The sequence below is a fragment of the Humulus lupulus genome, chromosome 3 (genome assembly GCF_963169125.1).
Source record: "Humulus lupulus chromosome 3, drHumLupu1.1, whole genome shotgun sequence".
In the NCBI taxonomy this organism is placed as follows: Eukaryota; Viridiplantae; Streptophyta; class Magnoliopsida; order Rosales; family Cannabaceae; genus Humulus; species Humulus lupulus.
The window spans coordinates 22797937-22870025 of record NC_084795.1 but is presented as its reverse complement, the minus strand read 5'-3'; the positions used below and the strand labels follow the sequence as shown (position 1 = coordinate 22870025).

Here is a 72089-nt window from a genome sequence, read left to right as displayed (position 1 = left end):
CCATTTCTATGTGTGGGCTTGGGTAGATGAGAGGGTACATAGGTTCAATAGTTGGCTCGGGAAGTATGACACCATGTATAGTCTGAACAAAGTATGGGATAGAATGGTCGTTCAATACGGGACGAATGACTATAGAGACCTTTCGAGGGTGACTTCCACTTATAGGGAAGGTAATCCCTTTGCCTCTTCTAAAGATGGGGGAATTATGTGGTCGCCGAGCACGAGCTCGGGGGAGAGTTCCAGATAGGTTTCTCTCCGCTTGTCTTTTCATTCTTTGCCCGTCTGCATCATGCTAACTTTTTTTGTTTTGGAATATCTCATAATGCGATGTGAATGTGCAGGTGACATGGATTCCGACCTCGACAATGTACTTGCTGGTGGCGTAGCCCAAAGGAGCAAGCGGCCGAGGGGGTCGCGAAGGTCAGACCGACCTGCTAATGTCCTTAAGAGGACCGAGAAGACACCTCCTCCACCAGCTCCAATTTCTTCGAGCCCATCTGTGAATCCAAATCCTCAGGTCGAGGCGTCCACTACGACCTTGCCTCCCCCTCCTCCTTCGATCTAGGTTGAATCTATGCTTGGCCCACCTCCGATAAAACCCTCAGCCTCCAAAACACATCTGCTTTCGATTTCTACTCACGTCGATGAGTATGTAATTGATAACACAGCCAGACCTCATGGGGCTATGCTTGGCTCGGACGTTCTTTCTCGGGTGGGCTTGAGTTTTGGCAGCTTCGACGCCCCTCATTGGTAGTTCTTGAATAATGCTCGAGACTGCAACACTCTTTATGAGAAGAGCATCGAGCTCACTGTTAAGGTAATCTTTCTCATCTTGCTGTTAGCTGTTTTTATACTTAGTTCATATTTTAATTTGATTTCTTTGTATGTCAGACTCTTGCTGTCTCGGCTCAACTGAACTATAAGTTGAGCAATGAGGTCAACTTAAGCATTTCTTATGCTGAGGAGTCAAAGGATCTCCAACTCAAGCTAAGTGACGAGCTCAGGGCCACTAAGGCAAAAATGGAGGCTGAAGCTGAACAGCTAAAGGCCAAGACAGCCGAGCTCGAGGAGCTGAAGGCCCGGCTCGTGGAGCTTGAGAAGATGAGTGCCCAAGTTGCGGAGCTTGAGAAGATCAATGCCTAGCTTGAGGAAGAGAAGGTCTCCACTTTCGAGATCATGGAGGGTGAAAAAGCTTGTCTCCTTGCAGAGTTTAAGGAGAAGAAGGATCGGGCGGTCGACCTGGCCATGTATAGAATCTGGGCCAATAATGTCGACCTCGATACCAGGTTCTTAGGCTCTTTTGAGGCAGAACTCGTGGCTAAATGGAAAGCTCGACTTGATGAGGAGGAGGCTACTCGGGATGAGGCAGAGAGAGCCAAGGAGGATGCTGAGAAGGCCAAGGAAGATGCTAAGAAGGCCAAGGAAAAGGCTCTTTCTTCCTAGATCTTGCTTCGGGGTTGCGTCCCTCTGAATACCTTGTAATAGTTTTTGTGTTTGTTTTTTTGCTTTTTATGCCCCTGGGGCTAAGACAATGTTACAGCTCGTGAAAGTGCTACCTTCCTATGAGCTATTTTTGAGCTCATACTAATGATATTTGTGATACCATTTTGACTTTTCTTTATTATACTTGCTTTACATTTCTTAGGTCGAAATATTTTATGCATTTTATATTAAAGTATCTTATATGTCTGTTTATTCATACAGATATATGGTGGATTTAAGCCCGAGGTTCAATGCATTCATGCACAGTTTGCTCAAAATATCTGCATCTGATCTCATTATTTTTTCAAGGTCGGAGATTACTTTTACCATGCACCCAAAGGTACTTATATGGCACGTAATGCTAGTGGTTTGGTTATATCTTACTTTTTTAGTTACTTTTCCTCGTCCTCGGGTAGCTCCCTGAAGTTATGAGGTCAAAACTATCATTTTGCAAGATACTCCAGCCTCAATCTCGACTTAACGCGAAGTGGGTTTACGTTCCAACTTACTGTCGATTAGTTTTAGCTGGTTTGTTCCAAACTTATTAAGTTCGTGTTTGGTTTGTAGTCCATACACTTATGTTTTTGATCTGGTTCGCATATTTGGTTACATCCAAACACTTTTATCTTTTGATAATTTTGTAATGTCCAGACTTACTTAGCTCACGTGTTTGGTTATATTCAAACACTTATATGTTTTTGATAGTTTGGTTATGTCCAAACTATCTTAGTTCATGCATTTGGTTATGTCCAAACACTTATATGTTTTTTGATAGTTTGGTTATGTCCAAACTATCTTAGCTTGCGCATTTGGTTATATCCAAACACTTGTATGGTTTTCGTATATGCTATTTCATTTTTTCAAGCTGATGGTATATGTACAACTAATGCCCCCTTAATATCCTATGAGTGTGACATTAGGTTATTTAATTAAGAGAGATTGCAAAAAATACAACATATTAAAATGAAAATCAAACTTTATTCGAATAATTTGTTAACCGGAATATAGTAAAGATTAAAAGGCATGGTTACAAGTGACATCATTCCTACACTATTGATAGTAAGGTCGTAGATGTTTGCCATTCCATGCTCGTGGTACCAAACTCCCATTCAATCTTGCCAACTTGTATATGCCGGGTCGGATGACTGATTCTATCTGATAAGGTCCTTCCCAATTAGGCCGGAGCACGCCAGCAGCTGGGTCCCGTGTCGCCAAGAATACACGCCTCAACACCAAATCCCCCACACCAAATTTTCTATCTCAAACTCTTTTATTGAAATATCGGGTAGCTCGTTGTTGGTATGCAGCATTTTTAGCTGAGCTTCGTCCTTTCTTTCTTCAATCAGGTCCAGACTTACTTCGAGCTGGGATTGGTTCGAGGCTTGATAAGCGAGGGCACGAATTGTGGGAATTTTGACCTCAATTGGCAACATAGCCTCGCAACCATATGCCAGAGAAAAGGGGGTATGCCCTGTTGAAGTACGGGCAGTGGTTCGATATGCCCATGGAACCTGGGGCAATTCTTCGGGCCATTTCCCTTTATCTTCTTCAAACTTTTTCTTCAGCGAAATCTTTAGGGTTTTATTCACAGCTTCGACCTGGCCATTTGCTTAGGGATGGGCCACAAAGGAGAAGCTCTTTATTATCCCATTTTTTTCGCAAAAGCTGATAAACAGCTTCGAGGTGATTGTTGCCAGAGGTTCGGCTTTGGTCCATTTCGTGAAGTAATCTACGACCACTACTGCATACTTCACTCCGTCTTTGCCAGTTGGCAATGAGCCTATGAGGTCGATTCCCCAGACCGCAAATCTCCACGGGGAGGTCATCATAGTTAGCTCGGAGGGTGGAGCTCGAGGAATTTTTGTGAACTGTTGGGACTTGTCGCATCTCTTGATGTAATCGAATGAATCTGCCTTGATGGTAGGCCTAAAGTACCCCTGGCATATGATTTTCTTGGACATGCTATGCCCCCTAGTGTGGTCTCTGCAGAATCCTTCATGAATTTCTTCTATGATTTTCTTAGCCTCGGGTGGGGTCACACATCAGAGTAATGGCATGGAGTATCCTCTTCTATATAGCCTTCCATCTATAATGGTGTACCTGGGGATCTGATACATCAATTTCCAAGCCTTGGTCCGTTCTTCTGGGAGAATGCCGGCCACAAGGTATTCAACTATCGAGGTCATCCAAGTTGGCTCAGAATTTATCATGCAAACATCTTCCTGCTCAGGCTCGGTTATACTGGGTGTCGTTAGATGTTCGATCGGCATGACATTCAACTCATCGACCTCGGTGGATGTAGCGAGCCTCGCTAAGGCATCTATGTTCGAGTTTTGTTCTCGGGGAACCTGTTCTATTGCGTAGAACTCGAAATGCTCGAGTGCTGCTTTTGCCTTTTCTAAATATGCAGCCATTCTCATCCCACGAGCCTGATACTCCCCTAAAATTTGATTAACCTCCAACTGGGAGTCACTGTAGCAATGTATCGCTTTGGCCTTGAGTTCCTTGGCTATACGAAGTCCTGCCAGTAGAGCTTCGTATTCAGCTTTGCTATTCGACGCTTCGAAGCCAAATCTCAAAGGAGAGTGAAATCGACTTTCTACTGGGGCGATTAGAATTACACCTTCCCCCGATCCATTTTCGTTGGAAGACCCGTCAACATAAAGTTTCCACAGCTCGCGGGCTGGGGTTATAACTTCATCATTAGTCACTCCAGTGCATTCTACTATGAAGTCTGCCAAGGCCTGTCCTCTTATGGTCATCTTCGGATGATGAGTGATGTCGAATTGTCCGAGTTCAACAGCCCATTTTAGCAGTGGACCCAAGGCTTCTGGCTTGGATAAGACTTTTCTTAGTGGTTGATCGGTCAATACATGGATGGGGTGCACCTGGAAGTAAGGTCGAAGCTTTCGAGATGAGTTGATTAGGCTGAGAGCCAACTTATCCATCAAGGGATATCTCGATTCTGCCCCCATCAACCTTTTGCTGACATAGTACACAGGCCTTTGCACTTTCTGTTCTTCTCAAGATAAGGGATTCCACGAGATGCTTCTTAAGCTCCTATAAAGCTAACTCGCATTCTTCTGTCCACTCAAACTTCCTCCCCCCCCCTCCCCCCCCAGAAGGTTGAAAAATGGAAGACAACGGTCTGTAGATTTTGAGCTAAACCTACTCAGTGTTGCCATCCTTCCAGTCAAACTTTGGACATCCTTATGCTTTCGAGGTGAGGGCATATCAATCAGAGCCTGGATCTTGTCCAGATTTTCTTCTATTCCCCGGACATTTACAATGAAGCCTAGGATTTTTCCCGAAGATACTCCGAAATAGCACTTCTGAGGGTTGAGCTTCATGTTATACCTCCGTAAAACGGCGAAGCATTCTTCGAGGTCATGCACAGGGTTATTGTTATGTTGAGATTTAACTAACATATCATCAACATAAACTTCCATGTTATTACCTATTTTTTTCAGAGAACATCATGTTTACGAGTCATTGGTAAGTGGCTCCAGCATTCTTGAGTCCGAACGGCATGACATTGTAGCAATACAGCCCTTTGTCCGTCACAAAACTCGTATGCTCTTGGTCAGGGGCATGCATGGCAATCTGGTTATATCCAGAATAGGCGTCCATGAATGACATAATCCCATGTCCCGCCGTGGCATCTACGAGCTGGTCGATCCGAGGTAAGGGGAAGCAGTCCTTAGGACAGGCCTTATTAAGGTCCGAGTAATCGATATAGGTCCGCCATGTCCCGTTAGGCTTTGGAACTAGCACTGGGTTGGCTACCCAATCGGGGTAGAAAGCATCCCAGATGAATCGGTTTGCTTTCAATCTATCGACTTCCTCTTTTAGGGCCTTCTTCCTCTCATCATCCAGTAGTCTTCGCTTTTGCTGCTTCGGGGAAAAGCTTTTGTCAATATTCAAAGCGTGGCTCACTACATTCGGACTTATCCCTACCATGTCCGAATGCGACCATGTGAAAACATCCTGATTCTTTTTCAAAAAGCAAATTAATTGTTATTTCGTCTCTTCAGGAAGGTTTTTCCCTACCTTTACTGTTTTTAGGGGGTTTGCTTCTTCAGGTCTGACCTCTTTGAGCTCTTCCAATGGTTCGAGGTCATCTCTTTCCTCTTGTTGACGGTGAGAACTCATCAGCTAAGTTAAGTTAGAAAAATTGCAACGCAGAGATTATCAAAAGAAAAGCTCTAGAAATCTAAGTAGAAACTTCAAGAACAATTGCAGAAGAAAAATGGGGAAATCAGTTTGTATTGATTATGGTGCACTGCTACAGTAATTTTTCCATCCCATTTCCATGTGGAATTGGGTTTTATTTTATAGTGGGCTCTAATGGCCCTGGATACATGGTGGTCCAGGGGACCAAGTAGTACACAGGTACACTGTCAGGAGAGTGGTTTCAGGGGTAGTGGTGTTGATACTAGTACATGGCCAGGTACCATGAGGATGTCTCCACTACTCGACCGTACAAATGTTAGAGGAGCGGTGCAGGTGGTAGTGGTGTTGATTCTGACATCTAGTTAGGAGCATGCAGGCCATGTCCTCTCTCCTAGTGCTCCCACTACTTGTCTGGCATAAGTGCTTGGATTAGGCACACGGGGCCTTAAAGGTCGTACCCTGTACAAGATTGTACTAGCATGATCCTTTTGAATCATACTTGGGCCTTTACCTCCAAATGATGGAGTCTTGATAGACCTTCATAGGAGGCATCCACTTGAGGTGTCATGGGCGAGGAGGAGCCCTTGGGTTGGTTGTGTGCAGTGCCCGTAGGCATGTGCGTGACACCGCCTCGTGAGGCCATCCGGGGCAGCCATGCGAGGCGCTGCCTTGCTGAGTGCGCGAGGTGCGAGACACCTCCATTCGCGAGGTCATCAAATGCACACAAGACGTGGCCTCGCTAGGTGTGCGGCAAGCCTATCGCGAGGCCATCCGGGGCAGCCACGCGAGGCGCTGCCTTGCCAAGTGCACGAGGCGCGAGACACCTCCATTCGTGAGGCCGCCAGGTGCACGCGGGCGTGGCCTCGCTAGGTGTGCGGCAAGCCTGTCGCGAGGCCATCCGGGGCAGCCACGCAAGGCGCTGCCTTACTGAGTGCACGAGGCGTGAGACACCTCCATCCATGAGGCCATCAGGTGCACGCAGGAATGGCCTCGCTAGGTGTGTGGCAAGCCTGTCGCAAGGCCATCCGGGGCAGCCACGCGAGGCGCTGCCTTGCTGAGTGCGCGAGGCGCGAGACACCTCCATCCGCGAGGTCGTCAGGTGTACATCAGGCGTGGCTTCGCTAGGTGTGCGGAAGCCTGTGGCGAGGCCATCCAGGGCAGCCACCCAAGATGTCGCCTCACCGGGTGCACCAGGAGGTGGTGCGAGGCAGGGGCCTCGCGAGACGCTCCGAGAGTAGGCAATTGCAAGATGACGGTGGCCCGAGGGTCTCGCGGCTCAGACATGTAGTTAGGCCTTTTGGGGACCTTAGCATGTGCCTTGGATCTTTTACAAGCATGGAATATTGAGAATCCACACCTCTATTCTTGGATCGATTTCTTCATCTACTTCAAAGACTGTCCCATCCTTATTCTGAATTATGGCGAGCATTTGTGCACTCGTCTACTTCTTTCCTCTAATGGAAATTCTATAGCATTCCCTCCCTGCTAGCTGGTCTCCCTTCAGTGTCCCGATGCCACTAAAAGTTGGGAACTTGATGGCCAAATGCCTCACAGACGAATCTGCCCCCAGCCCTACTAGGGCGGGTCTCCCGAGCAGCATGTTGTAGGCTGATAGTAGGTCCACTACTACGAATTCCATCATCTTGGTTGTTGAGACTGGGAAGTCTCCCAAGGTCACAGGGAGCTCGATGGACCCCATACAGGCAATCCCTTCTCTTGAAAAGTCGTACAACGTCGTTGCACAGGCCTTTAGGTCACGAAGCACGAGTCCCATCTTTTCTAAGGTGGCTTTATAGAGGATGTTCACCGAGCTCCCGTTATCAATCAGGACTCGGTGAACCCTCTTGTTCGCGAGTTGAAGGGTGATGACTAGTGGGTCGTTGTGAGGAAATTGGACATGGGACGCGTCCTCCTCCGTAAAGGTTATAGGTTGAGATTCAACCTTTTGGTATTTCGGAGCTCTAGGTTCGGGTTCATAAGGGGAATCGTCGCCTGTTTTTAGCTTATTTACGTATTGCTTTTGGGCATTCCTGCCTGATCCTGTGAGATGTGGCCCGCCCAAGATGGTTACGACGTCTTCTCCATCAATCGGAGGGGGTCTCTCGTCTTCCCTTGCTCGGGAGTTACTATTTTGGGCAGGCAGTGGCATGGCTGTCTTCTGGCTGGTAGAAGCCTGGTTATTGTTCTAGTTCCTTACATACTGCCTGAAGTATCCTCTCAAGATCAGACCTTCGATCTCGTCCTTCAGCTACCTACATTCATCGGTTGTTTGTCCAGGATCTCTATGAAATCTACAGTATTTGCTGGAGTCTCTTTTGGATTTCTGGTTTCTCATGGGGTCTGGACATCTGAAAGGGACCTATTTTTCATTAGCCAGGTAAATATTCTCCCGAGACTTGTTGAGCTCGGTGTACACCTTGTACACGGAGAAATACCTTTCTCCTTTCTTCTTCTTTCCCCCTTCCGCCTCGCGGTTACTTCCTTCATTCTTCTTTCTTTTGGAAGGGTTTTCTGCAGGGGGTTTCAAGGCTGATGGGTCTGCCTCGGTCGAGGTTGAGTTCAAGTTTGTTGTTGTAGTTATGGGCTGAGAGGCCATATTCAGCGTTGACCTCGCCTCCTCTACATTGACAAACCTCTGAGCTCATCGATTAAATTCGGTTATGGAACTCACAGGTTTCCTCTGCATATCCTCCCAGAGGGGACTTCCCGGCATTACCCCGACTCAGACAGCCATTAAATGGCTGTTGTCGTCTACATCACGAGCTCGAGCGACTTCCATATTGAACCTTGTAAGGTAACTTTTCAGTGTTTCATTTGGTTGTTGCCGGACATTGGTCAAGGCGGACGCCTCGGGCCTTATTCCAATCATGGCTCTAAATTTCTTCTTGAAATCTCTAGACAACTGATCCCAAGAAGTAATTGAATGCCTTTTATATTTTTCGAACCAGTTTTTTGCTGGTCCTGTAAGCGAAGCTAGAAACAACATGCATCTGAGCTCGTAGCCCACATTACTTGCTCTCATAATAGTGTTAAACGTACTTAAGTGACTGTACGGGTCGGACTTCCCCTCAAATGGTGGGACATGAGGAATCTGAAACCCTTGAGGAAATGGAGTGCTGGAAATATGGGGGGCAAAGGGTTCGAGTTCCTCATCAGACTCTTCATCCCGATCCCGACCTCGTTCATTCTGTAATAGCCAGAATGCTTTTTCCAATTGATGAATCCTTTCCTGGACTGGATCCACGGGGGGTCTAACCTGAAATTGGTTATCATTGATCATAATTCCAGGTTCGTGCCTTCGTATGGGATCCTTGCGTCCATTTAGGCGATCCCTCAGGTCTAGGTTCGAGGGGTTACCATTACCCCGACTCTGATTCATGTGCTCCTGTAAGTCAGGGTGGTCCCTTTGATTCTCAGTATTTCTGCGTCCTCGGTCATACATACTGACCGATCTTGTGCCTTCTGACCCTTCGTTGGCAAGGATCGCCGCATAGTTGTTTCGAGATGGGTTCCTTTCAAGTTGTCTTGTCTCTATAGTGTGAGACCGAGACATTTGGCTTCTTGTAGGTGGGGCGCCTCTACGTTCTCTAGCAGTTTCTCCATTCCCATGTTTCCGTCCAGCCCGCCTTTCCATATCACCCTGAGTCGGTTGTGTGTTTCTCCGAGGCAGTGAGGGATATCTTATCGGTGACGATGGGTGTCGTATGGGTGATGGTGGTTGCCACCCATTTCTGGGCCTGGAAGGTACCGAGTTCGCCTGTGCTGGTTCGGGAACGTTCTGCGCGTTACTAGGATTCTGGGTCCGAGCCGCTGCGGGAGCTCGTTTATTCCCAGTTTCAGCTGGTAACTCAACAGTTGAGTTGACAGGAGCTCTAACCCGGGTGTTTCTCCGGGGCCTCGAGGGAGCCGGCTGCTCTGTTGGTAACAAAGGTTGCTCTGTTCTTCATGTGGCAGGGTTTTTGCGAGGTTGCCCACGGGGCCTGCGGGGAGAAACATGAACATCTCGCGGAGGTGGAGCTTGGGCCTCAGGCGGAGGTGGGGACTGAGCCGCCTGCGCCTCAATAGCCAATCTGGCTAGCTCCTCGTTACGTTTCCTGGCCTCCGCCAACTGCTTTCGCAACTGACGGTTTTCAATCTCCACAATAGGGACATATCGTTCAGGGTTATAGTACATGTCCTCGTCGTCCCTGGGGGCTGGTGGTGCAGGTTTTCCTCGAGAGTCAGAGGATCCACTCCTCTCATCCGGGTCCGAATTCATCATCGGTTGTTTCCCAGGGCTTCACGGATAGCTAACTTTTTCTTCAGGAATATTAGGATCATTCGCGGCCATAGTTGGTTCAGGGAGGCTTCTTCGATTGATTAGACTTAGATTCGTATTGCTTAATGCTCTCAATGAAAGCACCAAACTGTTGTGCCGTTTTTCGTCAACTTAAATCGCAGAGCAATTAAACAATATAAACTACGGTGTGAACGAATAGTAAAGAGGAACAAGAAGGTTTTTACGTGGTTCAGTAGTTAAATCTGCCTAGTCCACGAGTCTGTGTTATTAAGACTTTGAGTTTTCTGGAAATTATTCAATGATGAATTACCCAGAGCTTTTTCTCCAAATCTCAGATTATCCCTCCCTTACAAATGGTCACTCCTTCTCTATTTATAGGGAAGGTTACAGAGTCTGTTCCCACATATTTCGGGAAGATATTATGTATATCAATTTAAAATAATGACATTAAATGCTATATCTTCTATATACATGGAAACTTCCCTTGAAGACCTGGGAACAAACTAAATAATATCCCCTTAATGTTGGGATTTTACAACAATAAATATGTTCACACATACACAACGGGCTATCTTAGGTGACTCATTGAATCTTCGAGGTCAGCGACCAGCATCGCGACTATCAAGACTTACGGACTTGTTATGAACTTGCCATCTTACTCCAAGACCTTCTCGGAGAAGATAAATATTATCGAGGCTATCACACTCGAGCTTGCACTTCTTAAGCTCGGGCTGCTCAATTCAAAGGCACTCGATACCAGATGTATCCCGATGTCATGCCATTTCGAGCCTAGAAAGAATCTCGAGGTTACGTCTTTGAGATTTCCATTTTACTTTGGAGGTTTTACAACTGGGCCATGCAACGTGTTTCATATATTTCGAGCTCACATTTGACGAGTCCAGTTTTCGAGGTCATAATCTCTGGTCTTGAAATCTGGGTGTAACAGCATGCATATCGTAGTTCTTATAATTAAACAGATAAGAACATACAATTTACCATAATACATTGACCCAAGCCAGATTACCATAATACCTTTACTGGTAGAAGCGGTTATTACATATAATATCTATTGACGCCGTTTTTCGTCAACTTCAAAAGGAGTGCAATTAAACAAGAATATACCAGAGGAAATGAATAAAAAGAATGAGAACAAGACCTTTTTACGTGGTTAAGCAGTTCAAATCTGCCTAGTCCACGAGTCTATATTATTAGCTCTTTGGAATCTTCTGGAAACTTTCAGAGAATAGTTGCCTGGAGTTTTCTCTCCAAATCTCAATATTTATGTCCCTTACAAATGAAGCTTACATCTCTATTTATAGAGAAGGTCTCATAATTTTTTTCCCACATATATCGAGAAGATATTCTATAAATCAAATAAAATAATGCCAATAAATGCATTATTTTCTATGCACACGGTAATATCCCATAAAATGTGGGATTTAATAACAATATTACATTAGATCCCTTAAATATTGGGAATTTTTAACAATAAATTCATTCACACTCAGCTGACGTGTTCGGATGTTGGATCCATGTGTCTTTGAGACCGTTTGTCTATTACGAGCTCATTATCTCACTTTGCCTATGCTCCCAACAAGTAATCATTGACAAAGCCGTCACCTTCGAGCTTACTCCTCTTGAGCTCAGACCATCTTGTCTGAGGGCAGGAGATGCATCAAGAAACTTATACAAGTGTCGAACCCTTACTTATTGTGAGTTGCGAGTTCACTTTATAGACTCAAAACACCTTCGAGTCTACACACTATTCAAGCTCACGAGATCTCTGACTGGTGGGCCTTATAATGACCTTGCTTATTTCGAGCTTACACCTTACGACCATGAATTTCGAGGTCAAAGTTCCTATCCTCAAAATCTGGGTGTAACATTTTTCCCCCTTAAAAGTATCAGTTCGAATCCCATGAGAAGGAAACTTTTGAACTGCCCTTTTTTTAAAACCGAACTACCTACCACACTCGAGTGTGGACACATGTCAGCCACAGGTTGCTCAATCAGAGTACTTGGGTACTTTTTTAGTACACCCCCATCCTTTCACATTCCAGCTTTTTGCAGCCATTGTTTTATTCGCACTTGACCGTTGGATCAAATACTAAATCCAGCCAAAGGCCCAGATTAGCTCGACCCTTGATCTTCTCTTGAGACATATATATATATATAACTGTGTCGTCCCCTTCTTCTTCATTTTGCATGGCTTATAAACTGATAAAACAAAATAATCTTGTCCTGTTTGACTCCGTGAGATCACTCTTGCAACCACTCCTTCAGTCGTCGATTTCATTGTATCTGCAAGCTTCAGTGTGTAAGTTTCATGTTCTTGACTCCATACATTTATTTTTTTCGTGCATTTTTATGTTTCTACTGCACCGATAACGTATTTACTAGTTTCTCACTAGTTTTATAAGAATATTTGTAGCAATTAGTAATCTCAACGACATTGGTTAGCTGATACTGCGCAAATTTTGGGTTCAAAATCTTTGATATCATGGGTTTCAAACCCAGATTTAGTTCAAAAGACGTAAATGTAGGTTTTTTATTATTTTTTTATTTTTTAGACTACAGGTAAGGTATCGTGTAAACCAAGAAATGGGGTACTGAATTATGGTTTTAAATTGCACGTTTCCCAAAATTATCACATTTTTTAGTAACCCTCAACTTTTTCCCTGGAAATCGAGGATTCTTAAAATGAATCCACTTTCCCTCCTTCGCATCAAATACACGCTCGAAGCCCGAACCTTACAATGGCTCGGGGTTTTTCCTCGAGTTTGACCCATTATTTTGAGATTTTGGTCTCGATCGAGCTTATTCCGTGATTTCGGGCATTCGAGCTCGAATCACTTAAAATTCGAGCTCAAAAAACGGTGGGGGTTAGTGCTCGCAGTTCCTTGCGGACATAAAGAGAGGTGCGAGCAAGAAGATATTTGAGGTCACTTCCGGTGTCAAATCGACAAGGTCGAGGAGAGGAAAAGGAGGAAATTTTAGGTTGCAATCTATCCAGACCCAGACCTCAAGCCTATACCAATCCCTCTCGACCTCACGCTCAAAGTAACCGTCGCCTACAAGCCTGGTGAGCTTACTTTCTCGCTGATGGAGGATTCATCAAACCGTCCGTCCACATCGCGACCTGCTGCTATTCCAACCTCCAGGGGAGAATTTTTTGAGGTCGAGCATTACTGGAGCTCGTTTACTTCATTAGGACAAATCTCCGACATCCTAGCTTGCCACAGCCTAGGAATGTCAAGCTCACTAATGTGTTAAGCTCCTACCTCCAACGAACAAAGCTGCTACGCCCCAGGCGATGGTCGTCCTGACAATAAACTTAAGCTCGCAGCCTAGAGTTGCGAGCATATGAAGGCGGGGGCTCTACTGCCCTTGAAATCTTTTTTTAAGGATTTTTTTGGATTTTGTTGGGCTCGCGCCCTTCAAACTCCAGACTAATTCATACAGGGTCTTGTTAGCCCTGAGGTCATTGTACCGTGAATTAAAGTGGCAAGGACCTTCACCAAGAGAGATCTTGAATCTCTTTTGCCTGAAAAGCAACCTCTCCCGGGCTCGGGGAGGAGATGGCTTCTACTACCTGTCGAGCTATCCCAAGGAGAAGAAATTTTTTGAGGACATGCCCAACCATCCCCCCAACCTCAAGCTAGCCTTCATCTGGACAGATGGCCTAGATCCTTCGAAATTCTATTCGTTCCAATGAATTCGTAAGTACATATCCTCATTTCTTTTCATGCTCGATTAATGTTTAGGCTCAAAATAATTGATTTGTGTCCGCTTCTTCAGCCAACTATCACCGCCCTTCTCCCACAGACTCAATGAGAGAACACAAGGAAGCCTTGCTCCAGCTGCCGTATGGTAGGCATTCTCTATCTTATCTTCTTCATGAAGAGCCTGCGGCCTTCTGGAGCAGGACCAGTTGACGAACGACGCCACCTACCAAAAATACACTATGTGGGAGCATGTACCACTCCCTACTGACAAGCTTCCTCCGAGGCAAAGGTCAACGAGCTCAAGGGCCCAATCCCCAGTTCGTCGCCACAGGAGTCAGTGCTTGGGAAATGATGCGAACGACGAGGCTTCGAGCTCGAGTGACAGAGGTAAAGTCATTCTCAACTCAGCCTTGTGGTCTCCTTCCTTACTACAATATAGACCCGACACCCTGATCCTATTCCCGGATTCCAGGGATAATTTCCATGTATGGTCTTGGGTAGACGATAGGGTTCATAAATTTGATAGTTGGCTAGGGAAATACCAAACTATGTATAGTTTAAATGAAGTTTAAGATGGGTTAGTCATTCAATACGGAACAAATGATTATAGAGACCTTTCGAGGTTAACTTCCACATATAGGGAAGGGACTCCCCCAGCCTCCTCTGAAGATAGGGTGATTACTTGGTCGCCGAGCAAGAGCTCAGGGGAGAGTTCCAGTTAGGTTTCTCGTCACTTGAATCTTTGTTTCCATTAAATGTTTGCTTCACATTTAATTTAGTATTTTGAGCTCGTATACTAACGTGTGACTCATTTATGCAGGTGATATGGACTCCGACCTCGATAACGTGCTCAATCGCCGTTCGGGAGCCAAACAAAGCAAACACCCAAGGGCGTCATAGAAAGGGGGACGACCCTTTAAGGTCCCTAAAAGGACTGAGACAACCCCTACTTTGGACTCCTAGGGCCTGAGCCAAGCTACTACAGTAGACCCCGAGGTCACTCTTCCCCTGCCTCTTGTTATCCAAACCTCCCAGGAAATCGCTCCAGCTCCAAAGAAGCTGATTCCAACTCGTGAGCGTCTACTATCAATTTCGACTCACTCTAGTGGGTACGTTATCGATAGTGCCGCTGGGACCCATGGAGCCACCCTTAACTCAGAAGTTTTGTCTCTGGTAGGCCAAAACTTCAGCAATCTCGATGCTCCTCAGTGGCAGATCCTGACCAACGTGCGAGACTCCAATGGCCTTTATGACAAGGGTACCTTGCTCATCTCCTCGATAATTTTTCTCTTACTTTGTTGTTATTTGTTTGGGTATTACTTGGCATATGCTCTGACCCAAGTTGTTTTTGTATAGGCCCTTACTGCATTTGCTCAGCTGAATTACAAGTTGAACAATGAGGTTCATTCGAGCATGTCCTATGCTTAAGAGTCGAAGAATCTCCAGCTCAAGCTCGCTGACGAGTTCAAAGCTTCCAAGTCGAAACTGGAGGCCGAGCTCGAAGAGAAGAACTCGAGAATCAAAGAGCTTGAGGAGGAGAACTCAAGAGTCAAGGAGCTTGAAAAGTTAAAGAAGGATCGCACAGTAGACACGGTCATGTATAGGATATAGGCGAACAATGTCGACCTCGATACAAGCTTCCTGGATACCCTTGAGGACGAGTTCTTGGCGAGGTGGCAAGCTCGGTTAGAAGCAGAGGAAGCCGAGGATGAGGCTGAAAAGGCTAAGGAGATGACAGATGTCGCTGGGGCAGATGCTCCTACTTCCTAGAAGCGAGATCATGGGCTGCGTCCCATTAAAAATTTTGTAATGGTTAATTTTTCTTCTTTAAGCCCATGAGGCAAAAACAATCTACAGCTCGTATAAGAGTTATTTTTTGTTTTTTCAAACTTTTACATTTGATATACTTCATTTTTATTCTCGACTTTTACTTTAATATTTTTGCTTCACATTTCTAGGTCGAAATATTTTGAGCAACTTATATTAAATTTTTGCCTTTATGTTTGTTTATTCATACAAACATATGTTGGATTTAAGCTCGAGTTTCAATGCATTCATACACAGTTTGCTCGATATATCCCTGTTCGATCTCATTATTTGTCAAGGTCAAACCTTAATTTTACCACGCACTCGAAAGTACTTGTAACGCCCTGGTTATCCCATAACAGTTACGGTGAACGGTGAACCAGAAATTTTACTCGCTACCCAAGTCCTTTGGTTAAAAACATGCTTCTAAATGTTATTAACAGGCTAAGGTGGAAAACCAATCAAAAGGAAAGGATATAATTTATTTAATACATAAAATTGTTCATGCACCCATCAAAAACATTTAAAAGTTATTTACAACTCAAAATGGTCATTATTGTTTCAAATTTACAAACCCGCTGACCTAGGCGGCAAAAATAGGGTAAACCCCCTAGTTCCTCTAAGAACTCCTTGGTTGTGGTGGTCAAGCGGCCGCATATGTAAACATCACCACCTAAGCTCTCCACTCAAGGCTGGGTTAGCTTTTCTTTCCCTTTACCTGCACCACATAGCACCCATGAGCCAAGGCCCAGCAAGAAAACATAATAACGCATACAACATTAACAAATGATTGTTATTATAATCACACAGAGCTTATAGCTCTAATCAAATGAGTGATTCAACACTTGAGGATTTGGTAAACCATACTGAGTGACTGACAAGCAAGTCACTAATTTAAACAGATGAGTGACTACTGGGTTAGTCACTAGCTTAAACAGATGAGTGACTGCTGGGTAAGTCGCTAGCTTAAACAGATGAGTGACTGCTGGGTAAGTCACACAAGCACTTTTAGTTTTCATTGAACTTGAGGTCAGTGCGGCATTAACGCTCTTCTGAGTCATTTAATGCAGATGTCGATTAGATCTAATCTTTATTGGCTTGCTTTGAACACGCTAAGGCCGTTCCTGACTTATAAGCCAGCACTGTGTGGCCAGTGCCCAGTACCACTGTCGAACCTTACTAATAAGTCACAGCTTCACAGTTGATACTGACACCTTTGCCAATTCTGACTAATTAGTCAGTACCATGCACAAGTGAGCAAGATTTGCTAAGCAATCAATAATCAATCCATGTCCACATTTACACATTCAACATGTCTCATGAACAACCATGCATGTCACATATGGGGTGCAATTCTCTTACCTCTGGTTCAAGCGAGAAATAAAACAAGAACTACTCCTGAGAATGATCGACCTTTTGATTCCTTAGCGATTACCTAATCACAACCAATTATAACCTCCATTAATGAAATTCAACAATAAAAGGGTCTTGACCAAAACCCCACTCTCGGGACCTCGAAACGTGCCCACACGGTGAGTAAATTCGATCCCGGGCCTTAAGGATTGAAACTCCGAGCCAAAAACCCTTAAAAACACTCAAAACGGGATTCTAGAGGAATAGAGTAGCGCTACAGCGCTGCTCCCTAGCGCCCCAGTGCTATACTCAGAACCCCCAAACCGCCCAAAAGCATCTTGTGTAGCGTTATAGCGCCCTATGATGGGTGCTGTAGCGCGACCCCCAGACTGGTTTTCCCCTGAAACTTCCTTCTTCGACTCCTTCAGTTCTAACTCGATTCCAATGCCTCCAAATCCCATTTTTGATGCCAAATGAACCCAAAAACCATCCTCACATACCCTAAACATCACAACCACAAGAACCCTAGCCAAAACTCCCAACAAAACCAATCATTCAACCTAGAAATCCCAACTGAAATGCAGAGCTAAAACAGGGCAAACCAGGGAATTCAATGGCTAGAAACTTACCTCATGCTCAGATTGTGATGCTCTTCAATGGTGGAACACACTTCCAAACTCCCAATGCTTACTTCCCAAGCTTGAATCCTCAAGAATGGCTCAAAAATCACAAAGAAAGCTGAAGGAAAATAGGTACGGGAAAACTCTTGAACTTTCTCTGTTTTTCTCCACTTTTCTACAGCCATAAATGGCTTATATCTATCCTAGGGGTAAAAAAACCAAAATACCCCTAGGTCAATTAAGAGTTTCTAAAGGCTCCCAATGGCAAAATTGGTATTTCCCACCTATCTCGTTAATCATAATTAACGCTCTCCAATTCCCGCTATTCTCGATATTCTCAAACACCAATATTACATATCCCGTTACCCTTTAATTATCGGCAATACTCTAATCATTAAAATCACCCCGAGACTCATCCCGAGCCCCGAACTTAAACCTGTTATGACTAGACCGCTAATTAATATTCCAAGATCGTCTCATTCCGAATAGCTCGAACAAACCCACATTATAATGTTGTCCCAACAATATGTCACCGACATGCATACAATTATACAATTATGCCCTCAACGGGCCAAATTACCAAAGCACCCCTGAAATAAAATGTGGACCCACATGCATGCATTTAACGTCATATTAAAATATGATTCAAATAAACATGCATATTATCATTTAATGGCATAATTAAACAGTTATGGCCATCCCGGCCTACTAATCCAGCCATTAAACTGCATTAGGGATTCCGAGCATTACAGTACTTATGTGGCATGTAATATAGGTAGTTTAGTTATATCTTACTTTTCTAGTCACTTTCCCTCTTCCTCAAGTAGCTCGTTAAGGTTGTGACGTCGAAACTATCCTTTTGCAAAATATTCCAGCCTCGATCTCAACTTAGCTTGAAGTAGGTTTATTTATGTTCCAACTTTCATTGATTCGTTTTAGGTCGTGTTTGGTTTGTAATCCATACACTTGTAAAAAAAATTTAATCTGGTTGTGTCTAGATCATCTTAGCTCGCATATCTGGTTATATCCATACACTTTTAACTTTAATAATTTTGTTATGGCCCAGATCATCTTAGTTCGCGCATACATTTATAACCTTTATGTCAGGTTAATGATCTAGACATTTGCTAGTTTTCATGTCTAGATCATCTCAGCTCGCATATCTGGTTATATCCAGACACTTTTAACTTTAATAATCCGGTTATGGCCCAGATCATCTTAGTTCGCGCATACACTTATAACCTTTATTTCGGGTGAATGATCAAGACATTTGCTAGTTTTCGTGTATACAACATTTTCGTTTCGGGTTAACCATCTAGACATTTTTATTTTATGTTATTTATTTTTTTAAACTCATGGTATCACTGTATACCACGGATGCCCCTTAATATCCTATGAGTGTGATCATAGGTTATTGAATTAAGAGAGTTTGAAAAAAAATACAACATTAAATAAAGAAAAAGAATTATGATCAGAGTCGAACATTTTATTAATAATAATTCTGTAAAAACAAACATGCTTGGTTACAATGAGACATCATTCTTACACTATTAATAGTAAGATCGTAGATGCTCGCCATTCCAAGCTCGCAGTACCAATTCTCCATTTAATCTGTCCAATTTATATACTCTAGGTTGAATAATGGACTCGATTTGGTATGGTCCTTCCCAATTAGGTAGCTAGCAGATGGGTCCCTCATAGCTAGGAATACACGTCTTAGTACGCCAGCAGATGGGTCCTCATAGCTAGGAATACACGTCTTAGTACTAAGTCTCCCAATCCAAACATTAAATCCCGAACCTTTTTATTGAAGTATCGGGTAGCTCGTTGCTGATATACCACATTCTTCAGCTGAGCTTCATCTCGCCTTTCTTCAATTAAGTCCAGGCTTACTTCGAGTTAGGATTGGTTCGAGGCTTGATCGTAAGAATGGCTTCGAATTATAGGTATTTCAACCTCAATTGGTAACATGGCCTCGCATCCATATGCCAGGGAGAAAGGGGTGTGCCCTGTTGAAGTGCGAACCATGGTTCAATACGCCCATAAAACTTGAGGTAACTCCTCAGGCCATTTTCCTTTAGCCTCATCCAACCTCTTCTTCATTGAGTTTTGACGGTTTTGTTAACTTCTTCGACCTGGCTGTTTGCTTGGGGATGGGCAACGGAGGAAAAGCTTTTTATTATTCCATTTTTTCACAAAAATGAGTAAATAATTCACTGTCGAATTGAGTACCATTATCTGATACTATTTTTCTGGGCATTCCATATCTGCAGATGATGTTTTTTACCACAAAGTCTAGAATTTTTTTTGAGGTAATCATTGCCAGGGGTTCAGCCTTGGTCCATTTTGTAAAATAATCAACCGCAACCACATCATTCTTTACTCCACCTTTGCCGGTTGGTAACGAGCCTATAAGATTGATTCCCCATACCGCAAATGGCCTTGGGGAGGTCATCATGGTTAGCTCAGATGATGGAGCTCGCGGAATTGTAGCAAATCGCTGGCATTTATCACATTTCTTGACATATTCGAATGCATCTGCTTTGACAGTAGGCCAGAAGTATCCTTGTCTTATAATTTTCTTCGACAAGCTATGCCCCCAGTGTGGTATCCACAAAATCCTTCATGAATTTCTTCTAGGACTTTCTTTGCCTCGGGTGGAGTCACACACCGGAGTTGTGGCATAGAATATCCTCTCTAATATAACCTTCCTTCCACAATAGTGTACCTCGGAATCTGGTACATCAATTTCTAAGCCTTGCTCCGTTCTGCTGGGAGGATGCCAGTTTTGAGGTAATCAACTACTAGGGTCATCCAGGTTGGTTCGGAGTCAATAATGCGTATGTGTAACGCCCTGGATAGCCAAGACCGCTACACTGTGTATTTGTAAAGGTGTGAGACTTGCTAATTAAGTCGTTTAATCAAAATGTGTCATTAGCTAAAGTGTTTTAAGGCTAAAAGACATTTTGGCCTCAATAGTTACATTTTATAAGTTATAAACAATTTACAGAAGGGATCCCCAGAAGTACAAAGTTTAAAAGCCAGTTTACAAAACTCAACGGTTAAAAGTAAACATTATCCATACTAAGGCAAAATACAAGGTTCTGGTCCTCTTGTCCCTGTAATCTCCTTAACCGTGGCGGTTGAGCGGCCTGACATGTACATTCACCCTGCAGAGCTCTCCAATCAAGGTTGATTGATCTTGCCCTTGCCTTTACCTGCACCACGCAGCACCCGTGAGCTAAGGCCTAGCAAGAAAACAACATAAACAGCGTAAACAATATTACCAATCAGACATTCCAATAAGCTCGTTCAGATATTCAATCCACAGCATATAAGCACACTTCAAGGTGCAAGTAACCTCATCTATACTCAGATTATTCAACAATCTCCTTAATCTCATTCATAGCCAAATATAATAATCAATTAACACAAATACTAGGGTCAACACCTTAGGTCGCACCCTTTGTTTAACCCACTGACTCCAGCCCGCTTAAACCGAGCTCAGTGCATAATAAGCTGTCCTCGGATACTAGTGTCCGAGCCGTGCCAATCGCACAAGTTAACCGTGGCACGCTTAGGCTGTTGGTTTACAATTTACATGGCATAATACCATTCTTTCAATCATATATATCAGGGAGCCCTTAGTCCCGTTCAAATATTCAACCGGGTGTAGTTTTCTTACCTTTAGCTTCTAGATGAATTAGCTACGGGCGATTACTCCTTGAGCACGATCCGATCCCCGAGCCCTAGCTTAGCACCTAGTCACAACCATGATGAAAGATACCATTAACAATCTTAAATGAGTTTCCAAACCAAGTTCTAGTCCCCGGATCATTGAACTTCACCAAATATGGTAAAAGATTCAATCCCGAGCACCCTAGGTTAAATTCCCAAGCCTAAAATCTCAAAATCCCAAAATCCCTTAAGCGCCCTGGCCTAGGCCACCCATTCCGCGTCATGGCCCCCAAACAGAACCATCTAAGGCACAAAAACAGGTAAGGGCCGCGACATTGCTTGGACCATGCCGCGGCCCGCCCGCTTTCCTCAACATGCAACAACCTCGAAGGGCCACGGCTCACCAAGAACCATGCCGCGGCCCGACCCTTCGAACCTAGAAAAATCCACTATTTTCAATCTCTAAACCTCACCTTAAGCCATCCCAAAGCCCCTAACTCAAAACCAATTAATAACAACATCATTAGAATGATTTAAATAACACAATCCAACCAAAAATCCAGCCTAACACTCACCAAAATCCCAATTCCAATTTCTGAGATTTCAAACCCACAAAACTCAAAACTAGCCATGAAAACTCTCAAATTCAACCATCAAACTTTAAATTAAACCTTACCTCAGCTGTAGAATCGTTTCTCCAAGGATCCCCTGGCCTACCTTCAGAGTTTTAAGCCTCAACTCCACCTTGAATGTCCAAACCACAACTATTAAAAACTCAGCCATTTTTCCTTAAATTTCTAACCTCAGAAACAAAAATTAATGCTTACCCTGGCTCTAATTCAACCCTTGATTAGTTCCTTGAGCTAATCCTCTGGTTCAGCCCTTCAATTCCCCCAAGTTTCAGTCAATTTCCCCCTTGAAAATCAGGGTTTTGCCTTTGCTAAGAGAGAGAAGAGAGAGGAGAGAAAGGTCGGTTTAAACTTATGTCTACTGTTTTCTAACATATTCCTTAATTCTATCCTTAAGTTATCAGACTAACCCCAGAGCTCGGGGTACCGGAAACATCCCCGAGGGCAAAACGGTAAAATCCCCCAATAATCCCGCCTAGACATCCTAACCTCAAATATATCTCCAATTATTTATTTTCATCACCCGATAGTCTAAATCACTACCCGATACCTAAAATACTCATTGACTTGTCCAAAGTCAATTATAATGCCCCGTTGTGACTTTTCCCGCTATCTAGCCCTAGGATCGCCTCGAGTCGCCGGCTACAGAATTATCCACATAATAATATGGTTCTCACATATATAACATATTTATTTCATATTATCACATAATATCATAAATTATCATATAATATCATTTAGGCACCATTAATCACATAGTATCACATTCAAATAAGTATTATTCACTCTAATCCCAATTATGCCCTCCCGGCACACTAATAAAGGCCCTTAAGCCTTATTAGCAAATTTGGGTCGTTACAGTATGTTTTCTTCTTCAGGCTCGTTGATACTAGGGGTCGATAGGAACTCTATTGGCACTATGTTCAGCGTGTCGGCCTCGTTGGATGTAGCGAGCCTGGCTAAGGCGTCCGCATTAGAGTTTTGTTCTCGGGGAACCTACTCTATGGTGTAGAATTCGAATTGTTAGAGTGAAGCCTTGGATTTTTCTAAATATGCAGCCATTCTTATGCCACGAGCTTGATATTCCCCTAAAATTTGGTTGACTACCAACTGCGAATCACTATAGTAGTGTATTGCCTTTGCCTTAAGTTCCTTGGCTATTCAAAGTCCTGGCAATAATGCTTCATATTCAGCTTCATTATTAGATGCTTTGAAGCTGAACCTCCAGGCGGAATGAAAACAATTCCCTGTTGGAGTGATTCTGCCCCAGGTCTATTTTCGTTGGAAGACCCGTCGACATAAAGTTTCCACAGCTTGCGGGCTGGGGTTATAACCTCGTCGTCAGACACACTACTACATTCTACGATGAAATCTGCCAGGGCTTGTCCTTTTATGGTCGTTCTCGAGTGATAAGTGATTTCGAACTATCTGAGTCCGACTGCCCATTTTAACAATCTACTCGAGGGCTCTGGCTTGGAAAAGACTTGTCGCAGTGGTTGGTCAGTCAACACATGGATAGGGTGTGCTTGGAAATAAGAGGTCGGAGCTTCCGAGATGAGTGGATCAGGCTGAGAGCCAGTTTTTCCATTAAAGGTTATCTCAATTCTTCCCCCAGTAACATTTTTCTGACATAGTATACTGGTTTTTGTACCTTCTTGTCTTCTCAGATGAGCACAACACTAATGGTGTGCTCGGTAGTAGCGAGATACAAGTATAAGACTTCTCCTGTGATAGGTTTTGACATGATCAGAGGTTCCGTGAGATTCTTCTTTAAATCTTGGAATGCGAGCTCACATTCATCAATCCACTCAAACTTTTTGCCTCCTCTCAAAAGGTTGAAGAATGGAAGACAACAGTTTGTAGATTTTGATACAAACCTACTTAATGCCGCCATCCATCTAGTTACACTCTGGACATCTTTATGATTTCAAGGTGAAGGCATATTGATCAATTCCTGGATTTTGTCAGGATTAACCTCTATCCCACGCGCGTTTACTATAAAACCTGGAAACTTTCCCGAAGATACTCCGAAAGAGCATTTTTGTGGGTTAAGTTTTATGTTGTATCTTCATAATACGGAAAAGCATTCTTCGAGGTCATTCACATGGTTATTGTTATGTTTAGACTTGACTAGCATGCCATCAACATAAACTTCCATGTTATTCCCTATCTGCTCGGAGAACATTCTGTTCACAAGTCTTTGGTATGTTGCTCCAACAGTTTTAAGCCCGAAAGGCATGACATTGTAGTAGTATAGCCCTTTATCGGTTACAAAACTCGTATGTTCTTGGTCCGGCGCGTGCATGGCAATCTGGTTATATTCAAAATAAGCATCCATGAACGACATGAGGTCGTTACTTGCCGTGGCATCTACGAGTTGATTGATCCGCGGTAAGGGAAAACAATCCTTAGGGCATGCCTTGTTAAGGTCGGAGTAGTCGATAGAGGTTCGCCATATTTCGTTGGGTTTCGGAACCAATGCTTGATTGGCGATCCAATCAGGATGGAAGGCATCTCGTATGAACTGATTTCCCTTTAACCTGTCGACTTCCTCTTTTAGGGCTTTCTTTCTATCATCGTCCAGGAGTCTTAGTTTTTACTGCTTCATGGGGAAGCTCTTGTCAATATTAAGTGCATGGCTTATCACATTTGTACTTACCCCTACCATGTCCAAATGTGACCATGCAAAGACATCCTGGTTCTCTTTTAAGAAGCAAATTAATTGCTACTTCGCTCTTTCTGAAAGTTTTTCCCCACCTTCACAGTCTTTGTGGGATCAACTTCTTCGAGCCTGACCTCTTTGAGCTCTTCTAGTGGTTTGAGTTCAGCCCTTCCCTCTATTCCAGGGTCGATCTCTTCATCTATCTCGAAGATCCTTCCGTCCTTGTTCTGGATTATGACAAGTGCCTGTGCACTAGTTTGTTTCTTCCCTCTAATGGAAATGCTATATCATTCCCTTCCTGCAAGCTGGTCCTCTTTCAAAGTCCCGACGCCACCAGAAGTCGGGAACTTGATGGCCAAATGCCAACAGATGAAACTACCCCCAGCCCCACTAGGGCGGGTCTCCCGAGCAGTACATTGTAGGCAGATATATGATCCATCACAACAAACACCATCATCTTGGTTACAGAGACAGGATAGTCTCCCAAGGTCACAAGGAGTTCAATGGATCCCATACAGGCGATCCCTTCTCCTGGAAAATCGTACAGCGTGGTTGCACAGGCTTTTAGGTCGTGAAGAACGAGTCCTATCTTTTCTAGAGTGGATTTATAGAGGATATTCACCGAGCTCCCATTATCAATCAGGATTCGTTGTACCCTCTTGTTCACGAGCTGGAAGGTTATGACCAGGGGTCATTATGGGGAAACTGGACATGAGATGCGTACTCTTTGGTGAAGGTTATGGGTTGAGTTTCAACCCTTTGTTATTTCGAAGCTCTTGGTTCAGGTTCGTAGAGGGAAACGTCACCAGTTTTGAGTTCATTTACATATATTTTTTGGGCATTCTTGCCCAATCCTGCGATATGAGGCCCCCCCGAGATTGTTATGACATCTTCTCCATCAATCGGAGGGGGTCGCTCACCCTCCCGTATTCGGGAGTTAATATTTTGGGCAGGTGGTGCAGCTGCTGCCCTTTCGCTGGTGGAAGCCTGGTTGGGATTTCGGTTTCTCACGTATTGCCCGAAATATCCCCTCGAGATCAATCCTTCGATCTCGTCTTTTAACTGTCGACATTCATCGTTTGTATGTCCGATATCCCGGTGGAATCTATAGTACTTCCTAGAGTCTCTTTTTGCCTTTTGGTTCCTCATGGGGTCAGGTCGTCTGAATGGGACCTGGTTTTCATTAGCCAGGTAGATATTCTCCCAAGACTCATTGAGCTCGATATACACTTTGTATACGGAGAAGTATCTTTCCCCTTTCTTCTTCTTTCCTCCACCCGCCTCGGGGTTATTCCCTTCATTTTTCTTTCTCTTGGGAGGGTTGTCCCCGGGAGGTTTTGAAGTCGTGGGATCCGCCGAGGTCGAAGCAAAGTTTGCATTTGTTGTTGTAGTTATGGCTGAGAGGTCATGTTCAGTGCTGACCTCGCCTCTTCTAGATTAACAAACCTTTGGGTTCTTCGATTAAACTCGGTTAAAGACCTAACAAGCTTCCTTTGTATATCTTCCCATAGAGGAATTCATGGCATTACACTGGCCCAAACTACCATTAAATGACCACTATCATCGACATCTCGAGCTCGAGCCACTTCTAAGTTAAACCTTGTGAGGTAACCTTTCAGTGATTTGTTTAGCTGCTGTCGGACATTGGTTAAGGCTGAAGCTTCATGCCTAATGTCAACCATAGCCTTAAATTATTTCTTGAAATCTCTCGACAACTGATCCTAGGATGCGATCAAATGTCTTTTGAACTTTTCGAACCAGTTTTTTGCTGGTCCTGTGAGAGTGGCTGGGAACAGCATACACCTAAGCTCGTAGCCTACATTGTCGGCTTGCATAATTGTGTTGAACGTGCTCAGGTGGCTGTATGGATCCAAATTTCCATCGAATGGCCGGACATGAGGAATTCTAAACCCTTGAGGAAACGGGGTGTTAGAGATATGTGGGGCGAATGTTCGAGCTCCTCATCAAACTCTTCATCCCTTTCCCGGCTACGCTCGTTCTGTGAGAGCCTAAATGCTCTCTCCAATTGTTCAATCCTTTCTTGGACAGGATCAATGGGAGGCCTAACCTGGACCTGAGGGAGCTGGTTATCATTGATAACAACTCCAAATCCATGTCTCGATGCAGGATTATAAATCGGTTGTTTGCGGCCATTTAGATGATCTCATAGATCTAGGTTTGGGGGATTATCACGTCCCCGATTATGGTTTAAATTTTCCTGTAGATCAAGGCGATCTCCTCGATTCCTAACATTTCTTGGCTCCATGTCATAAATGCTCACAGACCTAGTGTAATCTGAGTTTTCAGTTACATAGCTTGCTGCTCGGTGATTGTGAGGTGGGTCCCTTGCTTGTCTCCTTGTCCCAACATCTTATGATCGTTACATTTGGCTTATAGTAAGCTAAGGAGCCCTACGATTTCGGGGAGCTTCTCCTCCATTTCCTTGTCCGCATCTAGCCTGTCGATCCATATCTTGGTGGATAAGTCGCAGAGCCCTCTAGATTGGTGAGGAAGCCTTATTGGCAATGGTGGGTGCCTTATAGGAAATGGTGGTTGCCTCCCATTATGTGGTCTTGATGGTCCAGAATTTTCCTAGTAAGGTTCCGGGATGTTCTATGTAGCAACGGGATTTGGGGTCTAAGCCATTGAGGGGGCTTGGTTATTCTCCATTCCTGTTTGTGCTTCTGCAGTCGGGTTGGTAGTAGTTTCATCCTAATTTCCCCTCCGGGGTCTCGCCTGAACAAGATGGGATGTTGGTGGCGGTGCTAGTTCCGCCCTCCTGGTGGCTGCATTCTTACGATGACGCCCCCTAGTCCTACGAGTTGGGGCCTGAGTGTCTCGAGGAGGCGCTTGCGCTTCAGCAACTATTCTGGCTAGCTCTTCATTGCATTTTGTAGCTTCTACCAACTATTTGCGCAGTTGGAAATTCTCAAGTTCCACAATTGGAACGTATCTCTCGCGATTATAATACATGTCGTCGGCCCTGGGAGCAGGTGGTCCCCTAGAGTTGGATGAGTCACTCCTTTCGTTGGGATCGGGATCCACCGTAGGCTGTTTTCCAGGCCATTGGGGGTACTCTTCATCATGAGGAATTTCCTCCTCAGGTATATTGGGGTTGTTTGCCGTGGCCATTGCTGATCCGAGAGGCTCTCTGACTAAATAGACTCATGCACTATTTAATGGCTCTCAATAAAAGCACCAAACTGTTGAAGTCGTTTTTCGTCAACTATAAAAGGAGAGCAATTAAACAAGAATATGCCAGAGGAAATGAATAAAAAGAATAAGAACAAGATCTTTTTACGTGATTCAGCAATGCAAATCTGCCTAGTCCACGATTTTATATTATTAGCTCTTTGGAATCTTCTGGAAACTTTCAGAGAATAGTTGCCAAGAGTTTTCTCTCCAAATCTCAATATTTTCGTCCCTTCCAAATGAAGCTCACATCTCTATTTATAGAGAAGGTCTCAGAATTCTTTCCCACATATATCGAGAAGATATTCTATAAATCAAATAAAATAATGCCAATAAATGCATTATTTGCTATGCACACGGTAATATCCCATAAAATGTGGGATTTAATAACAATATTACATTAGATCCCTTAAATATTGAGAATTTATAACAATAAATTCATTCACACTCACCTGACGTGTTCAGATGCTGGACCCATGTGTCTTCGAGACCGTTTGTCTATTACGAGCTCGTCATCTCACTTCGCCTATGCTCCCAACAAGTAATCATTGACAAAGTTGTCACCTTCGAGCTTTCTCCTCTCGAGCTCAGACCATCTTGTCTAAGGGTAGGAGACGCGTCAAGAAACTTATACAAGTGTCGAACCCTTGCTTATTGTGAGTTGCGAGTTCACTTTATAGACTCAAAACACCATTGAGGCTACACACTATTCGAGTTCATGAGATCTGTGACTGGTGGACCTTATAATGACCTTGCTTATTTCGAGCTTACACCTTACAACCCTGAATTTCGAGGTCAAAGTTCATATCCTCGAAATCTGGGTGTAACAAATATCACATATACATATTCATATAATCACATAATTTCACAAAATTACAAAAATAACCCTCAAGAATATTAAGTTACCAAATTGCCCTCACATGACAAAAGTACCAATATACCCATGAAACGAAAAGATGGATATTACAAGAAATTATGGTTGAAACAAAACAAAAAAGGAAAAGAAAAAAAGAACATAAAAAAGAAATGTATTTAGAATTCAAAGTATAACTAGATGGACGAATCTTCTCACATCACTCACAAAGCAATCAAAGTTGTACAAGTCATTTTCAATTTAATTAATTTCATTATTTATTTAAACTATATACGCAAGTATATGTATCTACTATTTGAACATTTCATATTATTACACTACTACAAAAGAGGATTTTTAGGACTCGCAGGGCGCGAGTTCTCTATTTGAGAGCCTTAAAAACTAAGGTTTTTTAGGACTCGCATTGCGAGTCCTAAAAAATCTGGTTGAGTGCCTTTAATTAAGTTTTTAGAACTCGCATTGCAAGTCCTAAAAAATCTGGTGCAAGTCCTAAAGAATCTAGTTGGGTGCCTTTAATTAAGTTTTTAGGACTCCCATTGCGAGTCCTAAAAAATCTGGTTGAGTGCTTTAAGTAATTTTTTAGGAGTCGCTTTGCATGCCCTTAAAAGTAATTTTTTTTTTTAAAAAATTCAGCTCATAATAATAATAATTTTTTTTTAATTAAATAAATAACAACTTACTTAACCCAAGCCGTTATTTATTCACTTGACATTATTCTCATGTTGTGATTCCACAAAAACTCAAACATGAGAAACCATGAATTTTATTTCCATTGGAAATCATGCATATCCAATATTCCATTGCACACAGTGGAAAAATTACGAAATTTCCCTTCTAGGAAAACGGATATTACAATTATCCCCACCGAAAAAAAATTTCGTCCCGAAATTTTATTCAAACAACTTGGGATATTGCTGCAGCATATCAGACTCTAATTCCCAGGTTGCCTCCTCAACAACAGTGTTCCTCCACAATACCTTTACCAAGGAAATGATCTTATTCCTTAGGACTTTGTCCTTTCGATCGATCGGGGTCTTATTCCTTGAAAAGATGATCTTACCACTTCAAATGCTAACACTACTACAAAAAAAGGTATTTTAGGACTAGCATTGCGAGTCCTCTATTTGAGAGCCTTAAAAACTGAGGTTTTTTAGGACTCGCGAATGTTGAGTCCTAAAAAATCTGGTTGAGTGCCTTTAAGTAATTTTTTAGGACTTGCTTTGCATGCCCTTAAAAGTTTTTTTTTTTTTAAATGCAGCTACATTTTTCATTTTGATTTAGAAAAAATCTATCCCTTTGAGTATCCAAAATGTATTATATATGTTAGATTTCTAAAATTTGAAAAGAAAATACAACAAAATAATTTTTTATTAATTACTCAAAAATATCATTTCAGTATTTAGTCTACTCGGCTTACAAAATCATATTACATGATAGTTTATACTACAATCAAATTTTATCATCACCAAATATTAAACAAGAAATGTATACAATGTTAGTGAAATATATTTTTTATTCTAAAAACTTCAACTGTCAATGTTGTCTAGTATTGCGCCAAAGAAATGCATCTCAATATAGACCTGCACATTATAAAAAAGTTATTTAATTATAAATATATTATAATTCAAACTTATAAATAAGTAGACACACAACAATTATAAATATATATATATAATAAATGCGAGAATTAAACTATCATTATCATTATAGGTATTCATATAGTCAAGGAGCAAACAATATCTTGTTAGATAGTACTATTTCATAAAATGTTATTCATCCAGTACATAGAGATATTTCAAAACAGTAGCAAACTACACCAAAATCAGCAACAAAATAGACCATAAATCTACCATATTAATCCATTCAAAACAGTGACAGTCATCTTTTTCATATTTCCACACAAAACTAAGTACAAAAAAATCTATAGAAAATCGGACATCATATCCCCTAATTTACTAGCCTAGCCATCTGTCACAATCAACACAAACATGTCAACCAAATCAAAGAACACACAGGTTTTCATCCATATATCACCGCAGTACACAAAATTCTCAGAACCTACTTCACTAAAACATGCAAGTTCTCAATCTTCCGTTATCACCGCAGCACACAGAATTCTCAAAACCTACTTCACTATGGATGAATATTTAAGATATTCAAACTCCTCTAACATACACATGTATAATATTAAAAAGAATAAAAATATATACCTCTTTTAATCAATAGCAAGCTTTGAAAGATGAAGAATATTGGACCGTCCTCCACTTATTGATGGAGTACCATCTTAAAAAAATGACTACAAAAACTTATTAGTGGCAACTAATTTTATATAAACTAGTTACATATATAAACATTAAATCAACTAGTTATAAATGTATCATATGTTCTTTGATATAATTTTGTTTAACCAAACCTCTCCATTCTACATCACTCTTTATGGAATTTGGCATTAGTTCTTATCGTTTACTAGTATCTGTTTTAGCATCAATAATGTCTATGACAATTCTTGATTTTGAGGGTCTTCACAAGTTTCCCATCAATAAAAAAAAGCAACTCTTCATATTTTTCTAATAAAAGCAAGCAATCAAGTAGGTACAAAACAATTATTATAATAAAAGTGATGATCATATAAGATAAAAGCAATATGATGACTATAAAAGAAACTAATAAAGGCCTAAAGTCTACACCTAGCACGTAAAAGTAAATGCCTACAATAATCACATGTTATGTTCATGTTATCTTATAGTTTTGGTTACTATTAGCATAATAATGGATCAACTATATGAATAATATAATAAAAGCAATGCTCATATAATGTAAGCAAGCAAATGTACAAAAAAATATTATAATAAAAGCAATATTCTTATAAGATAAATGCAATATAATTTATGTATTGACTACAACATAAACAAATAATGAGAATTGACTAATAATACTAAGAATTGGGTTAAATTGTAAAATAGTTCTTGTCTTGCCATGTTTCACTTTTTCTTCCACTAGCAATTAAATAGCCCTTGTCTTTGCCAATTTTTCTTTTCACACTTTTGTTCATAGACCACTAATTGTTCTACCCTTTCGAATATATTAATCCAACCTGCATAATCCCACTACACCTCTAACACACACACGCCTAACTTGCATAACCTCACCACACCATCATATATTCCAACCAATCCACTATTCACACACACCTCCATATGAACTACCCCATTGCACTTACATACATAATATACAACCGTCATGCATATTTTAACTCTTTTTTCACTGAGATATCTTTAGTCATCTTGTTAATCTTTTAGTTTAAAGATGTAGTAGTTTATTTCATAACTCAACACCAAAGGAAAAGCTTCAAAGTCAATCAATTTTTCACTCACCTGTTCCTTGCTTCTTGCTCACCTATTGCTCTTCTTGGACATCTATACAAAACAAGCCAAATCAATTATGAAGGGATTTAGCTTGGTACAATAATGAAACTCTAGACTGGTAGCAGGTGGTGCCTAGAATTGTTGGAAAATTTCCAGAAGAAAATCAAGTGTTGAAAATCTGGTAAGGAAATGACCCAACATACTCTTCACCAAAAATAATTCAAAACAAACTCTTCTCTATAGGTCTTGCTCTGTGCATTTTTCCAAGGAAAATTATTGTATATGTACATACACAAAAATCAAATACTCTACATTACCCAAAGTTCATGATATGCATATATATATATACTATTTCTTTACGTACTACAAATACATATATATATTTGATGACTGATTAATTTGTTGATCCCAGAGTTATAAGAAAATCATAAACAAAGCATTCAAAGTGGCAAAAAGAAGTTATCAAAGCTTTTATTTTCACTTACCTAAAAGCCATACAAACAAAAGACTTTATGTTGTCAGAAGAAAGAAACCAACACCTCTTCTTAGTTGTATGAGCAAAAGCATCTCTCTGTAGATTGGAAGTTAATCAAACTAAAAATGGAAATACAAGAGCCAACAAACATATAGCAACACAAAAGGCAGACGGCTTCGGACCGTTGGTCGACAGCCCTGGGAAACGCGTGTCGTGGTGAGCTCAAGGGGGTCGACGTTTCGAGGGCCGACGGTTCGATTGGGCTGGCGCGTGTACTGCTCCGGCGATGGGATGATGGTCGTTCGGGCCTGGCAGAGGCAACACAGTAGTGAGAGAGAGAGAAAGAGGGCTTCGGAGAAGAGAGCTTCGGGGAAGATAGAGGGAAAAGAAGGGGAAAAAAGGAAGATAGAGGGAAAGAGGGAAGATAGAGCTCGGGGAAGATAGAGGGAAAAGAAGGAAGATAGAGGGAAAGAGGGAAGAGCTTTGGGGAAGATAGAGGGAAAGAGGGTTTCAGATTTTTTTTTATTTTAAAATTTTCTTATTTATTTAATTAAAAAATATTTGATATCTAATATATAAATTCTTTTTAGTTAACACAATTTCTTTTTATTTAAATTAAAAATAGACGTTCAAAATATCTTGACCTATAGAGACAACATGTCGTTGCAATAGTTCTCTAAATTTTTTAGAGGGAATATACAGCGCCAAAATTATTTTTTATTTTTTATTAATATTTTATTTTCTTTGTAGTAACCTATAGCAATGACAAATGTCATCGCAATAGAGGTTTTAAAAAAATGGTTGGAAACTTTCCCCCAAAAAAATTTAGAATTGAAAAATTAAATTTTTGGAACTCTCAATAACAATGACATGAGTTATTTTCATTAATGAAAACTGTGTTTCATCTACTGAGACGACATTTATTTGCTCTATTGCAACAACATGTCGTCACAATAGGGTTGCAGAACATAACTTAGTCGGGTCTTCTTCTTCCCTCATTTTGTCCCATTTTCTCTCAAATTTAATGGACAAAAAAAATGTCCCCAACCCCCCCCCCCCCCCTCGCCATAGAAGACATAAAACCACGAAATTTGGATTCATTTTTTTTAATTTTTTATTAAAGACCTACAAGGAGGACATGTTGTCGCAATAGATGTCGTCATTATAGGTTCAAAATATCTAAACCTATAGAGACGACATGTCGTCGCAATAGGTCTCTAAATTTTTTGGAGGGAATATACAGCGCCAAAATTATTTATTATTAATTTTTTATTTTTTTGGTAATAACCTATAGCGACCGCACTGTAGAGAATTTCCTAACACATAAAACCACGAAATTTGGATTTTTTATTTTTTATTAAACACCTACAGGGAGGACATATCGTTGCAATAGACGTCGTCGCTGTAGGTTCAAAATATCTTGATCTATAGAGACGACATGTCGTGGCAATAGGTCTCTAATTTTTTTGAAGGGAATATACAACGCCAAAATTATTTATTATTAATGTTTTATTTTCTTGGTAATAACCTATAGCGACGAAAAAGTCATCACAGAGGTCTGGAAAAAAATGGTGGGAAACTTTCCCCCAACAAAATTTAGAACTGAAAAATTAAATTTTGGGAACTCTCTATAGCGATGACATGTTGTTGCTATAGGTTATTTTCATTAATGAAAACTGTGTGTTTCATCTACTGAGACGACATTTGTTTGCTCTATTGTGACAACATGTCGTCGCAATAAAGTTGCAAGACATAACCCAATCGGATCGTCTTCTTCCCTCACTTTCTCTCAAATTTCATGGACGAAAAAAACGTCCCCCCCCCCCCCCCCCCCATCCACAAGCCTCTGATGTCTCCCCAATGCATGTTTAAAATATTAGTTTTTTTATAAGGCAAAGTCGGCAGTCCCTATTGGGGTAATGCCGACAGCTATAGTTGTCGGCATTGCTCCAATAGAGTGTCGGCATTGCCTTTTAAAAAAAATGCAGTATAGTCTTAAATTAAAATTCAGTATGAAATAAAAAATAAAGAGAAGAAAGCTGCAGAAGGCTAAAATTGCTCAGCTCCATCACGCTAATCCAATCCCATACTTGACTCTTATTTTTTTCTCCTAACTGTAACATCCCGCAAATTCTACCCTAATAATTTTAAGGGGAAAATAATGTTTATTTAAAAAGGTGATTTAATTGGAAAATTATGAAAATTAAATCGGCGTTGATTTAATTGTATAATGGGATAATATATGGATTTATGTCCCAAATTATTTATTATTCCTTGGAATAATTAATAAGTGACATTAAAATTTAGAAATAGAGAATAAATTTAATTTAAAGTGTTTTATTTTTGTTTAATTATATTATTATTTTTTGAGAAATAAATAATAAGAAATCTTTAAATTTGATAAATGGGATTTATCAAGAATTAAAGATTTATGTTTTAAATTATGAGATTCAAAATAAAAGAAATTTTGATCACCCCATCGATATATTATTATTGGAAATAAATATCATGATGTTTTTAATTTAAATAAAAAAAAATTGTGTTGACTAAAATGAATTTATATATTAAAAATCATATTTTTTTTGTAATTAAATAAATAAAAAAAGTTTAAAATAAAAAGAAAAATCTGAATCTAAAGCTTTTCTCTTTCCCTCTTTTCCCTCTCTCTCTCCTCCAAAGCTCTCTCTCTCTCTCTCTCAGTACTGAGTTGCCTCTGCCAGGCTCGAACGGTCGTCGTCCCATTGCCGAAGTCGTACACACGCCAGCCCAATCGAACCGTCAACCCTCGAAACATCGACCCTTGCAAGCTCACCACCGTACGAGCTGCCCATGGCTGTCAACTAACGATCTGAAGTCGTCCGCCTCTTGCACTTTCCAGCGAGATTTCAACTACCCCAAGCCTCTTATTCGACGAAGGGCACGAGATTATTTTCCTTTGGATTTTTCAGGGGTTTTCCGTGGATTCAAGGAGCTTCATGGACAATCTGTGATTAGTTAGGTAGTCATACATGTTTTCTAATGTTATTTTGGCATATGGGTTTGTAATGTTTTATCTTAAATGTTTCTCTATCTCACTTTGTTTTCTCTCACAGAGAGAAAGGATCCTATGATATTAGTCCCGATCAATTTACAGCAAGGCTACGACGGTGACGAGGAAGGGGTGTGGGTCTGGACTCGTGGTCTTCCTTGTGTCAGATGCAGGCTCATTGGCGGGGATGGGGATCGACGTACGTTGTGGGGCTTAAGGAATAGCTGGGTTTGACCTCTCTCTCTCTCTCTCCCTCTTACACTCATGGTAACTCACCTCTCTCCCATGGTATCTCTCTCTGTTGTTGTATGTAAATATGATATATATATATATTGCTGCTAAAAGTGATATGGTTGATAGCATAAAAATTAGATTTCTTCAATTTTTTTTTGTGCTCAAACAATCCTTTTGTTGTTGTTGCTCCAACCTCTTGTGAAACATTATACTACATTTATTTGTATATGAATACATAACTCATACTTTATTTTTATGTATATTAATCTCTTTCCAAATGGTTTGATTTTGAAATTGAAAATTGGTGCTATCTTTTATTATGTATTCAAGTTGTTTGATAAAATACCAAAAAAATATTATTTTGTTGAATGTCAACACTATATGTTATTTGGTGAACAACTTGGAGAACTAAATGTCGAAAATGAATTGCAAGTTACTTGTTAACATAGTGCACATAATGCTTTTAATTTTTTAGGTCAACAAATCTTATTTAAGTAAGGTCAAGTTATATTCATTTAATGATTATACTAAGCCTCATAAACTTTATGTTTCTGCACTCATTGAAATGTCAGGGATTGCTTGTACTAAGCAAGTGTATTGTTTAATGTCTAGTTAAATTTGACAACAAACAATTTATGGGCCTTGTACTCAATACTTGCAGAAGATGGTTTTAGCATTACCACAGTATAGTGAACAAATTGACAAGCCTAATTAGTTTGATGGTTATTTGAGTAGTTTAGATTGAAAGGTAAATAGGGTCAAATCTTAGTTGAGGCAATTCATATGGTGGTCTTTTTGGACGAATTCACTTGAAGCTGAATTTTTTTAAATCAATTTTACCAAAATTTAGTTTGTTGTTATGCTGTTTTGTTTGTTACAAAAGAGATGAAATTGACTAAATATTTAATCAAGTTGACATGTTTTAAGAAAAAGAAAAATTGGACAAAAGTGTGTGTTAGCTTATATATTTCTGCAGTGTTTGGAACTTTTATATTGGTTCAACTATTTTCTGCAGATTATGAATGAGAATTGAAGGGATGGGGATGGGATCTCAATGTGATCTTTTTTTTTCTAAAGAAAGAAAATCGATTTGTTTTGAATCTTGCAAACTGTTGTCTTGTGAATTGTTATATATTATTTTTCTCTCCAAAAAAAAGATTATCTAATGTAGTACAATTCATGTCTCGTGATGGACCGGCAATGATTCTCATATTGAAAATGCATAAATGGTTTGATTAGGAAGAACTGCCCTTTAGTTGTTAATGCTTTCATTCTCAAATACTTTCGACCACTCAGGCATGTGGGATTTTTCATTGCATTTGCTGGAGGCATGTAAGATAATTGAACACTAGTATTAATGGTCAGAGATGTAGTTGTCAAGCACTTAAAAGTGAACCAAACTCTAGAGTCTCCATGAACCATCATAATATATATGTTGTAAAACCAAACTTTTATGTATATGTATTTGGCCATTTTCTTTAATTGACCAAACATATATATGTCAAAAGCACACTCACGTTCTATACAAGCTTTTGAGTTATTTAAGACTTTTAATTTTGATATTGTTGACCCTGATTTTGGGCAACTGACACGGAGTCAAAATACGCTTGACGTGAATGATACGTTGAAATGATTGTGATGACGAAAATAATAAGAACACAATATTTTATAGTGGTTCAGCCCCAGGATCTAGTAATAACCTACGTCCACTTGAATTGTTATTGATATAAGATCCAAAGGGGTGATCAAAGAACTAGGGTTCAATGAGTTTCACTAACCCTTGAAGAAGAAAAAATACAATTATTCTAGTGTAATCTCTCTTTTATCTTAAACGGCCTTTTTTGCTCAAATAAAACAGATCAAATCCTCTTCCCTGAGCCTTCTTCTTCTATTTATAAGCTCAAGGAAGATTTACCTTGATTTGTTACAGATATTATTTCCTAAATAGTCAGATACTCAGGAAATCATGGGAGATAATTTCGGACTCCATCATAATTGCTTAAGATCTTCTCCGCGTATAATGTACGTACGACCAGGCTGGTCGTATGGAGAAACCGATCGTATGACACGGGGTGCTTTCCTGGTCGATAGTCGAACACAGATTCTTCCAGGTGTCAGCTGCGTGTAATTAATGCTTGCCATGTCATTTACTTATGATTTTTGGGATAACATATATATATATATAGAATGGGTGTTACTTTTACTTTGATCAAAGGTATATATATTCAGTCTAAGAATGATTCGATTGTGTGATTATGTAGAGAATGAAAGGTAGTCTCTGTGTGACTGGAGCTTTAGGTTATATAGCTTCATGGCTAGTGAAGCTCTTAATAGTTATTACAACATAGTTACACTGTGAAAGCATCTGTTCGTGACCCAAGTTAGTTCCTATTATTATCTTTGGCTTTTTAACTCATTTTATATTCTTTCTTCGTAAATCTACACAAAAAACATGTAGTTTCAATTTTTGGTTTTTCAATTTTTCATTCTTAAATTTCATTTTGCATGCAATCTATACAATTTGATAACTCCTTGTACATGCAAATGATTCAAAGAAAACACAACATGGTTGTACTAGATGGTGAGTGATATTGCACATTAAGTTCATGATGCCAAATTTCCACAAGAACTTGTGTTTTTGAGATCTTTTGTGAAGTTGTACTATTTTTTTCTTTTTTTTCATACTTGTATACACTTTTATTTTTTTAATATAATTGGCTAAGGTTAAGGATTACATTTGTTGTATTTTTTCTTCATGTTTGTTATGCTATTGAAGATTAATGATTACTGAATGGTGTGAAGGCTTTTTAAGCAATTTTTTTTATTTATTTATAGTATGATTTTCAACGACAGTTAAAAAAACGTCGCCATATAGAGAGCCAACTACGATAGCTAATAACTGTCGGCGTTGCCAGAAACGGCGACAATTCTTAACTGTCGGCATTGCCAGCAACAACGACATTTTTTAACTGTCGGCGTTGCTACCCCTACACGGGCATAGTCAAATACAATAGTTAGTCGACTGTCGTCGTTGCTCAATAGCGACAGTTAAAAATGTCGGGAAAGCCCATTTTTGTAGTAGTGTACTAAACCAAATAGTCTAGGGTCCAATCGAACCCATATCAGCAAGAAATTAGGCACAAACCCTGGGTTTTGGTGATGGTTTTGTGAGAGAGAAAGAGAGAGAGAGAGAGAGAGAGGAAGAGAGGGTTTCACTGTTCTTGATATAATGGGAGGGGTATTTCTGGTAGATGGGTAATGTCTAGCATCACAATGAAAGAGTGAATAATGGTGGTATTTTTTGGTTTATGTAGAGACTATTAAGCATAAATAGTGAAATTTCCCTATATATATAAGGAAAGAAAGAGAAAGGCCAAAGAAACATAAAAATAATAAAATAATATATACAACATGAATAATGTTCTATAAATCTACAACATGAATAATACTTTTAACTAATTAAAAATTTTGTATTTTACAACATTTGATGGAGGTGTGATTTTGAGTTTTTGAGTTGCATTTTAAGTTTTTGCTATTATACATCTTCTCGTGTGAGTGCTCTTAGTTTCCCATTTTTTTTATATAAAAGTTGGTTTATGCTATAATTTTACTCTTAATTAAGTTTATTTAATTTATGAGGTTATTTTAGTCATTTTAATATTTTTTTATTGGGTAATTCTATTTGCACTCAAAGAATATATATATATATATATGCACCTCATTAATTAAATTAAATTAAATTTTAAAATACTTTTTAACATTTCTTCTCAATATATTTTTTTTGACATTCTTTAATTCCTTATTTTTGTTCATTTCAATAATTTTAGTCAACTTATATACTACAACAAAAACTACTTTTTAGGACAAAACATTTATGAAAATTTCATTTTAATGTCATAAAAATTTAGACAATATGGCATTTAATCGTTAAAAAATATCATTAAAAATTATTAATGACTTGATACAAATGTTGTTAAAGATGTATTAATTATGATATTTTTATTGTGTTATTATAATATTTATGATGACAATTTAGTTATAAATAATGTCATTCTTAATTAAAAGAGTAATAATATGTGCACTAAAATATTACACCAACTGACGTGACAGTTATATTTAAGTAAAAAAAATTTATTTCAGGCAAGACCTACTATTAAAATACAGTGCTACGCTAGTTGGTGTAATATTTGTGTGCATAATTTTGGTACACATATCATTATTCTAATTAAAGATATTAAATTTAAATTTTGCAATCGAAGTGTAATTTTAGAAGTCTATCTTATTAATGTAGAATAAATTTGACTAAAGTTATTTTAAATAGTTACTAAAATATATATTTTAAAATTAATTAGCTAGTTTTTTTTAAAAAATTATTTGTTTTAATAGTGATTTGATGTTATACATATTAATAATTTATTATTCAAAATGTTAATTACAAAATAAAATAAGATAACAATTTTTATTTAAAAAATGAAATCTTTTTGTGGACATAAAATGTATGACAAAAAAGTACTTTGTCATTAGCAACCAAACACATATTATATCTTTTTAATAAGATTATATTTAATAAATATGTTATTTTTGTTGTTTTGTTTTCAATATTTGTTTCTTGAACTTTCTTCATAACGTTTTTTGTCTATTAAAAATTAATAAGAGTGATTAAGCACTTATAAACAATAAAGAAAGAAAAGAAAGAACCAAGATTTTTTATGTTGTTCAATAGTTAAATCTACCTATGTCCACGAGTCACTTTTCTTGAATAAGTAGCATATATTTAAAGCTTTGAAAGCAATTTCACATAGCTTTGAGTACAAATTTGTGCATAAAAAATAATTTACTAAATCCAAAAATACATTTAAAAGGTTAATTACAATAAAAGATTTACAACCTGCCGACCTAAGTGACAAAATAGGGTTTAACTCTAGTTCCTCTTTAAACCCTCAGTCGTGGTAGTCATGCAACTGCATATGTACACATGGTCACCTAAGCTCTCCAGCTCAAGGATGGTCCAACTTTCTTTTACCTTTGCCTGAACCACATAGCACCCGTGAACCGAGGCTCAGCAAGAAAACTCAAACATGCTCATAAGTAGATAATAACATGTCATCAAATCATAATAGGCATGCCTAGCATTAATAACCATATTCATGCATGCAAGCAAGTACAAATAAATGATTATGAAATTATTTTGGAGCTTGCAGCCCTAGTCAGATGACCATAGGGTCAACCTTGAGTCCTGTGCCCTGAATAGATGACTGTAAAGTCATTCTAGGGTCCTGTGCTCTGAATAGATGACTATAAAGTCATTCTAGGGTCATGTGCCCTGAATAGATGACTGTAAAGTCATTCTGGGGACATTTTCCCTAAGTCATGTGACCATCAAGTCAGAGTAACTAGCCTTAGACTAGCCAACCACTTTAGTTTTCTTTGACCATAGGGTCAAACGAACGTATAATGCTCTGTTGATTAGATCTAATCATATCGACCAACATTTAATACGCTATTGTCGCTCTTGGCTCATAAGTCAATTCCATACAACCAACGTTCAGTACTATTGCTAATCTTAACTGATAAGTCAGAGCTTCACGACCAGCACTTAACACCATTGTCGTTTCTGACTAATAAGTCAGTGCGTTGCTCAGATAAATAATGCAATCAAGCATTCATAATTTAACAGATATCTAAATATAGAGCACTCAACATGCTTCAACAATAATCATGTATGTCACATAATGGGTGCAATTTTCTTACCTTTGGTCCAAGCACGGATTACTAATAAATTACCCTCAAGCACGATCCTGATTCTGAACCCCTAGCGACAACCTAGTCACAACCATAATATAGAATCCCATCAAAAACGAGTAAATAAAGACTTTCGAACTGAGTCCTAGCCTCCGAGACGTTAAATCCTACCAAACTGGGTAGTAGGATCGATCCCGAGCCCTTAGAGTTAAGCTCCCACGACTAAAAACCCAACCTGGCCAAAAATGCATAGGCGGGCCGCGACTTGGCCCTGGGGGTCGCGGCACGCCTCCCTGACAGAGAGCCCTCTGCCTGGGCTTCAGAGCACAGGCTGCAACTTGGCCCTTTAGAGTCGCGGTGCGCCCCCCAGGCAAAACCCTCCTAGTTCTGGGTTCACTCAAGTCTCGACTTCCTAGAACAAGGTCGCGACGCAACCTCGAACCCGACCATTTTCTCCATGTTCTCCATTTAAAAACCTTCCAAAAACCTATCCAAACATATCCAAAACTCAAAATCAAAGTTCCCAAACATCTCAATTTCTCAAAACCATTAAAACCCATGTCCCAATCAAATCAAAATCTCATCAAAACGTAAAATCCAATCAAAGCTTGAAAACTCAAAAACTCAAAAATTAAAACTTGGATTACCTCTGATTGAGTCATTTCCCAGTTAAATCCTCCGGCTAATAAGCTTTTAATATTTTCTAAAATCATTATGACTCTAACCTTGCTTGAATTCGAGTCCTGAAACTCGAGTTTCCTTCGAAAATGCTAACGGCGTCAAAAAGGGAAGGGGAGAGAGAGAGAGAACATATTGAACGTTCTTTTTATGTTTCTGACAGGTTACTTCGAGCTTAAGTAACCTCAAGCAAATCCTAATGCTCGGGGTCCCAAAAAATGCCCCTCAGGGTAAAATAGTGAAAATTCCTAGAATTCTCTCCTGATCTCAATAACTCCCAATATATCATCAAATAATCATTCCCATTACCCAATATCCCGGTAATGTGCTAAATACCCAATATACCCCTTGACTCACTTCGAGTCAAGTATGAGTCTCGTTTTGACTTTCCCCTAGCTTGCTCCCTAGGATCGTCTCGTGCCGAGTAACACAAATATATCCACATAGTAATGTAGTACCACACACATATCACATATATATATCAAATATACCCATAATGAGCCAAATTACGAAAATTGCCCAATTAAATAGAAATGAGCCTGCATGCATATTTAATACACAAAAATATATCAAGTTATATTATAATATTACTCACATAATCACATAATAATACACATAAATATCACATAATCACATAATTTCCATAAGTTGTCATTTTGGCCCCTAATCAAGGCCCTAAGCTATATTAGAAAATTTGATACATTACATGGGTTATTTATCAAGTTTAGAGAATATTATTCCCTTAATTTTAGGAAAGTTACAAGATATCTCATTTGAATTTGAAATACGGCATAATATATTAAAATAGAATTAAATGTATTAATTAAATAAACATCCCTTAAAAATAAGGTTGTTTACACACGGTTTCAACTTACCCCACAATTATAGAGATTTATAACCGTGGACACGTTGTTGCTTCAATGCATTTTCGAACGTGCAGGATGTTTCTAGCTCAGCGTAACAATAACGTCGCTTTCTCATCTATCAAACTTTCAAAGTTGTCCTTTGAATGGAACATTTACCTTTAAGCTCACATTGCATGCTCGGGTACAAATGATGTGGCATCTTAAAGTGATTAACTATCTGCGTAAATAATCATGCTGAATACCCTTTTGCCTATTTGATTCCCATCACTACTACAAAAACGGGATTTCCCGAAAGTTTTTAACTGTCGCTATTGAGCAGACGACAGTCGACTAACTGTCGTATTTGCCTATGCCGGCGTAGGGGTAGCTACGCCGACAGTTATTAGGTGTCGCCATTGCTGGCTACACCGACAGTTATTAAGTGTCGTTGTTGCTAACAACGTCGACAGTAATTAGGTGTCGCCGTTGCTGGCTACGCTGACAGTTATTAGGTGTCGTCGTTGCTTGTAAAAAAATTATTTATTTTTTATTTTAAATTAAAAATTATGATTTAAATGAAAAATTTATATACAAATCTAAAAAATTATAGATTAAAATAACAAAAGTTATACAAAGTATTTACAAATCTAATCAAACAAATTTTGGAAAAATATAGCACTACTACTTGACTCAAAAATCATATAACCTTGTCTATAAACATAATTGTCTTGACCTTAAAAAATACATAATTAGATTTACAAAGTAAATAATTAACCACTCAAAAAAGAATCATTTACTCTAATAACAATTACAAATAAAATAAAACACTAAATTCATTGTCCAACAACATATATTTCTTCTTCTTGTCTTTGTACTCACCATTGTTACCAATAGTCTTTCCAAAGTAAGAATTGGTACTACTTCCTACGACAATTCAAAAAATAAAAAAAGATAGGATTCTCAATAGTTCAGACTATGATTAATGTCAAGAGTTTAATCAGACTGTGATTAGTGTGACAATCATAACTGTGAGAAAGACAAAAGGAAATAGAGATATCGATTTGCCCTATGCTATAAAAGCAAACTTGTTTCTACAGTCTCACACATTCCTGAGGTGCCACTTGTTACTTTCTATCGTGAACTTTCCTGGAAGCAAGACATCACTTTAGAAAACAAGACAAGAAAAAGAGAAAGAAAATAGGCTATCTACTACAAACACAATAGTGATCCTATATCCCACCACCCTAACAAACCCACAAAAAACCTAGGTTGTAGGAGAAAATACAGAGGAAATTCACTCAAATAAAAATTTAATCTCATTAACATAAAAAAAAACATTTACATATCCAAAACAATTCTTTAATTCTGGTAGATCACCAACATAGTAAGAATGAGGATGTTTCCATCCACCATATGGTATTAGCAAAACTTGCTTCAATGTGGACCACACTTAGGCACTAATAAAAGTAGAAGTAATTAAAGTTTATTTATATAAAAAGGATTAAAGTGATAAGAGAAAAACTATACCTCTATTTTTATTTTTCAAGTTCCGTATCATAGATGCAAACCCAGCTGTAAAGTAGGCAAGGCAATAGTCATCAACATAGTTATTCTTTTGCTGCTTTTTTTTGTTGTTGAACACTTTAACTTATTATAATACTTTTTAAATACTCTTATAATCATGTATTATGGAATATGACATTTGGTGTAGTGTATAACCACTATATTATAAATTAAAAAGAAAATTAAGATCAATTATGGATAAAATGAAAAAGAGATGTATTTTAGGTGTCTTGGGAATGAACAACATTGAAAGTCACTCAGCCTCCCCTGCCTGTGTCACAACTTCAATGTGATCATATAATAGTTTATCAAAATCTATATACTTTTCATGTGAAAGAAACCAATTGTTTTTATAAATCTATATACCAAAGCACTCATGTAAGAAAACTTTACTTACTATGCCCTGATCCATTTAAAATCTTAATACTTGGGATATTATGTACATTGTAACAATAAAATCTAAAAATTCCACATCAAAGTTCAACATAATCATTAAATCTAATAAAAATTACAACTGCCAAAAATCTAAGGAAAAGTTATTTACAAAATATTTCACAAAAATGGAAAACTTAGTAATTGATGAGGACAACATGAGAGTGAGTTAGAAAAGAACCAGCCACACAACCTATGATTACCACTCTCTTCTTATCTATACCAGAATTTTCATTTTTCTACAACAAAAGAAAGACAGTCAAGAATGCTAATATTTATTCAAGAAGTTATGCACAAAGAACATAGCAGATCCTAGCTAATAGAAGTAAAAGGAAAAAAATTGTTCTCATCACCAGAAAATAACCTCAAATCATCAAGAATACAACTGAGAAATAAGCAGAAGAGAAAAAGTCTTTAATCGATTTATATATATATATAAATATATAAATCTGCACAAAACAAATAATATTGTGACTTGTAAAACAAAATGCAAAATCAATCATAAACACAAAAATAAATCAATAACCCCACGGTCACCACCAACAATAACCCCACTGCCATCACCATAAACCCCACAGCCACCACCTCTACAAACCTCACTCCACCACCACGATTCCATGCCCACCACCTCCAGGAAGCCCAATACCATACCTCCACAACGAACCCTACACCACCACAACCCACGAGACCCACGACCACCACCCCGAACCCCACGCCTCCACCACAAATCCCACATGCTCGCACCTCCTACAAGACCCACGACCGTCTCCTTTACTGTGAAGCCGTCTGCTTTCGCGAGGGTGAGGTCTGTGAGGGGTTGATGAGAAGAAGAGAAAGTAATATTAAATTATGAAAGGGGGCTCTTAAATGGGAGAGACTGAATCAAATTGGGGCAGGGTCGTGAATGAAGGTTGTCAAGCACATTCAATGAAACCTTGATCCTTTTTTTCATTAACTTCTTCTCCTTCTTCTTTTTGACAATTTTTAATAATATTTTGGACTTTCTCAATTTTATTTTGGAGCCAATCAACCCGCCCAAATTTTTTCTCTCATGCGAACACACTGGAGCAATGCCGACAGGATATACCTGTCGCTATTGGCCCAATCCAAAATTGTAAATATTATTGTTGTGTTTGGTAAAATTTTTGTTTTTAAATTTTTTTAAACACAAAAATAGAAATATTATTTTTTTTTTGTTTCTTTATTTTTTTTTTAAAAATATGTCCAAGTTATAATCTCATTTATCAAATTTAAAGATTTCTTATTATTTATTTCTCAATAAATAATAATACAATTTAACAAAAGTAAAACTTTTTAAATTCAATCTATTCTCGATTTATAAATTTTAATGTTACTTATTAATCATTCCAAGAAATAATACATAATTTGAGACATAAATCCATCTGTTATCTCATTATATAATTAAATTTTAATTTTAATATAAAAATTATTATAAATGCAAAAGTTAGTAATATGAAAAGTTTAGAAACAAAAAAAATTAGTTTTAAAAGTTTTTCATAAATATATATTTAAAAAAATTACTTTATTTTTAAAATTAAATTAGTTATTAATTATATTTTTAGATTTTTTATTTGAATTTCGACGACATTTTATAACTGTCGGTATTGGTCTTTTATTAATTTTCGATGTTGAGGTCAATAACGACAATTTTTAACTATCGTCATTCATCTTGAATTAACTGTCGGCGTTGGGGTCAATAGCGACACCTTTTAACTGTCGGCATTGGTCTCGAATTAATTGTCGGCTTTGGGGTCAATAGCGACACATGTTAACTGTCGCCATTGGTCTCGAATTAACTGTCGGCGTTGGGGTCAATAGCGACACATTTTAACTGCCGGTATTGGTCTCGAATTAACTGTCAGCGTTGAGGTCAATGGCGACAGTCAAAAGCAACAGTGACAATTATTAGGTGTCGGCATTGATCTCTATGCCTACAGTTTTTAACTGTCGACGTAAAGTCTCGTTAAGCAATTACGACAGTCAACTCTGTTGACTGTCGTGGTTGGGTGTCGGGAAAGCCTAGTTCTGTAGTAGTGCATACTTGCGAACCACATTTTGAGACTGCTTTTTATATCTCGAAATTTGGGATGTAACAAACTTAAATTTTATTACACTATTCTATAAAGCACTTATGAATTATAAGTATCTAACCAATCTAAGACAATATAATTAAACAATAATATAAAGACCATGTAGTTAAAATTTTATTTTATTTTGAATTGCCAAAAAATAATATTTGGAATTGGCGCCAATTTTTTCATTTAGCCCACTGTTTTTCCACTATCACTCTCCATCTCCCTTAATCTTTGCTCTCTCTCTCCATGTCCCTGGAGCTCTTAAACTATATGAAAAATAACTTAAGAAGTAATGATAATGAAAGTTGTCTATGCTCTGCTCTGCTCTGCTGCTTAAAATGCTCCGACAACACTGGCTCTTCACCACCACAGCTATGAAGGAGAAGGAGAAAGTCATAGTGATGTCCAGGTTTTGTATGCTTTTTTTTTTCTAGTTCTTAGTCTTGTGGCTTTTAGTTTCTCTTTATTTTTATTTTTTGGACTGTTGTTGTCTTTGTGTTGACAACCTATCATAGTTCTTAATTTCCTTTCATGCTTTGTGCTTGCTACAAAATCGTTTCAGTCTATGTTAGTTTTGGTGTTAAATTCACTATTTGTTTACTCAGTTAAGCATATATTTTTAGAGGCATTAGAAGAGATGTGTATTTCGGATTCTAGAGTGCCGAAATATTGGTTGATTCATCTTCTGGATTGCTGTTATAATGCTGCAATATTCTTACACATCATTATGATTTTCATGTAGTTTTGATAAATTCGCAGAATCAGTGTAAAGTAAGCTCAATTCAATTTCAGTTGTTGCTTTTCGTTGCCCCTGATGATGCAAAGGGGGAGCATAAATATATTCTTCCAACTAGCTCATTTATTTTATCTATAAACTTTTAATTATATGTAATTTTTCATTTTTGTTTCAACTAAAATTTATTTTTGGCAACGTTACTTGACCCTGGTAATTCATATTTAGCAATATATGGAAGACATTTCAATAGACTCATCAACCAATTTTATCCATTTTTGTTTATCTTGTCTTAGTATTTTTTTTGGTTCATTGCTGGAAGATTTTTTTTTGTCAGAGGTTGATTGCTTGAAGATTGAATGAAAATGATCCTAATAAAAAAAAAACTCAATATAATGTGTTAAGTTTTATGTTATCATACACATATATATATAGATCTATGCATTTAATCATACATGTTTCTTAAATGGGTTAAAACATTATCTTTCAAAGGCAGGATTAGATAATTGAAATAGTATATACTCATAGTAAAAGAAAAAACTGAGTTGGAAAGATGTCTAATGGCAATTATGGATGGTATCATGTTTGTGCTGGTCCAGAAATATTATCTTTTTCGCCATCTCTTCTTTGTATGTTAATTATTCCATTTATAACGTTAAGCTTCAGAATTCAATTCAATAACCAAAACCAAAGTAAGTAGTGGTCGTCCTTCTTAAGAAGACTGCATAAACAGAACCCTAAACTTCTTATGGCTCTTTTTATACATATATATATATGTATATTTATATTGATTTTCTTTGGAAGTAAAAACTCAACCATTGAACGGAACATCAATTTTTTTTTGTTTTTGTTTCTGGGGTAGTAACTTAGTAAGTAGAGCAGATTGACGTTTAGCATGTTAAAATTTAATTTCTTATTCAGTATGTGAAGTGTGCAAAGTGAGTCTCTACTGTTTCTTGATGTTAATATCTTATTTAATTCCTTTGGATCCAGTGTCCAAAATGCTGAAAATTATTTGCACAATGTGCAAATGCAAGGGAGCAACCGATCATATTTTTATTTTTATATTCTCAAATAAATATCTTTATGTAAAATAATAATTGTTAATCTTTTAGATATAGATGACTAGGCAATATTCTTTTGACATTAGTTCTTTTACCAAATGTAATTATAGAAGTCATGCTATAATGCATATATTAGCAGCAAGCCTACAAAATTATTACTCATAATATTAATGTGGTGTAGAATGAGGTTCAGTAAATATGTTGATCAAAGATGATAAAATCCTTTTCATGACTAACCTGTCTTCTTTGTTAGCCGTATTGAAAAGCTAACAAACAAGATAGGACAAAGAATATATAAAATACTAATTTCTAACCTAATAAAAACGTTGACCTGAGATTCCCTTCTTATGATAAAGTGGTGTTATACTAAAATTTTATTTTGAAGACTTTGGGATTCCTTTTCTTTCTAATTTTATATTTTTTTGGGTAAATTGTAATTCGTTATCATTTTCTTTTATTCCTTGTTGCTTCAATAAGTCCTTATTAATTATCAATTGTGGAATGGAGAGAAACTTTTATTGAAAAGTAAGCGTTTAATAGGCCTCAATTTTTTTATTAAGGAAGAGTAAAAATTGGAAATTTGTGTGCACTGAGCCGCGCGTTACGATTATTACAATTAAATAGGTTTAATTATATAGCTTAGTAAACTTATTCATTTCAAAATTTATATATATACACTAGATACAAGCAATTAATGTCATATAAATTTTAAATAAATATTATATTTTAATTAAATAATTTATTTATTTTCATTCTAATTTTTGAATTTGGGAGTGACAACAAAAAATTATATATTATATGTTTAATGTAATATTAAATATTATTAGTAGATTTTAAATTTATGTTTCTTACTACTTTTTTTAAAAGTAATTTATTGCTAACTGACACTAGATTATATTATATATTTAATATGATATTATTCTAATAAGTGAGTTTAAGTTTAATTAAATTTTATTTAAATTATAAAACGTATGATTTTATTATTTTTAAATAATTATCATCGTAAAATATCTCAAAAATATCATATTTTAATATATTTAATTATTTATTATTTATTATTTATTATTTTTAAATAATTATCATTGTAAAATATCTCAAAAATATCATATTATAATTTTTTTAATTATTTATTTTATTTTATTTAAATTTAAGTGTTTACAAACTACTGTTAAATATAAAAATATTATGTTAAATATAAAAATATTCCGTTAAAATTAACATTAAAAAAATAAAAAACCGTTAAAACCAAGAATTTCCGATATCTACACACTTATTATATAGAAAAGATAAACTACTTTCTACAACTTATTTTTTATAAAAATAATTGTCCCATAAGAATAAGAATAACAACTATAGGATTAGGATTGATTTCCATCTTAAAATCAATTGGTGAAAGTCTTTTAAAATTCATATACATTAAATGTAGCATAAAATAAGACAAATAAAACAAATAAACTATACAGAAAAGGCAAGCATTTGCGAGGAGAACTAACAGGGATCTCCACTCTTGATCTCGCAGTTTGGGATCTTCCCAATGTATATCGAGTGTTAGATTCTCTATGACCTGTTTCAGACGATATGTTATTCCACTTAACATTAATTAGTTTTAAGATGGAACTTCAAATCTAGTTTTTGAGCAAATATATAAAGTATATCAATACAATTATAATATTTATTATGAACATAGAGATTAATTTGCAAATGGAGCAATAATTACTTGAATCAATATCTCTTCTGTTAATTTGATATTTTAAATTATGTACTTAATTAATCAGACATAATTTAGGACACTGTGTGGCTAACAAATACCCAAGTTCATATAGGAATAAAACACGGTAGCCGTAGGAGCTGACAAATACCCAAGTTCAAAGATGACTGCAATGTTAAATGTAAAGTCAAGAGCTAGTTAGCCGGGTCATCCACGGTATCTAATCATACAAAAATATATTCAAAGCTTATATATATATATATTTAATATTCTGACAGAATAAAAATCCAAAACAATTGCATTTGCATGTAATTAATGATGGCTTTTCTTAATACTCTGCTTATCATTTTCCTTTTCCTCTTCCGTACAGGTTCGTTATCAGTTACTGATAGCATCACTTCATTAAACTCAGCTTTAAGCGATGACATTACTTTGGTGTCTAAAGGAGGAAACTTTGAGCTTGGTTTCTTCAGTCCAAGTGCTTCGCAGAATCGTTATCTAGGAATTTGGTACAAGAACATCCCAGTTCGAACAGTCGTTTGGGTAGCAAACGGATGCAGCCCCATCAACGGTTCATCTGGCTTGCTAGCCATAAACGACACAGGACATCTCACGCTTTTGGATCAGCATAAGAACGTTGTTTGGACGACGATGAGTTTAATCAAACAAGCCAGGAAACCGATGGTAGAGCTCCTTGATTCTGGTAATCTTGTTGTGAGAGAGGTGGAAGACACAAACCCAGAAAATTATTTATGGCAAAGCTTTGACTATCCTTCAGATGCATTATTACCGGGCATGAAATTGGGATGGGACTTGAGGACCGGTCTGAACCGGCGTATATCGTCATGGAAGACATGGGATGATCCCTGCCCTGCAAATTTCTCTTGGGGAGTTGAGTTTTATAAGAACCATGATGTGTTCCCAGATACAAATCTTCGGAAAGGGAGCGTGATTTATTCTCGATCGGGGCCATGGATTGGTGTTAAATACAGTGGTGCTCCTGCTTTAAAGCCTAACCCAATTTACAACTTCACATTCATAAACAACGACGATGAAGTTTATTACACTTTTGATCTCAAGAATAAGTCAGTGGTCTCTAGAATTGTCGTAAATGAGACGACTAGTACCTGGGAACGAAAGATGTGGAGTGAACGCGAGCAAAGATGGGTGACATACTTTACTAATCCTTCTGATCGTTGTGATTTCTACGATGTTTGTGGAGTCAATGGCAACTGTGTCATATCTAGTAGTCCAATATGCCAATGCCTAAAGGGCTTTAGACCCAAGTCTCAACAACAATGGGACTCTGCAGATTGGTCCCAAGGATGTGTAAGAAAAGTTCCACTAAGCTGCATGAATAAACATAAGGATGGGTTTTTCAAACTGTCTGGGCTGAAATTACCAGATACTAAACGCTCATGGGTGAAAAAAGATATGAACTTAAAGGATTGCAGGGCTACATGCCTGAACAACTGCTCTTGCATGGCTTACTCAAACACAGATATCAGAGAACAAGGCAGTGGTTGTGCTATCTGGTTTGACAATTTAATGGATATTAGGCAAATCGCAGGAGGTGGTGGATTAGATCTCTATATTCGTATGCCAGAGTCGGAGCTAGGTACGTATAAGTCTTATTTTCTAACAAAATATGCTTAATATGTAGATATGAATTCGTAGGACTCATTTCGATTTGTCATTCTTTTTTGTTTTAAAAAAAAGGACGTGATGACCGAAAGGTGAAGATAGTAGTCATAGTTGTGATTGGAGGTATGTCTGTGATGATCTTTCTTGGCTATTACTTTTACCGGAGGGACGTAAAAGGTATTATTTTACCAAATATTCTTAGCCAAGTTTCTTTACTTTAGTTTTGATAAATCTAATTTTTTTAATGATTTTATATGATAAAATAATCATATTTTGTATTCGATCTAGAATGTACCACCCTAATTACGTACTAGTATATCATCTATTCTAACGCGAAGCTCAACATTTTATGTCATTCGTTCTTCACTCTGTTTTAGACAAAACATATATAAATAAAAGAATAACTGATCGTAATGGAAGCCAAGAAGAAGAGTTGGAGCTTCCATTGTTCGATCTATCTACCATTAATGTTGCAACTGATTACTTCTCAGCGAGCAATAAGCTTGGAGAAGGAGGTTTTGGTCCTGTTTACTTAGTAAGTTTTTCATATCTTCTACATTCATGAACACCACAGACGAAATATTTTGAACAAAATAATAATAATAATAATACCATAAAAGCATTGTGATTGTTAATGTGATATTTTCAGGGTAAGTTAGACGATGGACAAGAAATTGCTGTGAAGAGGTTGTCAATGAGTTCAGGACAAGGCTTAAATGAGTTAAAAAATGAAGTAAAGCTAATCGCGCAGCTTCAACATCGAAATCTTGTAAAACTTCTTGGTTGTTGCGTTCAGGGAGATGACAACATGCTAGTTTATGAATACATGCCCAACACAAGTCTAGACTTCTTCATTTTCGGTCAGCATTTCTGTATACCCTTTTCGAATACTAATATGGGTTCATTGAATCAATTTAATTTCTTCAACACTTCTACTAGTTTAATTGATGTTCAAACAAACAAATTTGATAGATAAAAAGCAAGGAAAACTACTAGAATGGTCAAAGCGCTTTCAAATTATTTGCGGAATTGCTAAGGGGCTTGTTTATCTTCATGAAGATTCAAGACTAAGAATAATACATAGAGATCTCAAAGCTAGTAATATTTTACTTGACAAGGAGATGAATCCTAAGATTTCTGATTTTGGCTTGGCTAGAATTTTTGGAGGAGATCAAATAGAAGATAGGACAAACAGAGTGATTGGAACCTTGTGAGTATCTATATAAAAATGAATTTAAATTACTCGGCCATTAAAAATTATTTCTTATATTGCTCTTATGCAGCGGTTATATGGCGCCTGAATATATTTCCGACGGAGTATTTTCTACAAAATCAGATGTGTTTAGCTTTGGTGTACTCATGCTAGAAATAATAAGCGGAAAGAAAACACGAGGTTTTCATGATGAAAATCAAGGTTTGACGCTCATTGGACATGTGAGTATCTTAAAAGCTAATTTCCTTGTTCTTGTACTCCATTTCTAATCCAATGAATTTATTAATTAATGACAATTTAGAATAATTTTATATATTTTCAGGCGTGGACATTGTTCAAAGAAGGCAGGCCGTTTGAATTGATTGATAATTACGTAATATCTTCTTATGAAAATTTACAAAAAGTGTTACGTTGTATCAATATCAGTCTTCTATGCGTGCAACAAAGTCATGTGGATAGACCAGCCATGTCTTCTGTTGTTTTGATGTTGGGTAGCCATAATGAGCTACCTCAGCCCAATTTACCAGGGTATTTAATGGATATAGATTTGACAATAAAAGATCATTCGGGTACCAAGCCTGATTCGTCTTCCATAAACGGCATGAGCATAACAGTGCTTGAAGCTCGATGAGCCCTAACGTTGAATCATATAGCATAAATCTTGCTACATATAATGTACACATTGATAGATAAAGTTCATGGCATCTACTATATTTTTTTTTGTTTCCGTTTCTCTTTTCTCTTTAATACAATGTATCACGTGAGTTTCTTTCTCACATGTGGTCACTACATTGGATAATAAATCAAATTGGGCTGTGTAAGAACTATGCTGTGGTGTGCACGGTACTTAATTTATCATAATTTTAATAAAAGTTTTTCATGAAAATAACAACAATTAGTTATTTTGCATCCTCACTTTTGACATTGTCTTCAAATGCCCTTTAAATTATTAGAGATAATATATTGACTAAATGAAAAATACAAAGATTCTTATAACTCTAAACAAAATAGTACAAAGATACAATGATTGATTAAATAAGCTACAACTTTATTACAAAAAATACATGTAAATATAGAAAGACGTAGTTGAAGTCTAATAGAAAATACAACTCTATAATAAAAAAATACAAGTAAACTAAAAGATGAAGAACAAAAATATAGATAAAAGTACAACTCCATATCAAAAGATACAACTAAATATGTACAAGAAAATAAAGAGAAGAATATAATAAAAAGCAATAGAAGAAAAAGAAGAACAAGAACAAACGATATTCCTCACACAACCAAAGTGAATAATATATTGAGGATCACAACTTGAACAAGGTTTACAATCTTTGTCCAAAAGTTTATTTCTCCCCATCTCAAGCACTAAGAGATTCTCACAATATGAAAATAACTATATGGAATAAACAAGTCTCTAGGTGATGTTCTAGCCAAGTGCTCTAGTGATAGAAAATGATATTTCTTACAAGTGAGCAATAGACTGTTATTTATAGAGTTTTAAGACACCATTTGAATTTCAAATTCCACTAACCACCTATGGTTGTTACCAATGTTTAATTAGATGTTTATGGTAGGGGTGTTCGTGGTGCGGGTGGTGCGGTTTTTCTCTAATTTTTTGGACCGGACCGCACCGCATATGCGGTTTGAACAATTTTCAAAACCGCAACCCGCACCCCATAGACCTCAAACCGCATAAATCGCACCGCAAAAATTCGATGTGGGTGGTTTATATCTATCGCCAAATAATTTAACAATTAAATATTATAATTAAGAAAGATTCATAATAAATCTCATAACCATAGAGTGTTTAACAAAATAATTAAATGTACAATAAGCTAATAAACTTTAAGCAAAACAATAAAAATATAACAAACTAATAACAAATAAAAAATACAAAATGTAATATAAAAGTAAATATTATTTTAATTAAGGAGGAATATCTTTAGATTGAAGTAGAATATGTGTTAGCATCCTATGCAACATTGTATTTCTTTCTAAATATTGTGTATACTATATTATACTATATAAATATTTATGCATTAACTTTAAATGTAGTAAAATTGAAATATATATATATATAAAAAAGTTAATATATATAATGATGCGGTGCAGTGTGGTTTGAACCGCATTTATAAAATTTAGGCTATTTAGGTTTTTTACCCCCCGAACTATTACATATGCATTATCGTGCCCCCCGAATTTTTCAGGCCGTTAAAAAATCCCCCTGATCTATTCACAGTCATGTAAATTAGGACTTCCGTCCAATTCCGTTCATTTTTTGTAACGGGAGGATGATGTGGCCTTTTTTTTACATATTTGGGATGATATGTGGGACTTATAACCCGCTGACATGGAAATTTAATTTTAACCCAAATAAGAATAATTTGTTATAAATCGAATTTTTTACAACAAACTTAGAACCCTAGTTTCAATTTTCCCACGTTTCGGTTGTAAGTGGCGGCGTTGTAAATGTTAGCTCCAATCTGGTCTATATCGCTGCCATTGGGCCAACTAGTCTCGGTGATCCATATCCGAACATCCGGGTACCCGACTCGTTTCATGGCGAAGATGACCGAGTCAACCATCTGGTCAAAGAGGTTGGTGTAGGTCAATCTAGATTTTGGGTCCGTGTAGGTGATATTCCTGGACTCGAACAGAGCGTAGTCTAGGTTAATGTTTTTGGGTTCAGCAGACCAAGGAAAGTATGGGTACACATCGAGGAAGAGGAAGGACTTGGTTCGGTTGAAGAACTGTAACATGGGTTTCATCACCGAACTCGAAATATCAGACCTGAAAGTTCCGTTCGAGGGTGGAAACGAAGATTGGAGAACACCCATGGCTAGAGTTGTACCGACCTTGACTTTGTGGGCTCCATGGGTTTTAAGGGCTTTCTTGATTTTTCGCATGGCTGGGACGATACTGAACCAGGTTGAGTTATCAGAACCGCCGAGCATTTCATTTCCAACCATGAGATATCGAATCAGAGTTTCTGGGTAGAAAGGGACGAGGTTGGTGTGAACCCATTGATCAACGAGTGTTTGGTTGGTGGACATGTTTTTGACTATGTCGTTTGGCACCATTATCGACACTTGCAGACCAGTGTTCTTAAGCGCCGTGAGGATTTCTAGGCTGGCACCGTAGATTTTGACTCATTTCGCTTTCAGGGATTTGATTAGTTCGACTGATCGAGATGGAGATGGTAGATTGTTCCCCAGTTGACCATAGTTGACACCTACTTTGCCTGAGATCTCTGCACCTGTTCATCAAAAAAAAAAAAAAATTTGAACTTTAATAAAACCCAAAACGATTTCGGGGATTGACTGAGTATATAGAAAACTTATAGGAAGATGAAACTAAGAAACAGAGTATGAACAAAGGGTTCTAAGTTTGTTGTAAAAAAATCAGTTTATAACAAATTATTCTTATTTGGGTTAAAATTAAATTTCCATGTCTGCGGGTTATAAGTCCCACGTGTCATCCCAAATATATATAAAAAAAAAGGCCACATCATCCTCCCGTTACAAAAAATGAACGGAATTGGACGGAAGTCCTAATTTACATGACTGTGAATAGATCGGAGGGATTTTTTAACGGCCTGAAAAATTCGGGGGGCACTATAATGCATATGTAATAGTTCGGGGGGGTAAAAAACCTAAATAGCCTAAAAATTAAAACCGCAAACCGCACCGCACTGCGCGGTTTGGCAAAAATGCAAACCGTAACCGCACCGCGAAGGGTTCTAAACCGCAAATTGTGGTGCGGTTTTATGAACACCCCTAGTTTATCGAATTAAAAAGAAGTTTTGAAAGTTACTTGAGTTGTTAGAACCGTTCAAAGTGCAAAAAGGAAATTGGAATTGGTTGCCAGCGTTTCTGGCCAAGGCTTGGAACAACCGTGGCCGCAGCCACAGGTCTAATTTCGGCAAAACTCAACTTTGCCATTTCCAAACGGCTCTATTCTCTTCCCACATGACTTTGTTTTGTAACTTCCGAACACATTATGAGTGTTAAAATCATGGCTCCAATAGTTATATCTCTTATGACTTTGATAAATTCAAATCAAAATGTGTAACATCAAATCTACACATTATTGGGTAATATTTTGGGTTACAAACTTGTGCCTGAATTTGTAACTCCAAATATGTTACATATTTGAATATTCCTATTATCCAAAAAAAAATGTAACTCTCATTTTATATGTTACTGTAACACACATTGTCACATTATTTAATCTAAATATCATATTATATAAATAATATAACATAAATAGCAAAATTAATCTTCTTTTACTCCCTAACTACTTCTCTTAATATGAATTTGCCCTTAAATTTTTTGTTTATCATTAATTAAATATTACTTACATGATAAATTTATTTCATTTTACCCTTAATTTTTATTTTTATTATTATAAATTTCACCGTACAATCGATATTATTTTTATTCAATTGTTACATAATATTTACAATTTTAATGATATATATAATTTATTATTTTTATTTTTTAAGAAATATTTTTTAAAAACTTTAAATGAAATTCATTTATATTATAAAAACAACTAATAATTAAAAAAAAAAGATATAAAAAAGAGGGTAGCAAAAAGAATGCTTCAAAATAAAAACTGACATAATTAATTTTTTTTTAACATGTGATATTGTTAAAATTAAAATGTTATCATTATAATTGACAAATTATTCCTTCAAATTAATAAACATAGTCCGTCTAAGGTAACAAAGTCTACCAATGAGCTTATGGAGGACGATAACGATCAAGACAACGAGGCTACCACCTTAAAGATAAAGTAGGATAAGGTTTTTTTTTTAATAATATTTCGGGCTTTCTAAAAGAATTATTAAATTTTAGTAATTTCGTTTGACAATGTTAATAATTAATTTTTTATTTTTGGATATTATTATTTTTATATGAAAAATATTATTTGTTACTTAAATTTTAATTGATTTTGATTATTTTAAAAAATAACATGTCGCTGCAAAAAGAGTGAAACCACAAATAAAAATAATTTACATTTTAATTATATAAAAAATAACTGCATCAACATTTTCAAAGTATTTGTGGCAATTTATTAAAATTAAACAAGCTTTAATGTTGAGAAGTGATTTGCCCCAGTTTTTCTCTGTTTTCTTCTGCTTACAAGTTCAAATTCAAAGTATAATTTTATGGTTCTAAGAATTATTTTTTCAGTCCATCTTCAATTAATTATTCAATAGAAAAGAAAATTCCAACTCAGAAAATAACTCACATATGCTTCTTCCCTGTAAAGCATAGTAAAAGCTACTGTAAGAATTTTGTGATCAAGTTATATTGTTATGTCTCAATCGATAGTCATTATAGTTTTGTTTTACTTGAAAGACTTTGAAAAATTCATAATTAACTAATAAGCAATGAAAATTCAAAGCCCAAAAAGTAAGGTAGTGTTTTATTGATTAGAATGAGTGTAGGAATGGATTGCCTTTTTCTAAAGTTGATTCATTCACTTCTTTAGTTTGGCTTTTATAATTAGAAAGTTTATTCTTTTAGAAATGGTAAGTTAGGTATACAACGGATTTGTATTTCCAAAATTAAATGCAATTGAAGTACAAATATTTCTGGACATTTTTTACTTACATACAACAAAAGCAAATAATTTACTATAATAATATCACATATATTATTTAGAAAATTATATATAATATATACTATTTTATTAAACATAATTACATAAATACAATCTCAACAATTAAGCTACTTTCCTAATTTATTTTATATATATATATGTATATAACTTCCCATATTTAATATTATAGGATTTCAATTAATAAATCAAATAGTAATTATATAATATACAAATTATTATCTCAATTAAATGAGATACAACAATTAACTAACATTAATTTATGAAATATTTGAATAACCATCTTAAAAAAACAAAATAAATTGTCTAAATAAAATTGTTTAATATGTTAAACTAATATATTAAAAAAAATAAACATAAAAGTATTTAGTATAAAAGTACACATTGAACAATAAATCAACAAAACATTTATATAACTATAACATGTTATTCTAATTGTTACACCCAGATTTTGAGATAAGAAGTTATGACCCCGAAAGCTGGGCTCGTCAGGTGTGAGCTCGAAACATATACGGTCATCATATGATTCCACCATCGAACCTCTTTGAAGTAAACAATGACCTCAAGGGTGTGTAGCCTCGAGGGTGCTCTGAGCTCGCAATAGTCATGGCATGACACATGAATATACTTTTCCATGGTTGCTTCAGGCGAGATGGATCGAGCTCGGGAAGTACAAGCTCGGATGTAACAGCTTCGCCAACATCTACTTGTTCCAAGCATAGCGCGAAGTTAGGTGACGAGCTCATGGTTGACTCATGGCCTCGGCAAGTTTAATGCCAATAGCTGATCTCGAAGATTTGATGAATTATTTGGGATAATCAGTTACGTGTGAACATGTTTATTGCTGTACAATCTCAATATTTAAGGGATATCATTTAATCTGTTATCCATTCCCGATCTTCATGGGACGTTTCCGTGTATAAAGGAAATAATGCATTAAATAGCATTATCTTGATTGATTTACATAATATCTTCCTGAAATATGTGGGAATGAATTCTGCAACATTCTCTATAAATAAATAAAGAAACGCCATTTGTAAGGGACCGATTTCTGATTTCTTGAGAGAAAATTCTTGGTAACTCTTCTTTGAAAAATTTTCAGAACACTCTCAAATCTTAATAACATAGACTCGTGGAATAGGCAGAGTTAACTGTTGAACCATGTAAAAATCTTCTTGTTTTCCTCTTTATTCATTTGCTCCAGTACCTTTATTGTTTAATTGCTCTGCTATTTAAATTGACGAAAAGCAGCGTCAACAGTTCGATGCTTTCATTGAGAGCTATTAAGCAGTACGTGTGTGACTCTGTTCAATCAAAGAGCCTCCAGAATAAACAATGGCAGCAAATGATCCCGATGTTCCTGAGGAGGAAATTGTAGATGAAGCTGACTACCCCCGATGCCCTGAAAAGTAGCCTATGGTGAACTCAGACCTTGATGAAAGTAGTGGTTCATCCAACTCTCGAGGACCACAAGTCCCCAGGGACGACGAGGATATGTACTACAATCTTGAACGATATGTCCCGATAGTGGAGCTCGAAAATCGTCAGCTACGAAAGCAATTGGCAGAGACCAAGAAACGTAATGAGGAGCTAGCCAGACTAGCTGCTGAGGCGCAAGCGTCTCAGGCCCCACCTCAGCGAACAATAAGCTTGGAGAAGGAAGTTTTGGTCCTGTTTACAGAGTAATTTTTTCATATCTTCTACATTCATGAACACCACAGACGAAATGTTTTGAACAAAATAATAATAATAATACCATAAAAGCATTGTGATTGTTAATGTGATATTTTAAGGGTAAGTTAGACGATGGACAAGAAATTAATGTGAAGAGGTTGTCAATGAGTTTAGGACAAGGCTTAAATGAGTTAAAAAATGAAGTAAAGTTAATCGCGCAGCTTCAACATCGAAATCTTGTAAAACTTCTTGGTTGTTGCATTCAGGGAGATGATAACATGCTAGTTTATGAATACATGCCCAACACAAGCCTCGACTTCTTCATTTTCGGTCAGCATTTCTGTATACCCTTTTAGAATACTAATATGGGTTCATTGAATCAATTTAATTTCTTCAACACTTCTACTAGTTTAATTGATGTTCAAACAAACAAATTTGATAGATAAAAAGCAAGGAAAACTACTAGAATGGTCAAAGGGCTTTCAAATTATTTGCAAAATTGCTAAGGGCTTGTTTATCTTCATGAAGATTCAAGACTAATTATAATACACAGAGATCTCAAAGCTAGTAACATTTTACTTGACAAGGAGATGAATCCTAAGATTTCTGATTTTGGCTTCACTACACCAAATACCAATTCCATAACACATGAATATAATAGAAATGAAAAAGTATTATGGTAATGTTATATATGTGGCAAATGAAAAAGGCGGTAATATTTTGGGAGCTCGCCACTTATACATTTTTTTTCAGAAAAAATCACACCAATTTCGGACTCACCATTTTCTTCTTCGGCTAAGCAAAGTCCGAACTCTATCTTCGGTTTCATCATCCCTGCTTCAAATCTGAGCTCACATCTCCTCCATCCCTCAAATCTCAGCCTCCATCCCTCATATCTCCTCCATCTCTCTCTCGTCTTTCTCTATCTATCTTTCAGTAGGGTTCCATTCTTTGGGTTGTTTCACTCCTCTTCGGTCTTGGCAAGCCAGGTAAGGATATATAGTTTTAGGTGTTATTGATCTGGGTCATTGGTTTTTTATGCTAATCGAGCTTAATTTGGGAATAAATCTAATGGGGTTGTTTGATTTTCTATTTCCATCTCGTGTCTTTCTCTCTACCTCCGGCCTCCCCCGACCTCTTCTCTCACACTCTCTCTCCATATTTCTCGGCAACGGACAGTCCAGCAAGCCGAGCAGCGGAGGAAGCAGAGCACCCACCGATGGTGACTTCTCCAACAGGCTCTCGGCTTGCTCTCTCTGATTAGTAGCGGCGCAGGGAGGGACTCCTCCAACAGGTTCTGTCAGCTCTCTTCTTTCTTTGTATTCAACTTTTTCTTTGTTATTATCGAATTGATTGAAAGCTGAAATAGTTATTATTGAGAAGATTGAATGCTGAAATAGATAATATAGAATTGAGCAGTGGGTTTATACTTTATATTTTTGTGAGTAATTGATGTGCTTACTGGTTTATATATTGCTTAATATCTTATTTCCACTTGAGAAGATTCATTTGGACATTTGGTTTCAAATCTTTTATTTTGCTCAGCTTTCATTTTTAAAGCACACAAGTGTTTGGCAAAATGTGTCAGAGAATATTAAGAATATTTGATGTTTTGAACTTATTGTTTGTTTCACAAAATGTCTCAGAGAATTATAAGCATATTTTAAATGATTGTTTATTTGAATAGTAAGAATGTCTCACAGAATATATATATATATATGTCATGATCTTTGTAATCAATCTCATTTTTACACACTAGAAAAAACTAAGATCAGTTGGGCAGTTTACAATTGGATTTTTGCCACCCGAAATATACATTGGTTTGGTTGAACACTATAATATACATGTGTACCTATAAGATACAAAATAAACATATAAGAATCTGATCTCACTTGGCTTGTGGTTGCTCACTTTTTAGTTCTGTTACCAGAAAAAATATTTGGACATAGAAGTAGTGTGTTCGAAAGTTTCAAACTTTGGATTCTTTTGGCTTTTATTGATTGTTGCTTTTACTAGTAGGCAGAAGTTAGGCCATGTAGATATTGTTGGGGGCTGCTATTTGGTCAGAAGGCACAGACAATGTTTCAATCCATTGGTGACCCATAGTAGAAAGAATCGTTTCCCTGTGGTCAGTAATCAGAGGAGTTCAGATAGTGGCGCCAGTTCATTTGAGATTGATGAAAGATTGGTTTTTAAAGATGAGAGTTCTCTTGACAGTGGAGGCAATGGTGCTTCGTAAGACTACTACTTGATGTATTATATGTTTTTCATCTTTGCATTTTTGCGCCAGTTCATCTTTGCATTTTTCTCACTCAATGTTTATTTTGTTGTTCTGGTTTGGTATGTTAATGGGTTCTTTAATAGATGATGGAAAATGTTTATGAGTAGTTTTTTTGCTGCGTTAATTGATGGACATGTAGCCTAGAAAGCTTTATATGAACCAACCCACTTAAAGGGAGGAACTTTCACTTCATTTTCGTGTTTATTTCTGCATTGTATTGTTCACTGATCTTTTCAATTGACTTCTAGTGATGATTATATCATGTATAATAGTGTTTCTGCCCTGTGATGGAAAAACTCATTGTTGGAAACAAATTCTCCTTGGTTTTTCATAATTGCCCTTTACATCTTTGCCGCCTCATTATCGCCACCACCACCATCATATCTATCTATCTATCTCTCTTTCATTCCTTCTTTACTACTACTACTACTACTCTCTCTATCTCTTACGAGGTGGGTGAAGATGTAAATGGGCTTTGAAAATAATATGTGGTTAATATTGTTAATGATCTGATATAGCTATGAGATTTGAGGGTTCTCTAATAATACATTTGTTACATTTAATGGGTTGCTCTTGTTACTTCTATAATGAATTTGTGTTTCCTTAATGGTTGTTCACATCCATTATGGATCCTTAGATCATGTATAACTTGAGTTGCTGATTTGTGATGACATTTTTATTGTGTCAACATCTTCACTGAGATGGTTCCTGGTCGCAATCCTTATGCTCTCTTCCTCACTCCTATACTCTTGAAAAATCATATGTAATGTCGAACTGAACTTAATCCATGATTAGTAACTAATGATGTCTACAATATAACTTATGTACTGATTTTTTATTTGTAAGCTGTAAAGTTGATCTTACTGTTAATGATCTGAAGGCTTTTAATAACTATTATATGTTACATGTACTGTTGTATGTTAATATGTTCCTCAGTGTACTACATTAACACCCTTTATGTTTTATCATTGATTGACATGAAAAATTCATTACTTGAATCAGGAGAATTGTAAAATCTTATTTCATGTGAATTGTTCTGAACAAGTGAACGAGTTGAATTGTTGAACTAAATTCAATCTGTGTATAGCTTAGTAAAATGTATTCGTCTATGTTCTTGTTTTAATGTTGAGGATTGTAGTTTCATTAGCCCAATAATGAAAATAGTAGTAGTTTCAAATAGGTCCATGATTTTTCATCATAACTGTTTCCATCTTTAGATGGTAACAAGATGATCTTTTTTTTCTTTGCATTCTCTCTCTAGATTGGTGAAGATGCAAACTGGTTTTAATGAAAATCATGGTTATGTGCTTGAGTATAAAAAAGGCTCCATTTTAATATGTTTTTAAAATGTGTATGTCTAAAAGAACTGATGGCTTTATCTCAAATGACTACTTTGTTTTGATTTCGTTTCTGTGTTAGTTGTTCATGTTGCAATTTTTTTTTGTAAGTGTTCTTATTACTTTTTTTATTTCAAAATTTGTATTTTTCTTAATTGCATTATGACTTCAAGGATATATATGTCTAGTGCTAAAATAATCATAATTTTAAATGTTTTGATTGAAGCTCAATTTTGTGGGGACATTACTTTTACAAATTCTAATTAATTAAACATGTTTTGAGTAGACAGTCTTTACTAGTTGGCTAGGAGTGTGAACACAGGCAAAAATTGTGACAGATTTTACTAGAGCATTGATGATTGAGAAAACATGATTTCATTCTTTCTGCTATATTAAGCGTTCATTATGTGTTTTTGACTTGTTTCTCTTGGAAATTAATTATTTGTAGACAAGTTTATGCTTTATAACTAAGAGACTTTACAGAAGTTATTTATTATTTTTAACTACTTTATAAATGTGAGAGATGTCTTAAATCCGGATCATTAATTGCTTTGAAATTATTTTTATCACCTTGAACCCTCTATAAATGTTACCAAGTATTTAGTTGCATATAATTATCTCAACTAATGATTGATCAAAAAATGATTCTATTCGTTTTCAGAGTATTTTATTAAATTGATGTCCTTTGCTAATAGTTCAACTTAAGTAACAGTTACTCCTAAGCTTCGATTTTACCCTGAACAATGGTGCTCTTATGAATTTCTAACAAAACAAAAGACTAGGAATTACAGTCTTTTTAAAGTGTACTAGGAAGAGGGCATACAAAAGATGTAAGCCAATCTTTTTTGTTTTTTTTTTTTTTGGGTAGTGATCTTCTTTTTATTATTTTTTCTCATGTATAGTACAATCTTTCCAAAGCTTCTTTTTGCTTCTTTCACTTTAACTTTGTTTGCCTTCCATGAAGATTGGGCGAAAAAAGGTCTAGTTGAAGCAGCAAAGAGAAGCTGGTAAAAGGTCAATCCCCTATTTTTTGTTGTGTTATTTGAATTTATGTCTTTCTATTCTCAGTAAAACCTGTAAGTGGTTGAAAATTAGTTTGATTCGGGTTAGGATTAACAGTAACTTAACTCAATCTGGTTATTATGCTTGACCACTTTCACATCAACAGAATAATGCCAAAAACTTCCCCCTTTCATACAAAAAAATAGAGAATAGAACTAATACAACAAAAAAACATAAATATATACATATAGATATATGTACAGCTTGATTCATAGAGAGAGAATGCTGAGAGAGTGAGCCAACTAGCCTAACAAAATTTCTATATATAACATAAAAACTGAATAAACTACACACACATACAAAAAATGCTTGTAAATATACAGTAGCATATGTAGACAAGTTTTTAGATTTAGTTCTTTTCATTGCCTCATTTTGTTGGAACTTTTTAAGTCTTGGTCAACACTATCATAACATCTATAAGTGTAAATAGAATTCTTAACAAAACATTCTATAGCCATTAAGCTTTTGGTTTGAGCAAGTGTTGATGGGCTGTACTTGAAGCATATATAATAGCTATTTTTGGCCAACCATTATGTTGCTATTGCCAAGTCACACAATTATCTTGCCATATTTTACATTTCAGGTTCTCAATGAAGCTTATTAGAATTCATGTATTTTCTCAATATATGCACGCTCTTCAATGTTCTGGCTTGTAAGTGATTTTACTTGCACCTGATTCTTAAATTTTATTTTATTCTGTTTTAGCTACATGATTTTGATACGTGCATTGCAAAAAATGAAGAAGCTATTCAAATTGATCCTCACTTTGCTGAGTGTTATGGAAACATGGAAAATGCTTGGAAGGTAATCTTTAGTATCTTTTATGTTTCCACTGTCAAGTATTTAGCCTGCAAGCATCTAATAGACAGTTATTATGTTTCTGCTGCAGGAGAAGGGCAACATTGATGTTGCAATCCGCTACTATTTAATTGCTATCGAGGTTTGTTACAGCCATCAATCTAGTCCATAAGTGGGGTTTTTTTTGTGATGTGTTTGCAATATATACTTTTTGAGTTCAAATTATATTTTCTGTTTTTGGCTTACAGTTATTAGTTAACTCTTGATATATTCTTTCCACTGGTGGGGGTGTTTATGTTAATTAAAAGTGTTAATAATCAATTCTTTAGCTGATGTAAGTTGGTGCTTGCTTAAATTATTACTTTAGTGTTGATAAATTCCAGTGAAACTTAACCAACCTGGCTACAGCAAACACTCCAACTAGGTTGTTTTGAAGTATTGGGTAGAGTCAATTTGATGGGAAGGTTTTGGTTGTTATATTATCTAATATCACTCCTAGTACTAGGAATCTTACACCCAGTGGCGGAGCCAAATTTGTTTTTTCGTGGGGGCATGATCATCAAGAGCAAAAATATATATTCTTTATTTGAATTCTTTTTTCCATATTATACTAATTGTTTTATTTTGCAGCTCCGACAAAATTTTGTTGATGCATGGTCAAATTTAGCAAGTGCATATATGCGTAAAGGGCAGTTTAACGAGGCAGCTCAATGTTGTCGCTAGGCTCTTGCACTGAATGCACGTTTGGTAGAATTTCTTTCTGACTCTTGACACTTGGATATTCAATTATTTAACAAAATCTTTGAATAGAACATAACATTTCTTCTTAATGTTACAGGTTGATGCACACATTAATCTTGGGAATTTGATGAAAGCTCAAGGATTAGTTCAAGAGATGAGGAATCCATGGTCTTTTTTTTCTTTCTTGATAGGTCTGATATTAGGTGTACATGGTTACTCTACAAACTTTTACCTATTTCCTAAATCTCTACACTCTTCCATGATTGAATACAACACACACGCATACATATATATATATACTAGTGTTCAGGTTCCTCTATACTCCAGTATCTATGGAACTACTTTATTATAATTACATTATTATATCAATTTAAATTTATTATTTTGTACGAGTTTGCTCAAACTGTGTACTGTTTTTCTTCTATATGTGGTTTTTATTACATGAAAAATAATATTTTTGAAAGGTTAATATTCTCCAAAGGTTTGTTGTAAGAGACATTCTTTGTTGATGACACTGTGAAGTTGACATAGATGTTATGCATCAGGGAATTCCTGAACAGGCAGATGTTCCACCAGTTGCCCAAGTTCCTGCTCAGGCAGCAGCAAACTCCCCAGCAATCATTCCTCCAGTGCAAGCATCACAACCTGCTGTTGCACCTGCTGTTGTCCCTAATGCAAATCCATTGGATCTCTTCTCACAGGTAGCTATTGTTCTACCTCTTAACTTTTGAATTCTTCCCTCAGATAGATGCTCCTTTGAAGTTTGAATTGTATTTTATGATCAGCTAATTAATAAAATATATTACTATTCTTGAATCAGGGCCTACCAAATGTGGGTGCAAATGCTGGTGTTGGCAATTTGGATTTTCTTCGAAACAGTCAACAGGTACTTGATTTTTTTTCCTTTCTTTTTTTCTCTGATCCATATGGAGCTTTACTCTTTTTTATTGCTGTAGTCATGGTTGAATTTTTTTTCTCTAACTTTCATTGTAGTTCCAAGCATTGCGAGCTATGGTGCAAGCAAACCCTCAAAATTAGCAGGTTAGGCTTCTCATAAAGAAACAAAATGCATGTTGATAGCTTGGACACTAAAAATTACTCATGCTACACTTATTGTTTTGCAGCCTATGCTTCAAGAGCTAGGGAAACAAAATCCACATCTTGTGCATCTCATACAAGAACCTCAGGCTGACTTTTTGCGCCTGATAAATGAACCGGTCGAGGGAGGAGAAGGGTGAGATGAATGCAGTTTTTTTTTATTATTTATCAGTTTTTGTTATCTACTTGACACATGCTAATTTTTCATTTTTATTATACAATCAGGAACGTTCTGAGCCTGATGGCTTCAGCCATGCCACAGGCTATGACTTTAACTCCTGAGGAATAAAAATTGGATGGTTCCTATTCCAAGGGGGAAAACAATGATTCCTTTGTTTTTAAGTGTCAAGTGCAGTACCAATCTTTCAAAATCTTGATATTTCTATGCAATTTATGGTATTGAACTTGGTTTGGTCACATTTTTAGTCTTACTGTACCATTTTCTCTAGTTCAGACATGATATGGACTAGTCCTTTATGAATGCTGAATGGACATTTGACCATATGGTCCCCATGCATTTTTCTATTGAAATATGTTTTACTGTACATTGGCTTTAAGGTCTGTTAACTATTTTTTACACTTTGGAATTGGCACAAATGGGAATCTTCAATTTGTTGTGTTTTGATTATTTAAAAATTTGCCAAGAGTTTCTTTTCTTGATAGGCTTGTTTGATTTTTCTATAAATTTTTTGGTTTACCTTGTTCTTTCTATTGATATTTTTTTTCTTTATGCTCTAGGCGGTGTGTTTTGCTTTAATGGGCATTGGCAGCTCATTTCATGCTCAAGAAACCGCTGTGAGTGGGTAATTGGAGAGTCGAGTGTGGTAAATACTGTTCTTTTCCTGTGTACTGTGTTATGTTTGGGGTCATTTGGGACATGTCACTTTCTGATTCTTTTGAGATCTGCATGTAAAAGCTGTGACGCCCCACGTCACTATGGCTGCTTTCTGGAATGACGACTGGCCCTACAAACCAACACGAGTCTTTTCAGCGTGCTTTGTCCTCACTCACATGCTTCCTAGGAAAACTTCCCAAGAGGTCACCCATCCCTAGATTACCCCAGGTCAAGCACGCTTAACTTTGGAGTTCTCAAGTGATAAAAAGCTCAGATGTGCATATTTTTCATCTTGAATCAGATGACAATGATGGACCCCACCATCTCGATAGCACAGAAATCATCACAACCATTCATTATAACCCAACTGGGATTCGAACCCTTGATTTGAATTAGTGCACCATCTGACCACGACACCACGTCACTATGGCTGCTTTTTGGAATGACGACTGGCCCTACAAACCAACACGAGTCTTTTCAGCGTGCTTTGTCCTCACTCACATGCTTCCTAGGAAAACTTCCCAGGAGGTCACCCATCCCTAGATTACCCCAGGTCAAGCACGCTTAACTTTGGAGTTCTCAAGTGATGGGATACCGAAAAGAAGATGCATCTTGTTGATATAGGTAGTACCCATCAATCCATTTAAGCCCTCTTCAACTGTGTAGTCCCATACCTACATAGTCTTAGAATCATCACACTTGATCTTCCTTAGGCGGTGTGGGATTGCACAGCTTACCCGGTCTTTCCCCTTACGGATGGTGCAATGGTAAACCCTTAACTTATAGAGTGGGGGTTCGAAACTTGGCAACACCATATATATTGTATTTGTGACGCCCCACGTCAATATGGTTGCTTTCTGGAATGACGACTGGCCCTACAAACCAACACGAGTCTTTTCAGCGTGCTTTGTCCTCACTCACATGCTTCCTAGGAAAACTTCCCAGGAGGTCACCAATCCCTAGATTACCCCAGGTCAAGCACGCTTAACTTTGGAGTTCTCAAGTGATGGGCTACCAAAAAGAAGATGCATCTTGTTTATATAGGTAGTACCCATCAATCCATTTAAGCCCTCTTCAACTGTGTAGTCCCATACCTACACAGTCTTAGAATCATCACACTTGACCTTCCCCAGGTGGTGTGGGATTGCACAACTTACCCGGTCTTTCCCCTTACGGATCACGGGATTCTGACTGTCACAATAAAAAAAATGTATTTGGATTGGTGGTGAGTCCATTGATTGTTAAAGAAGAGGTGTAGGGTGCGATCATACCAGCACTAATGCACCGGATCCCATCAGAACTCCGCAGTTAAGCATGCTTGGGCGAGAGAAGTACTAGGATGGGTGACCTCCTGGGAAGTTTTCCTAGGAAGCATGTGAGTGAGGACAAAGCACGCTGAAAAGACTCGTGTTGGTTTGTAGGGCCAGTCGTCATTCCAGAAAGCAACCATATTGACGTGGGGCGTCACAAATACAATATATATGGTGTTGCCAAGTTTCGAACCCCCACTCTGTAAGTTAAGGGTTTACCATTGCACCATCCGTAAGGGGAAAGACCGGGTAAGCTGTGCAATCCCACACCGCCTAAGGAAGATCAAGTGTGATGATTCTAAGACTGTGTAGGTATGGGACTACACAGTTGAAGAGGGCTTAAATGGATTGATGGGTACTGCCTATATCAACAAGATGCATCTTCTTTTCGGTAGCCCATCACTTGAGAACTCCAAAGTTAAGTGTGCTTGACCTGGGGTAATCTAGGGATGGGTGACCTCCTGGGAAGTTTTCCTAGGAAGCATGTGAGTGAGGACAAAGAACGCTGAAAAGACTCGTGTTGGTTTGTAGGGCCAGTCGTCATTCCAGAAAGCAGCCATAGTGACGTGGGGCGTCACAATTCCCAACCGAAATTCAATGTGCAAGGCTAACACATGGCCCAATCTTCAAATTCTAATGATCAAAATGTCAAGGAAGTAAATTCCATCATGACTAGAAGCGGTAAAACTTTGTAAAACCCACCCATAGAATCCAACTCTCCCAGTACACCAAAAGTTATTCTCGAAAATCCACCACTCAATGCAACTCCAAAAGTACCATTTCCCCAAGCTTTGAAACCTGTTGGAAAACTTCCTGATAATCGAGCTAAAATCCTTGAGCACTTGACACAAGTGAAGATTAATCTTCCTTTGCTTCACATCATAAAAAAAGTGACGGCTTATGCCAAAATCATCAAGGATCTATGCACTGCAAAAAGGAAGCACCATGTCAAGAAGACTGCTTTCTTGACTGAGCAAGTGAGTGCGGTGATTGAACAAAAGGCACTGCCAAAATACAAAGATCCCGGTTGTCCCACCATTTCCTGCCAAATTAGGACCCATGAAATCAACCAAGCCTTACTTGATCTTGGCGCGAGTATAAATCTCATGCCTTACTCTGTATACTCACAACTCGGTATTGGAGAAATGAAGCCAACATCTGTTGTGCTACAGCTTGCTGGCCATTCCACCAAAAAGCATAGGGGTGTTGTTGAGGATGTGTTAGTTTAAATTGAAAAATTCTATTACCCGATGGATTTTCTTATTCTTGATACCCAATATGTGGTAAACATGGAGTCTAAAATTCCTATTATCCTCGGAAGAACATTCCTTGCTACTGCAAATGCTTTGATCAATTGTCGAAATGGTCTAATGAAGATATCGTTTGGAAACATGACTCTTGAAATCAATATCTTCCACATCAGGAAACAACCCCGAGAAGATGATGAATGCTATCAAACATTCATGAATGACTCTTTAATTCCCGAGGAGGTTCAATTGTGAAGCAACCTTGATAATCTTGATGAACTCCTCCTTCTGTCTAACAATGAAAGTCCCAGTTCTATTGAGCTACTCTTGCAATATCATATCACACAGACTCACGCAATAGAAGGATTCAGTTTTGGCAACCTCACTTTGAAGAGCTGCCTCGTGAGAGGTCACAGCCAAAAAATTCAGCCGAAGAGGTTCCAATTGTTCAATTGACCCAACTTCCTGAGGGTTTGAAACATGTCTTCCTAGGAGACGGTGAAACCTTTCCAGTTATCATCTCGTTCAACCTTCAAAATCATCAAGAATTGCAGTTACTCGAGCTACTGCGAACGTATAAATCTGTGATAGGTTGGACGCTTGCTGATATCAAAGGTATTAGCCCTTTAATTTGCTCCCATCGAATCAATCTGGAGGATGAGGCTATCTCTCGAAAAGACCCTCAAAGGCGACTGAACCCTATAATGAAAGAAGTTGCAAAAAATGAAGTTTTGAAATTGCTAGATGTTGTATTATTGTGCCCAAGAAATCTGGTGTCACCG

At 37.4% G+C, this 72089-nt stretch overlaps 1 protein-coding gene, 1 long non-coding RNA gene, 1 other non-coding gene and 2 pseudogenes across 8 annotated transcripts; 2 read left to right on the top strand and 3 right to left on the bottom strand.

Annotated features, from left to right (window-relative positions):
• Positions 1-29823: 29823 nt before the first annotated feature.
• LOC133822303 (uncharacterized) lies at positions 29824-32829 on the bottom strand. Of its 4 annotated transcripts, none has more exons than XR_009887852.1 (5): positions 32496-32829; positions 32324-32409; positions 31848-31889; positions 30684-30769; positions 29824-30053 (listed from the first exon to the last, which is right to left on the bottom strand). It is a non-coding gene; the product is annotated as an uncharacterized LOC133822303 (long non-coding RNA). The 4 variants fall into 4 exon arrangements; XR_009887854.1 differs by having other exon boundaries at positions 30684-30756; XR_009887851.1 differs by having other exon boundaries at positions 32324-32829.
• Positions 32830-50731: 17902 nt separating this feature from the next.
• LOC133822302 (G-type lectin S-receptor-like serine/threonine-protein kinase At4g27290) lies at positions 50732-54101 on the top strand. 3 transcript variants are annotated; one of them, XM_062254582.1, is made up of 7 exons: positions 50732-52054; positions 52156-52257; positions 52572-52615; positions 52730-52940; positions 53053-53290; positions 53364-53514; positions 53595-54101. In XM_062254582.1, the coding sequence occupies exons 1-7, from the start codon at positions 50752-50754 to the stop codon at positions 53922-53924; spliced, it is 2379 nt and encodes a 792-aa protein (XP_062110566.1). In that variant the 5' UTR covers positions 50732-50751; the 3' UTR covers positions 53925-54101. The 3 variants fall into 3 exon arrangements, with proteins under 3 accessions (XP_062110566.1, XP_062110565.1, XP_062110564.1); XM_062254581.1 differs by having other exon boundaries at positions 52458-52615; positions 53616-54101; XM_062254580.1 differs by having other exon boundaries at positions 52458-52615.
• Positions 54102-55710: 1609 nt separating this feature from the next.
• On the bottom strand, positions 55711-59670 carry LOC133823787 (probable glucan endo-1,3-beta-glucosidase A6; annotated as a pseudogene).
• Positions 59671-69016: 9346 nt separating this feature from the next.
• On the bottom strand, positions 69017-69102 carry LOC133828442 (small nucleolar RNA snoR114). The gene has a single exon (XR_009891052.1). It is a non-coding gene; the product is annotated as a small nucleolar RNA snoR114 (small nucleolar RNA).
• A 905-nt stretch (positions 69103-70007) lies between these two features.
• LOC133827600 (5S ribosomal RNA) lies at positions 70008-70128 on the top strand (annotated as a pseudogene).
• The last annotated feature ends 1961 nt before the right edge of the window (positions 70129-72089 follow it).

Excerpts from the sequence above, each read along its gene's own strand:
- LOC133822302 (XM_062254580.1), top strand. The coding sequence starts at position 50,752 with ATGATGGCTTTTCTTAATACTCTGCTTATCATTTTCCTTTTCCTCTTC. Across the intron at positions 52,258-52,457 it reads TTACCGGAGGGACGTAAAAG|ACAAAACATATATAAATAAA; the intron begins GTATTATTTTAC and ends ACTCTGTTTTAG. Across the intron at positions 52,941-53,052 it reads TCTAGACTTCTTCATTTTCG|ATAAAAAGCAAGGAAAACTA; the intron begins GTCAGCATTTCT and ends CAAATTTGATAG.